At 43.0% G+C, this 72,089-nt stretch overlaps 1 long non-coding RNA gene across 1 annotated transcript; it reads right to left on the reverse strand.

The window, feature by feature from the left end:
* Window positions 1-542: 542 nt before the first annotated feature.
* On the reverse strand, window positions 543-37,325 carry LOC309379928. The gene is made up of 3 exons (XR_014172685.1): window positions 37,289-37,325; window positions 36,773-36,818; window positions 543-600 (listed from the first exon to the last, which is right to left on the reverse strand). It is a non-coding gene; the product is annotated as an uncharacterized lncRNA (long non-coding RNA).
* Between the last annotated feature and the right edge of the window lie 34,764 nt (window positions 37,326-72,089).

Here is a 72,089-nt window from a genome sequence, read left to right on the forward strand (position 1 = left end):
AATCCGAGGCTACTAAAATTCTCACATGGGTACGATTTGCTGAATCGCACGTTGGTTTCCTTGGCAATGTCTGTACTGATGCGAAAGAGCTGTAAATTAAAAAATGTTATCTTATATCTTCTGCCTCATCTACTCTCCCTTGCTGATAGCTGTCAGCCAGTAGATAAATTCACTATTGTAGATTTCAAAGTGGAAGTTGAGAGCTGTGAGCAAAGTACACAAATCTAAAAGGGTGAAAACTTTGCAGGAATTGAACATCCATCTATCCATCTATCCATATTCTGCATGTGAAGATAGCAATGTATCTGAGAATGTTCGACAGAACCTTCAGTGTTGTTATCAGCCATTTTCTTTTCCAGTGATTTGTCAACTAAAAACATCATTATTCTCATTAGGTTTGTGTTTCACTTAAATATAGGACCGCCTCTTTCCATATGAACCTGCCCGGACCCTGAGATCATCTTCTGAGGGCCTCCTTCATGTGCCTTCTCCATGAGGGGTGAGGAGGGTGGCAACATGAGAACAGGTCTTCTCTGCAGTGGCTCCCCGTCTGTGGAATACACTCTGCAGGGACGTTTGCCTGGCGCCTTCATTATATACCTTCAGGAGCCAGGCAAAAACATTCCATTTTAACCAGGCCTTTGGTTGACCTGATTGACATCCTATACCCTTTTAAAATGTTGCTCTTTTTGGAGGAGGGGGTGTTACTGGTTTATTGTTCTTATTTAGATTTTATATATTGTGATCTTTTCTGTGAACTGCCCTGAGACCTCCTTTTCACAGTCTCACATAGCTGACATACTGAATGAATGGGGTGGAAGGAAAGAGGGTGACTTGCTACATAGGGTTAAAGGGTAAAGGGACCCCGACCATTAGGTCCAGTCGTGGCTGACTCTGGGGTTGCGGCGCTCATCTCGCTTTATTGGCCGAGGGAGCTGGCATACAGCTTCTGGGTCATGTGGCCAGCATGACTAAGCCGCTTCTGGCGAACCAGAGCAGCGCACGGAAACGCCATTTGCCTTCCCGCCAGAGTGGTACCTATTTATCTACTTGCACTTTGACATGCTTTTGAATTGCTAGGTTGGCAGGAGCAGGAGCAAGGACCGAGCAACGGGAGCTCACCCCGTCGTGGGGATTTGAACCGCCGACCTTCTGATTGGCAAGTCCAAGGCTCTGTGGTTTAACCCACAGCGCCACCCGCGTCCTTACATAGGGTTAGGCATGCCCAGTCAGAATAGGCCAGAGTGCAGAAGGAAGTGAGCTTTACTATGGCTTTCATCGCTTGTTGTTCTGGAAATGTCCGCAGCATTAAGAAAATCCCTTCTGATACTTTTGAGGTGGCCTCATGGGCCACATGAGATGGGCCATAGGCCACTGTTGTAAAATCTCTGAACTGGACTCTACTGCAGAGCTTACCTCCTTCAGAGAAGGAGCAGCTACAAATGTGTTAATGGATCATAACTCCAGTGACATTTCACAGAGGCATCTCGTTGATGCTATGTTAAATAAGGTTACAGAAGGAGTAATGTTTCAGCCTTATTTAATCCAAGGAAGAGCAGTTCTTGGAAGACTCCTTCTGGGATGACTAACATCAGATGAAGAAATTCCCTTTTGCCTAATTGACTCTGCTTAGTGTTTATATTTACGTTTTTAAAATGCCATGTCAGTAATAAGCACTCTTTGTGTCCAAGCACCTTGCAGATTGAATGTTTTCTGCCTGCAGTGCTTACATCTTATGTATGGAATTCTTCATTTTTTCAACCAAAGAGCATCACTTGATTATAACAAAGAATTTTAGAGTATAGTGACAAGCTTGCTAAAGCCCTGGTGATGAGAAATTATAAGCAAATGTTAGGGTAAAACAGAAAAATACTGCCCATGCAAGATCATTGCAAGAAAATTGCTGGTAGGTAGCACAGAGCCTAGGACTTGCTGTTTGACTTCTGAAATGTTCGAAAGCCAAGACACAGCTTCTGATTGGTGCAGGTGCCCTGGAAACAATAGCCAACAACCCCATTGGACGTGGGGCTTCCAAAAATCATTCAAAAACTGGAACACTTCCTTCCGGGTGTTCGGCGTTTGAGAACCAAGGCATTTGAGAACCAAAGTACCACTTTACAAGCACTGCAGTCCAATAGGGTACGAGTTATCTAGGCAGCTGGATGTTCAATCATTTTTGCCTGGAAACTCTAAAATAAGAAATGGTTCTATTTACAGTCCCTTAGAGGTTGCTTTGCTGTGGTGTGGACATTAGGTAGACTAGAAGCATTTACACTGCAGGGGTTGTAATGAGGATGCTGAGAATTTAGAGATTGCTACCCACCACCCACCAAAGAGAATTACATTTCGAGGGATGGGGAATTGCAATTAAACCCACCTACACTACAACGCGGTGGCGCTGTGGGTTAAACCACAGAGCCTAGGACTTGCCAATCAGAAGGTCGGTGGTTCGAATCCCCGCGACAGGGTGAGCTCCAGTTCCTCGGTCCCTGCTCCTGCCAACCTAGCAGTTCGAAAGCACGTCAAAGTGCAAGTAGATAAATAGGTAGCACTTCAGCGGGAAGGTAAACGATGTTTCCGTGTGCTGCTGTGGTTCGCCAGAAGCGGCTTAGTCCTGCTGGCCACATGACCCGGAAGCTGTCTGCAGACAAATGCTGGCTCCCTCAGCCAGTAAAGCAAGATGAGCGCTGCAACCCCAGAGTCGGTCACGACTAGACCTAATGGTCAGGGGTCCCTTCACCTTTACCTTTAAGCACTGAGCCGAAGAGATTGAGAAGGCTTCTATGAAAGCTTTAGAACCTGAGAGGAGCTTGCCCTTTCAGTTATAATTGAGGGGGAGGGAGGGGCTTGAACAGCGCAAAAATGTTCACCGTTCAAAGTGAATGCACAAAATATTGCTCCCACACTGACTGGTTATAAAACATTATTCTGAATATTCAACTCACTTGTCCCGTCAGTGCAAGGACTTTTGCCTCTGCAATGAAACTTCCCTTTCTTCTCCTCTTCCTGTGCACTCCCTCCAAATCTGCTATGGATGTTTCCTCAACTCTCCAGGGAAGAGCTGGAGAGGATGTGGGGCAAGTTCATTTGCAAAATGGAAATATTTGTGCAAACAGAAGAAGTGCATTGGATACCACCCTATGTATTAAAACTAAAGAGCTGTCATTTTTCAGGTTGGAACATTATAGATAATTATGTGTCTTTGTTTTAGTAAGACAAAAAGAGTAGGATATTGAATTGGCAATAGAATGAACACTAACCTGGGAGTAAAACGTATTGAACATTTCTAAAGATTGGTGATATGCCCCCAAAATATCTGGACAAACTCCATTAATGAGCACTCACACTTTACATTGTGGGTACCCTTTGTGGGATCACGTGTGGTGCTACAGTTCCCAGGGAGTTTATTGGCTAAACAAGGGCTGGCTTGCCTCTCAGTGTTAATTTTTGGAGGTTCACGCCCAGCCTCAGTAATCAAATTTCTTGCTGGGAGGTGGGGCCAGCCCCATTTATAAATAGGGGGTGGAGCCGACAATAGCCAGGCAGTTGGCTCTGGAGATTCACCCTCCCTCCCCTCCCTTTGTTTAATGTGTCTTGTTTGCAGGTTAACTTTTTCTTCCTGTTTAGTGGACACTGCTACAGTCTTTGACTGGCTGCTGTTGAAGGACCGGGAAGAAATTTTCCTGCATTGGCAGGTTTTGTCTTCGTGGCAATTCATCACAACTTTGGCAGTTATGGCCTTGGGTGGAATCCTTTAGTCTTTTCTTCCCTATATGGGGGGGGGGTGAAGTGATGACTTACCCCCTGCGGCAACGATTCCAGGGTCCCCCTCTTAAAGGGGTCATATATATGGGTGTCACTGGCCATACACTGAAAGGTCGTCAGTGAAGTACCCTGCTGGGCTGCCTGCTACACTTATGTCTCGCAGAGACCCCCCTATCCCATTTATCCTGATGAACCCCAGTTGGGAGGCTGGGGGGCTGGGAGGGATACATGCCCAAGGCCTAAGCCAAGGTCTTCCTACATTCGGAAGTTTAATAAAGTTGTGGCCTAATTTTAATTCCATATAACGTCAGAGTCTTTATTCCTTCCTTATAATCCCTGGGAGCTGGGGCTGTCGCTGCCTGGTCATGCAATGGTATTTTTTCTGCCTATTATGGTAGAAACTATGAACAGTCCATTTATATATGAACCAGTGGCTATCCTACTTAAAACGTCAGGCCTTTTTTTACCACAATGCTTCTTACTTTCAGTAATGTTTGGAAACTGTAGCTTGCTATCTTCTCTGGAGATGCTTTTGCCTAAACATGGGCCTGTTTGTTTCAGCATCCTTTGTCTTTTCCAGCGGTATCATTTGCCTAGATTTTCCATCACTTACTTGCTACTTGACACTGGCCCTGATAACAGGGATCAGGATGAAATCATATTCCATAAAGTATTAATTTTAAAATAGTAAGACAAATTCATGGAAAGAGCTCATGGAATTTACATTTTATGAGAAGCATAACAGGAAATATCCCACCATAATAAGCAGTCCTAATGAGCACTGTTAAGAGTCAGCCACTTTCTTTTTTTTTTTTGTAAAAATAATAATAATTTGGGGGGGAGGGTTTGGTACAGTAGATACAACTCTCAGATGATATCATTCAAAACTCTTAGATGAGATCAGTTAAAACATTTGCAGGAACGATATAGGGTCAATACTCTGCATAATGATGGGAACAGAAGAATTTATTATTTAAAATTCCACCCATTCATCTGTAAATTGTAGAAGGTATCTCTTTTGTCAACCTTTAACAACTGAGAGCATTATTAAAAACACCCGGTGGTCATCTTCGATGTTCCGTTGTTGGGTTCCTTTTTTGTTCATTAATGATAGTAAGATAATGTTGTGCTAATATGGGAGCAAATTGCTTCACTTTTATTAACTCATTTTTTTAAAAAAATAAATATTACCAAATTCAGCATCTGTGCTGGGTCAGTGGTGGAAAAAGAGAAAAGCAATTTGAGCATTCATCATTTGTAGTCCACTGTATTGGCTTCAGGGGGTTTAATCACCTGAAATTCATTTGCACACAACTTGCGCTCTCTTTGTGTCTGTGAACAATTTTTACAAAGGTGTGCTGCTTGCCAGTCGTGTTTTACTTTCCCACTCCGTCTTACTTCCTGATTAAAAGAAACAGAGGAATAACTTGATTTATTGTTACTAACCATTAAAAGGTATTATTTATTTGATAGTAGCTTCCATTTTACACAGGCTGGAGCAAGTGACAAGTTGCAAAATAGGAAAAAGACAGCAAAGGAAGAAGGAGAAGCATGTTTTTGTCTCCCTGTGGGTCATTTTAAAAAAAAGCAAAATATTGATCTAAAGCATGTGGAAGTATTTATGCTTTATGGATACAGTCCACATCCTGCAGAAATCAGTGGTGAGACTCACATTCAATTTAAAGGAGTGGGTTATGTGGTGAATATATTGAAATATGCTGGTGGTGCTTGATTTGCAGCTCATTAGCCAAAGTGTCTTCGTCTTGACTGTAAACCTTCCCTATGATGAGCCACTTGCTTTCAGGTTAAGAGATGGGCAAATGCCAAACCAAACTCTTCTTTCATATTGACGTCTTTATTATTTGAGTTCTACATCCATTGTATTAAGGCAGAGAGAAAATGCCCCCCTCCCAATAAGCCACCCTGTTTGCAAACTGTGAATGGTGGTTGAAATATACTCAGAGTCGCAAAGTGATTTCATGCTCTTTATTCAGCTCATAGTGGTGAGGAGGAATGAATGAATGTCCCCTCAGAGTATCTGCTTTATATACATTATTTACACAATGGGCTGCACATGATTGGCTAATTCCGGAATTCTACTGTAAGCCAATCAGGTTGTGGATTCACTTCTATCTGGAGCATGATTGGGTGGTTCCTGCTAACCAATCATACTGCTGCATTGTTCTAGGACCAATCAGACTGCTGCCTTTTGGAGCCTATTGTTCTAGGACCAATCAGACTGCTGCCTTTTGGAGCCTATTGTTCTAGGACCAATCAGACTGCTGCAGTTTGGATCCTATTCGACTCAGTACATAACAGTGGTGGTGGGTTGCATTTCACAAATTCTTTGGGGGGTGAATTCTTTGAAAGGCTTGGAGGAGGCTTACCAGTCAGCAGCAGTGGGCTGGTGTATTTGGGTAAATGGGTCATTGTCAGGAGCCCAGGCTGCCATCTTGATAACACAGCATGCAAGTCGTAATTAGCTGGAAGATTTCTTGTAAAACAAACAATTAACCTCTGACGCTCTAGCTGAGTGTCTGTGTTTTACGATTCAGTTGACCCTTCTGAAGAATGTTTCCAGCTTCTGCAGAATATCCTGAACCTATGTTTCTGGTTTTGTTTTCTGTCTAATTCCTTTCCCATCAATGCTGTCCCATCATAGCATCCCTATTCAGAATAAGGGAATTTCCCTTTAAAAAAGGGAAACGTTGACAGCTATGTTTCCCATTTGTCTGCTCCTGGGGTTCATGAGGCTAACTGCCTCCTCTTCCGGTGAGGAAATGTTCCCCTCCTGCCTTCTGAGGCTGCCTGTGCTTCTTGAGAGACTTGGCTTCTCTCCAGCCCGCCCCCTGCTAACTGGCTTATCTACCTTCCTTTCAGTGTCAAGAAGGGAGGTGGGGCGTTGACAGCCGACTGCTTCCAGCTGTCTGAGAGAAATGCAAGCATCTCTGTTGCTGGCTGCCTTCTAACTCATGCTGGACGTGCACATGACAGTCACTGCCCATCAACTTCAGCCCTTCCTCAGCCAGTGCCCACCAGCTTTCCTTCTTTCTTACAGTCAGATCAAGGGGTGGCACTGGCTGTCATCCTCCTCCTCTGTGTTGCCCTTGTAGAACTCAACAAGGAGCAGGAGGGGAACAAAACTACAATGAGTGGACTCTGCCTGTCATGCGCTCTTACTCCACCTACTGTTCATCTCCCTGCCTTCTGTCCTATCAAGTCCCATAGGCACCAGTCACCACTGGTTAGCAGTGGTAGTCCTTTCTACCTCCCTTCCTCCCTTCCTTTTCACCATTGCTTCTTGGACTGTTCTCCAACTACAGTGGTACCTCAGGTTACATACGCTTCAGTTTACTCTGCTAACCCAGAAATAGTACCTTGGGTTAAGAATTTTGCTTCAGGATGAGAACAGAAATTGTGCAGCAGTGGCATGGTGGCAGCGGAAGGGCCCATTAGCTAAAATGGGGATTAAGAACAGTTTCAGGTTAAGAACGGATCTCCAGATCAAATTAAGTTCTTAACCCAAGGTACCACTGTAATACTATGCAGTCTATCCAAAGCCTTGTGTAGGAGTCCACCCACCCACCCACCCACCTTTATTTGTCTGATATATTAATCTGACATATATTACTAGGACACTTTTACTTTAAGGATCCCCAGCCTCCTTGTTCTTAGAAGACGGAGAACAAATTGGCTTGTTCCATGGCACTCTCCCAACAAAGGCAACTTCTAGGAACGTTGAGACCTCACTGGCCTTGAGACATGCGAAGGCGTTTGACATATAGCCGAGCATCAAGTTCACAAATGGAACAGCCTGAAATGTTATCCACCGCCATACCCAAATTCTTTGAAATACAAATGGGCTAGGGTTGAGAAGGAATCATATTCATCTGAAATTCATTTAGCAGCTAACAGTATCAGGGTACATAATATAAACCAATAGTCTCTTCTTTTCAGACAGTGGTTATAATGCTGGCCAATAATTTCATGGCATGCTAGAAGAGAGACTGCTTCCTGCCCCCCCCCCCAGCTCCTTTGAGCGTATGGAGGCAGATAAGTGCTCTCAATTATGTACAGGAATAAAAGACCATCCAGTTCAAGGAAAAGTGGAATTTAAAATCTTTTGTGATAAATTAGTAGGCAGCAGCATGCAATGCCACTAAAAGCAATTTTGAAGAAGGAAAATGGAAATGGGGAGATGTAGAGAGAGCCAGGAAGGGAAAAGGAGAAAGCTAAATGTGTGAAAATGTATTTCTTTTACTGTTCTGAAGAGTGTTGCAAGCAGGAATTAAAAGATACCACATTTCCCCTGCCGTCCCCAGTAAGGTCCTCTTTTGCCTGCAGTACACATCTGCCACCAGATCAGGTCTATTCCCGTGGAGCACATATACATAAATACATCACAAACTGTCAGGTGTTCCATTCAGGCTCCATGAGGTCTGAATAGATGCTATAAATACTTTCTAAAAGTATTAATAACTCCTATTATAACTCACAGAGAAATGGGCACAATTTCTACAATTTCTACAATTTGAATTCCAAAGTGAAGTGGACTTAAGTGAACTACATTCTAGGACAAAACAAGCATACTGTGACCTTTCCAGTTAACAGATATACATTTTAAAGAGAAATATCCTCATTGGCCACCAACCCGAAGCTGTCTTTTATGAGCTGTCAATTATTATTCAGCAGAGTTGGATGGGTCCATTGTCTAAGCAGAATCTCTGGGTGCCAGGAATATCGCTACCTTTTTGAGTGTTATATTTTGGTGGCCGATACAACTTGTACAGGACTTTTTAAAGAGCTTCCTATTTTTACACAAGTCCCTACATCTCCCAGATGTAGATGACAGCGCCAGTTAAAAGAGAGCATCTAGCTATGCCGCAAGAAGCACTCTCTTTTTGTTTTATGGAGTGAGCAACAGAGCAGTGACTCAAAGCAAATTAGAAACTGTGCGGAGACATTTACAAGCTTGCTCATTTACCATGATATATGAACATGACTGAAACATATCAGAACACAATCCTTCTTCCGCTCCCTTCCAATATGAAACTTGCCTTATGAGTGCAAGAGCTGGAACCAAGTCACCCAGTCAACAAATGCTTTGGAATCCAATGTTTTACTATCCAAAGTGAAATGGATTCTTACTTTATTTTTTTAAACACACAAGGAAGGCATCATGTCCTTTTGTAGTGTAAAGGTAAAGGTAAAGGGACCCCTGACCATTAGGTCCAGTCGTGACCAGCTCTGGGGTTGCGGTGCTCACCTCACTTTATTGGCCAAGGGAGCTGGCGTACAGCTTCCGGGTCATGTGGCCAGCAGGACTAAGCCGCTTCTGGCGAACCAGAGCAGCACACGGAAACGCCGTTTACCTTCCCGCCGGAGCGGTACCTATTTATCTACTTGTACTTTGACGTGCTTTCGAACTGCTAGGTTGGCAGGAGCAGGGACCGAGGAACTGGAGCTCACTCTGTCGCGGGGATTCGAACCACCGACCTTCTGATTGGCAAGTCCTAGGCTCTGTGGTTTAACCCACAGTGCCACCGCATTGTAGTGTAGGTGGGTTTAATTGTAATTCCCCATCCCCTGAAATGTAGTTCTCTTTGGTGGATGGTGGGTAGCAATCTCTAAATTCTCAGCATCCTCATTACAACCCCTGCAGTGTAAATGCTTCTAGTGTACCTAATGTCCACACCACAGCAAAGCAACCTCTAAGGGACTGTAAATAGAACCATTTCTTGTTTTAGAGTTTCCAGGCAAAAATGATTGAACATCCAGCTGCTTAGATAACTCGTACCCTATTGGACTGTAGTGCTTGTAAAGTGGTACTTTGGTTCTCAAATGCCTTGGTTCTCAAACGCCGAACACTCGGAAGGAAGTGTTCCTTGGAAGCCTCACGTCCAATGGGGTTGTTGGCTATTGTTTCCAGGGCACCTGCACCAATCAGAAGCTGTGTCTTGGCTTTCGAACATTTCATAAGTCAAACAGTCTTCTGGAACAAATTAAATTTGGTGCTCTTGTTTTTGTTATTTATTTTGCGTTCTTGTTTTTGAGGCTTTTTTGGTTAATTTGCTTTTGTGTGCAACCCAGTTCAGCTACTGATTGATTGATTGATTGACTGCAGAACCTGAAGCATGCTTGCCATCCAAACAGTTACTATCATCAGTACAGGTAAGAAAAAACAATAATTTTAATTTTTATCTTCTACAATACTGTCTTGTTTATTTTATAGTACAGTACATTGATTATTGCTTTCATTGGATCAATGGTCTCGTTTTTCATTTTGCATTACTTTCTGTGGGAAAGCGTGCCTTGGTTTTGGAACGCTTTGGTTTTGGAACGGAATTCCGGAGCAGATTGAGAACCAAGGTACCATTGTAATTGATGGGTTTACTCATGTGCATTATTGCATGCAATCTTTCACAACACAGGAGTGAGCAACAGAAGTCAGCATGTGGCTTTAAAATCACAATAAGGAAGGGTTCCAAATTCTTGATGATACAGCTTAATGATACATAAAACTTGTTTTGAAATCAGGTTGAGTTGTGTGGACATTCTGTGCATGACTTCCCAGTGTTCCTCATCTCATTATTAACTACTCAGAAAATGATGCACAAATTTAATAAATGGGCTCATGTGGGCTCAATGTGACTTGAAATCAAGTCCAAAAGTAGGTCAGATGTATCAGCCCTCATTTATTCTGTAAGCGACCGTGAACATTGTGACTACAGAATTTTGCAGTTCGTGTGTGAGAGAAAAATAATGGAGTATGTCCATTGGGAAATACTGAATTTTGATTGTTGTGCAACTGTAGTAGGAAATAATGAGAAGAGTAAGATCTAAAATTGTAAGGGTTGCTCTAGCACTGCCTTCTCTCAACCAGTCCTGTCTTGCTATATCATGAAAACACAACAATACTCATTTGTTACTTCTTTCTGTAGACTTATGGGCACAGAAACCATTTGGGAGGCAAGATGTACAATGTATCTTGGATTACAAACAAAGGTTTGGAAATTGGGGAGCTGTTTGGATGCAAGACCAAGTGGGGGAGGGTTGGTGACTGACTGACTGAACCAAAATGCAGATATCCCTTGAATTCACACTTTGCTGAATTTTGTGATGCAGTTTTCCTACCAAAATTAATGTGAACAACGTTGTGTATATTGAGGAAGTAGGCATAAAATGTATACAACATACAAACTAGAGTATATTAGGGAACACAGTTTACAAAAATGTGCATATTAGGTAAAATGTGCCCTAAAATGCAATTATTATTATTATTATTATTTTAAAAAATGCAAACTGATGGAGAAATGACGTGAACTGAACTTAAAATGCAAAAAAGAGAAACTAACATTGACTGATTTATCCATCCTTACCACATACGCCTGGTGTTTAATGAAAAGATAGAAAAAACACACACGATGTAATTACATGGTTGCTAATCATTTCATTAATGTCACATGTAGTTAGGCCCTTAGACAAATGAAACCACACTAATTAGATGGATGCAGTTAGGAGCGTCACCTTTAAGCAGCCACAGCAACATAAAGTAGATATTCAGCTACAGAGCGGAGGCTGATCTCTCAGGGCGACTGGGGCACTGCTTTTGGTTCCCTACACACTCCCATGCCTTCTATTTGAATAGCTGCAACCGATTGTGTCAAAATCCCATTCACTGGCCAGTCAGCTATTTCCCCTGTGCTCTTCCTCTTCTTCTTTTTTGGCTAACATTGCACTGTGGCCTACTTTGCATGCTTGTGGGGGGGGGAAACCCTGTCCAATATGTTGGTAAATTTAAATTGCTATCATAAAAAGGAGGAAGCTGCATGGGATAGTTCAGATGAGAATGTGGTGTACAGAGTCTATACATAGTACAGGACTACAGATGAAACTCTGACTGCACAACTCACCCAGGCAAGCATGTCCCTACAGATATTGTATTTGCCAAGGACCTGCATGAAAATTATAATGTGCACAGGCCAGTTTATCCTGGTGGTGTCCCAGATTCCAAAGCTAGCCTCCTTTCCCCACTTCAGAATCAGGGACAGACAGTCCGGATATCTTCTTCGTTTACACCTAGAGCCATGCTTTTCTGCGAGGGGTTAAAGTTGGTTTTCCATTTCCCCATACAGTGGTACCTCAGGTTACATACGCTTCAGGTTACAGACTCCACTAACCCAGAAATAGTGCTTCAGGTTAAGAACTTTGCTTCAGGATGAGAACAGAAATTGTGCTCCGGAGGCATGGCAGCAGCTGGAGGCCCCATTAGCTAAAGTGGTGCTTCAGGTTAAGAACAGTTTCAGGTTAAGTACGGACCTCCGGAACGAATTAAGTACTTAACCTGAGGTACCACTGTATTGTCCCCTGTGAGGTGGCTTAGGTCGAGAGGTCTCACAGCGAGCTTCATGGCCAAACAGTGATGTTAAATCCTTTCTCCCAGATCCTAGTCCAATTGATATCCCACCACTTTATTCCATATTCTAGGAAGGAGGCCTAGAAGAAGCTGAAAGAGGAGAGTAGTCTTTTCCCATAGACTTGGATGTTTATGGAGTCCCTTCGTTAACTGCTCTCTTGGGTACCTTATAACCATCCACTGGCTCCACTTAGGTGACCTGCTAGATGGCCAAGTTGCTCTACTAGGCCCGCAAAGCCTCCAACATTTTCATCCCCAAAACTGGGACATCAGGAGGGGCTTGCCTTCCAGCCTGGCTCTCTGGTGCTCTTCAACTGGGTCATGCCAGAGTCCTGGACCTTCAGTGCAAATTTGCTGACAAGCGCTAGAGGGCTGGAATGGAAGGTGTTCAGGTGCTCTCAGCAGGGTGCGCCAGAGCTCTGACGTGACCCTGCTGACTCATGCCAAAGTGAGTGTCTTTGGTCTGGTGATCTGGTGCACTAGACCCCCCAAACAGGACATTCCGGGATGCAAATAGAATTCTGGGATGTCCCACTTAAAACAGGACAGTTGCAGGGAGGGGTATGGGCCCAGGGTCCACCAGCTGCTGACACTGCAATACATTTGGGGATACAATCTCCTACACTGCTCCTTGGTTTCCTCCCTTCTATGTCAATGAGATTTATGCAGGATTCCAATATAGAACCCCCTCCTCTCCCCGTATGTTAGAAAGAGACAGTCCTGTCACTTTAACAAGATGCACTGTTTATTCTGTTTGGCAGCCAAGCCTCCAGCTCCTCCAAAGGCCTTGTCAAGAATTGTGACAGTACCATGCTTATGTCTATACACCCACAAATTATCCTAGAGCTATAACAGGCTGCAGTAGCAATTAATTAGATAAATAGGAGAAGTCACCTTCCTTTTCTCATAAGGACAAAGTTTTGTAATGACCCAAGAAATCAGACGTCCGAGTTGTATTACCCTGGGAAGACTTGTAGCCATTTGTATGATATAATCTTGTGCTGGCCAATGCACTGTAGCTGCTAACTGTTTAATAACTTAGCTATTGCCTACTTGAAGCATCTAAAAATATTCCCACTATTATAATAGTGGGAATCAAGCAAATTTGCTCTTCCATTCAAAGAGTGAAGTTGCTTAACAATAACAGGGAGATTTAAAATATTATTAAATATCATTAAAGCCATACAATTCGCTGGAGAGAGAGTTTGATGTTAATTTCAAACCTTCTTGTAATCAAGGAAAATTTCTCTGCCGAGCCACTAGACTTATTCTGTTTCTCTTTTCTGAATTATAATCAACGGAATCCAATCTAAAGTGTAACAGATATATCTAAACCATACTTTCTGTTGATTTCTCAGGCAATGGAGCAATTCTATCTTTGAGTTGCACCTCCTGGGTGGGAGATTGCTCCTAAACCCCTTTGCAGCTGTGGTGCACCACATGATACCAGTTAAAAAAAGGACACCACTGTAGAGATACCCTTGTGCCATCTGTTTCATCTTTATGCCACACAAATTTGCCAATGCGAAGGGGAACAATGGGAAGGGCTAGGGGCATGTAGGAAAAGGAGCTGGGCTGACTTGGAATCTAGTGTTTGATTAGGAATCAGTCTTGCCCCTTGATGAAAGAGTAAATGCCTGCAAAAGTAGTGATAGAAAATCAAACACTCCAGTTTAAGCCAATGGAGAGCCATGACGGATTGCCGCACATCTCAACAGAGAATTCCAACTCACGCTGCAACAAACCATGGCACACCAGATTGCTTGGTCTATTTCCATTCTTAGAAGCCCTTCCCATTTGGATAAATGATGCATCTTTAAAGCATCTTGTTAGCTTGGCAAGTAAGTTGGGTGGTACTTGGTATGTTTGTTTTTCTTTGTTTTTATTTATACCCCATCTTTCCTCACATAACTCATGGTGTTGTTCCCAGGTGGTAAACCATCCAGGCACTGACTAGAGTCAGAGGTGTTTAGTATTGTCATAGGTTTGAAGGGTCAGTCTGGAAGATACCCATGGGTTCCCCCCCCAAAAAAACACCTGTGTAGGTAGAGGCTTTCCTATAAGAAGAAACCAACCCAACCAGTTCCTTTGTTAAGGCAATGACCTTAGCCAGCCAGATTAGTACACTATTTACATTAGAAAGAAGTTGCCTTGCTGCCTTGGAGACAAATGGGGGTATCACTAGGGTTTTGTGTGTGAGTTTCAGTTGATGTTGGAAGCTGAAGAGACAAAGGCATGACTTGCTCTGGGCTGGACTCCAAGCTTTGACTTGAAGCTTCCCTTGAAACCTAATGGGGAAGCAAGATCTGTTGGAGAGTTGATGCTGTGAGTCCCTCCATCCTTTACTCAGGTTGTAAAATTAAGCCATATATCCTAAAGGCATCACAGTCTCCATTGACCTTCATTCCAAGGAAGCTGGAGTGCGTGCAAGGGCATCAACAAGATTGTGGCACCCACTGCCTTTAGTCAGACCATGCTCTGTTTTGGGGCTCGTTCCGATTTATTGCTCTTCCTCATACCAGAGCAAGGAGTATTAAGCAGAGCATATTAAAAGGAAAGCTGTCTGCTGTCCACCACCCACTTATCCTCTGAGAATTAGCTTGGCCGCTGATCCTGTTGCAGCACCTGTCTCTCGTTCTGCTTTACTGCTCTGGGCTGGGATTGTTGGAGACTAATAAGTCTCAGCTGACTCTAAGCTCTGTCAATTAACCTTTGTCTCTGCAGCACCGTATCCGCAGGCTTCCTCCTTGAGTCAACACTATTGGAAAGCCTTTCTTAACATTGCTGAGAGATAAGACTCCCACACAAAAGTCACCATCTAATGACAGCAAGCCAGTGCATTATTCTTTAACACCTGACATTCCACGGTATGTCAAGAGATGACCAAAACATTTAAATATCCCATTCCAAGCTCCTCACAGTTTTCCTGGGATGATCAAATGAAAGATTTCAGTTCTAAGGATCTCTTAATTTGGATGTTAGCAGCGGACAGTATTTCTGCAGCTCCCAAACTTTGCAGCACTTGCAGCTGTCCCTTTGATACAAAGGACCCTAGCAATTGCTGGGGGGAAAACAAAAAACCTATTAACTGTGTGTTTCCATAGGTTTGGAAGAACCTGAAAAATTGTATGCTATCTGATAGGACTTTTGTTGTTGTTGTTGTTGTTTAGTCGTGTCTGACTCTTCGTGACCCCCTGGACCAGAGCACGCCAGGCACTCCTGTCTTCCACTGCCTCCCGCAGTTTGGTCAAACTCGTGCTGGTAGCTTTGAGAACACTGTCCAACCATCTTGTCCTCTGTCGTCCCCTTCTCCTTGTGCCCTCCATCTTTCCCAACATCAGGGTCTTTTCCAGGGAGTCTTCTCTTCTCATGAGGTGGCCAAAGTATTGGAGTCTCAGCTTCAGGATCTGTCCTTCCAGTGAGCACTCAGGGCTGATTTCCTGAAGAATGGATACATTTGATCTTCTTGCAGTCCATGGGACTGTCAAGAGTCTCCTCCAGCACCATAATTCAAAAGCATCAATTCTTCGGCGATCAGCCTTCTTTATTGTCCAGCTCTCACTTCCATACATCACTACTGGGAAAACCATAGCTTTAACTATACAGACCTTTATCGGCAAGGTGATGTCTCTGCTTTTTAAGATGCTGTCTAGGTTTGTCATTGCTTTTCTCCCAAGAAGCAGGCGTCTTTTAATTTCGTGACTGCTGTCACCATCTGCAGTGATCATGGAGCCCAAGAAAGTAAAATCTCTCACTGCCTCCATTTCTGATAGGACTTTAGCACATCCAAAACTAATCTGGTTACACAGGGCTCCCTCTCTATGATACAACATGCAATTTGGCTATCTCGATAGCTTCAATTATTTAGCTTAATGCTCTTCAAAAGCAGCATAATGCTTCTTTCTGTATTTTTATTGTTTGTCATTTTGTTTGTTATATTTGATTTGCGCCATTTTGTTAAAAAAAAAACAATCAAAACAAAACACATGACATACAAGTGTACATATGGTTGTATGTCTATGTTGTGGCTGTTGCCCGAGTTATTAATTTATTTAGCAGATCAAAGTACACTAAGCAGTTTGTAATCAGCACCCTGCAGGATTTGACATGCCACACAGAAATAAAAATGAGCCTTGTCGCAGAAACAAACAACTCAACATGTTGCTGCAGATATTTGTGACTTTTTGGTTATTCCTGTATGGTACATGGGGCTGTTACTTGTAGGCAGCTGCTTACCATATCAGTGCTCTTAGATGGACTAATAATAATAATAATAATAATAATAATAATAATAAATTTATACCCCACCCATCTGGCTGGGTTTCCCCAGCCACTCTGGGCTGCTTCCAACAAAATATTAAAATACAATAGTCCTTCAGATATTTAAAGCTTCCCTAAACAGGGCTACCTTCAGATGTCTCCTAAAAATCTGGTAGTTGTTTTTTCCTTTGATATCTGGTAGGAGGGTGTTCCACAGGACGGGTGCCCCTACCAAGAAGGCCCTTTGCCTGGTTCCCTGTAACTTTGCTTCTCGTAGTGAGGGAACCGCCAGAAGGCCCTCGGTGCTGGACCTCAGTGTCTGGGCAGAACAATGGGGGTGGAGACGCTCCTTCAGGTTTACTGTAATGTAATAGGTGCTTTACCCTATACTGCAAGGATGGGGAACCTCAGGGTCCAGGGGCTGAAGTCCATATGGCCTTCCAGGTAGAGACCTGTCTGGCCCTCAAAACTCTGCTAGGCCACACAGCTCACTGGACATGCTTTGCACCTCAAATATTTTTGTGTGGCTGGATTGTGGCCTCTCCAGAGTTTAAAACAGGGGACCCTTGTCACCCATATCTAGAAATGCCAAGGGTTGAACTTGGAACCTTCCGTATGCAAAGCAGATGGTCTACCACTGAGGCTTTCCACTATGGAAGATAAGGCTGTCAGTAGGTATTTTCTACAATGACTTAATTAACCTCCAAGGTGTGTCTCAGGAAGAGGAGGAAAAGGGTGCTCCAGTCTTCTTGTCCTGCTGTAGGCTCCTCAGAAATACCTGACTAGCCACTATTAAAAATGGGACACTGGACTAGAGGGCTCTTGGGTCCACAGCTCTTTATAACATAAATTCATAAGAGTTTTCCAGTATCTCCTCCACTTTCTTGTATGTAGTAGATATGATATGTGGTGAAACAACTGTCTATTTTTGGCCTCCCCTTTTCCAGACAGTGACCCATAGTGACAGGGAAATGAATTAATTATTACAGAAATGCAGCCTTGGTTATTGTTAGAGGCAGACTAGGGATTACCTTTCTTTTTAAAAAATAATAATAGGATGTTAGCCTATATGTAGCATAGGTTTTCAGTTCATTCCAGAGGCATGAGCAATTGGAGCGCAGATGGGATTAGCAGCCAGCTTATCTCTTGCAGTGTTGGTTAGCTTTATACAGCACAAGTTGAGAAAATTATACTTAGAAAATAAAAAGGTCCTTCTTTTATATAGAACTAGTAGCACCACAAGGAAGTCCAGCAATGCCACTGTCTCATTTTTCTACCTCTCCAGCATATTTTCATATCATTGCTATTATTCCATGTACATTTTTGTTTTTGTTCTAAACCTAATTGCTGCAGGATGTTAAGCACAGGTTGTTGCCTAGGGAACTTGGGCTCTGAGGTGATGGACAAATGGCAATAAGAAAGAAAGAAGAGTCAGACAAGCATCTGATTAATGGGCTACCTTTCGCTGTCATGGATCAGTCAAAGCTAAGCATTTCATTGAGAGAATTCAGCATTTCCTCCTTGTAAGTAAAAAGCTTAAAATTCTGTTAGTGCTTGACAAATGTCCTCACATACTGGCTCATATAATGTTTGCAGACATGGTGACCATTGCTATAGCATCATGATAGGGTAGGACTTATGATAAAGAGGTCTCATGCATCTTTAACTGAAAATTTCAGCAGCTGCAGCTTGCCTTCTGTAGCACAATGAAAAAATGCAGGAGCCTGTTCTCCATTCCATCTTGCACCATGGTTATGAAACTGCTGCTACCTGTACCCATAATTGTTCATTCACATCTTACGCACATCTGAGGACACACCTGATGATGGTTGACATTAGGGATGGCATACCTATGGCCCTTCAGATGTTGCTGGACTTCAACGACCATCAGCCCTGGCCAGAATGGCTAACAGTCAAGGATTATGGAAAATGTAATCCAACAACACCTAGAAAGCCACAAATTACCCATCCCTGGTTTATATCAAGGATGAGGAACCTGGCACTCCAGATTGTTCAACTCCAACTCCAACATAGGAACCTAAGAATAGCCTGCTAGATCTGGTCAATGGCCTATCTAGTCCAGCATCCTGTTCTCACAAGAGTGCAATAGCCCTCTCCCCACATGTGACTCCCAGCATCTGGCTCCAACTGTGAAGGCAGAACATAGCCATCATGGTTAGTAGCCACTGATAGCTGTATGCGCCATAAATTTTTCCCCTTCTCTTTCAAAACCATTCAAGTTGGCGACCATCACTACTCCCTGTAGAAACCAGTTCCATAATTTAACTATGTGCTGTGTGAAGAAGCACTTTCTGTTGTCTGTCCTGCCCAGTGCTGTGGCCCAAGCCTAACTTGGGGGCCACAGGTTCCCCACCTGTGGTTTACATGGAGAAAGCTACTGGATCTTTACGGTACAATCCTTTTCATATCTACTTAGAAGTCCTTTTGAGTTTAACAAACCTTACCCCCAGGTTAATATATATTGGCTTTCTGGATTGCATCTTTACGGTACAAACCTAACCATGTCTACTCAGAAGCAAGCTAGGTGAGTGGGTGTGGCAAGTCCCACTTAATCTAATTGGACTTCCTTTAGAGTAGACATAGATAGGCTTGCTTTGCTAGTCTCTTTTGAAAAGAGGAGGAAAGCTGGAAAATACACAGGCAGTGACTTCCCCTATATAAAGTTCACTGTGCAATATTTACTAACTTAATGCTGACAAAAGCAAATTGATTGCTAGCAAGTGCTTAGGGAGAGATCTGTCCTATTTAACTTACCCCTGTGACTATGTAAAGGCATCCATCACATCTACAAGTATTGTGCAACTCAAGGTACGACTACACCAGTGCCCCTCGGTTGCAGGTATATATATATACCTTAAAATATAATTTTAAGCATTTATATAGAGCCCTTCATAGACTTTCCCAGGATGACTTGGAATGTAGCAAAAACAATAATATAATAAAACACAGCAGAAAAAACAACAGTGGAGAAAAAGCGTACTTCACAAGACTGGGGAAATTAACACATCTTTTACCTAGCACTGAAAAAGCAACACTTTTGTGTTGGTGATTTGTGACTGTGCAAGTCGTTATCGACATGAAGCGTTTTTCTTAAAAATTCCTTGTCCAGTTGTGCTTGGAGAATATATTTACCCAACACAGCCAGAAAATAGGACATTTAGTAGCAATTCAGGCCAATTTCTTTAATTTTAGGTTAATAATTAAGAACACACACACAAGGATATGAAGGAGTGAATGCTGCTTCATGAAGAGGAATGTGGTAGACCAGTTTCTTTAATTTGCAGGTTTTTCATATGCAGGATCCAGTATGTGCTTGGACCAAGGCTGGTATTGCTTGCAGTGACATACCCAGCCATGCTCTGGACTGTGACAGTGCTCTCAGTGTTTGTCATGAACAATTAACAATGTGTGCTGAAAATAGCAGATCATTGTGCATTTTGTTAGGCTGGAGTATAGTCTGCAGGTTTTTAAAAAAATCAACATTCTGTTCAATGTAACCTCAAAAATGCTCTAAAAAAAGTTGTCGTTTTTAACTTGTAAGTTATGTACTTCAAGCCATTAGCATATATTTTCTTGTTTTGCATAATTAATTTTGCTTCCAATGGTCATGGGAAGTGATGCAGGACACTGAATCCACATCCCAAAACTTATTGCTTCCCCTTCTCATGGGTCTGAAGATTTCACTGAGCATAAAGACAACGAGTTTGTTTTTTATAACTGACACTTGGGATTCTCAGAATGCTGAATTCTGTACCCAGACATCCCACCCAAATCACAGAATGCAGACAGAGCCTCTTTCAGCAGCTGATCAAATGTGTCATCCATATTGATTAAACAAGCACTGTAGATCTGTACAATATTTTAGTTCTGAAAACCCAGTACTGCAGGAAACAAACACTGCCATGCATTTATGTTTCTTCAAAATCACTCTGTTACACCCACACCTGCGTTCTGATTTTGAAGAAAAAATAAGTGCAAATGTTCTTTTAACTTTGCAACCTGATCCTGAGTGTTTACAGTACTCAGAAATAAATCCCACGAAAGTTCTGTGGGACTTGTATCTAGATAAATATGCTTTGGATTGCAACATTGCTTTCCAAAAAAGAAAATCTTTTGTCATTGTACAGAGATTAAATCTGGCTGGTGTGTAGATAAATGTTTCAGTTCTTCCATCTGTTTTTGGCTACTGAGCAATTGTATAGGACTGTTCAAATATAGACTCTGCCTCCTCTTAATGGCTCTTGCGGCATGAGTGTAGGGTTCCTCATCATTTTAGTGCCCCACACAATAAACGTCGAGGATATAAATTTTGATATGCTTCCCAGCTGAATGGATGCCTAGAGTGGAGACAGACTGGCTGGAGCTAGAAGCTGTTAGCTTTGATTTACCTCCCTTCCATTATTCAATCCTATTGAGAATTTTGAGTAGCGATCACAAAGCATGTTGATTGGCTGCAGTTTATAGATTGAGTGATATTTAACTCCAGTCAATACTCGGCAACCTCCTAACGATATTAGCGACGATGAAGTAATGGTTGTTTGGTAAGAGGCAGACAATGAAGTAAGGTGTTTGCAAATAAATCCATTGACTGACGAGTTGTCCTCATTAACCATGAAGCACATGTGTTCCTTCAAATCCCTGGCAGGATTCCTGCCAAGAGGGAAGTACTTGTGAAAAGTTCTCCATGCCATTTCCTTGATGCAATATTTACGCTTTGCCTGGTTTGTAATGTTTGGCTCACAGGCTGGAGACCTACGTATGCTATGGGACACACTTCTACTATGTTTGGAGCTCAACATTTTTATGTGACCCAGAAGCACTCTTTCTTCATATGCTGTATCTGTTGCAGATGGGAACGTAAAGACAAGCAAAACAGAGGATATTGGGAGAGGGGAGGTGTCAAAGAACCCCAGAAGATTCTACAATGCAAAGTGTAAACAGATGAAACACAAAAGTAGAGAACCAGCCGGCCATTTTGCAGTAAGTGTTGCAAGATTCCATGTCCTGAGTAGCCCACCTAGCTACAGAAGCTCACTGGACAATCTTGGGCCAGCCGTTCTATTCCAGCTTTGTCTACCTCGCAAGGCTCTTGTGAGGAGGGAATAAGAGATTGATGATGTGCTCAGAGCTCCTGGAAGGAAGGGTGAAGCAAAGATGTAACAGAATATCCTATAATAAGCAAGGTAAGTGAGCTGTAATCTGGCTGCCACTTACTGATGCTCATTGTTGCACTCCATGTGCAAAAATATGTGAAAGATAAGAGTTCATGACCCCAGCGTGCTCTGATGAATCATGGGGTTGGAGAAAGTAAAAGTTCTGCTGCTCAGGATTTTCATGAGGGTGGCTGTTATGAGTTGCAAATACAGCCTAAACAATTATAGAGTGTGTCATCGCCGTTTTTCTAATCCTGGGGCAAGGTGCGGCAAGCTCTGCTAAGTTTCTTCCTCCTTGCACTAATGCATTTCTGTGTTATCCTTTGGGGTGCACACATTCAAAGTGCAGCACATAAATCGTAGTACAAGATGCGAGAAGAGCAGGGCAGGGAATAATCAAGCAGCAAACCATTGCGGTCTCCAAAGCCCTGCAACTTGGTGTGCTGATGTAGACATTTTTTTGCTGTGTCAGCTCCAGGCACCAAGGATCAGGCCCCTCGGGAGATGCATTGAAGTCTTCAGATCCAAAACATCCAGGCCTCTTTCCTCTGCCTGCGGATGTGGGACATTACTGCTGCCAAGCCAACAATTCATGTTTTGCTACATAGGTATACGAAGGTATATAAAGCTCACAGAGCTCTCCTGTAAAATTTGCTAGAGAGAACTATATGAGATAGTTATTTGACTACTACCTTGGCAAGAAGCTGTAACACTGCATACTTCCTTCTTTCCTGGGCATGTGTCTCTTTCTTTATCATGCGTCTAAGCTGACCACACATGCATGTCTGAGCTCTGCAGCTCAGAGAGCATTTTTGAACTTACATTTTGTACACTGTAACTTACATAGCGGTTATCAACCTGCCTTTATTTTGCTATTGTAATTGTTCCCCCAAGACCTAAATTATGTAAGTAAATACTAATTTTAGTTCTTCACAAAACAGTGTATGATTATTATTTTTAAGGGGGGAGGGGAAATACCAAGGAAAATCCTTAAAGCATCCTGGATTCTTGTGCTAGAAGTTTAAATCAATATTGTCTTAGCTTCTAAGTTTAAGTTGTAAAGGATGGTCCTATGCTGATCTCACTAATGTGAGCAAGGAAGGATAATAACTAAGCAATATATCTTCTCCTACAGCAGCCACGGGTAGTTTCGTGCCCATTTGGGCACAGCTTGGGTCCCCCACCACTGTTCTAGACTCCCATGTTTGCTATCAGGCAAGAACTCTTCTCTGGCAATAGAGCTGCTTGGCACGACAGGTTCCTTGGCATGGCAGGCTTGTAAGCAGATGGGGACAGAGTTCATGTTCCTTGGAATAGATGTCCTCAGAGATGTCCCATTTCCCCAAATATGGAGTCCTAATTAGGGGCTTTCCTGGACTGGCTTTTCTGGCATATATCCCAGAAGAGAAAGAAAGAGCTGATGAGGAGGCAAAGAGCAGCATACTAGTGTCAGCCTGCTACTCCCTGGGCTTTTCCAATGGTGGCTAGGGGAGATCTGTTACACGTACTGTGCACAGAGCTTACCCGAGTCTATGTCCTTTCTGTCTTAGAGCTCTTAAAATGTCCAGCCATCAAATCAGAACATGAATTTAATTGAAAGGCTTGAAACCAAACAGGCGACTCAAGTTTCACACTGGGAGAGCAGAGTGCAGCATTTCAGCAAGAAGAGTGGTAGAAGATAAAAAGAAAAGCCTACTCTTTATGCTGCTTTCCCATGACAGTGTCGGTATAGTGAAGCATCAGGGAAATATTGTATCTATTCACCACATTTAAATCCTACCTTTCTTCCAAGGAGCTCAAGGCAGAATGCATAGTCTGCCTCTGCTTTTTATACTCACCATCTGTGTGGTAGGTTAAGATCAGATGAATTTTATAGCTGAGGGGACATTTGACTTTGTGTCTCCCCAGTCCTAGCCTGATCCTCCAAATCATTTATTTAATTCATTTATATCCTACCTTTCTTCCCAAAGGTTTCCATGGCAGTGCCACACTGCTATGCCACACTGATTGTGCCACATCGCACCATGCCGGTTCTCACATTGCAGCAGGTCTGGCAAGTTTCTATCAAGAACTCCAGTATCTTCAGGCTGACTAGTGTGTAGGGATGGGGGGATATCATCTGACTTGCCACACCGACTGAACTTCTACTTTCTGAAACGATTTGTGAACAGCCACCCTTCAAAATTCACACAAGCACCCCTCTGCACCATCCCAACACATATCCCTGCAACTACACAACCTCCCCCCTGCAAACACACCCTGTATTCTCCTGTACACAGGATGCAACCACACCACATGCTCTTGCAGCCACAAATGTCATGGAACTACATATGCAAAATGTTTTAGGTGCTTCATAAAGCAGTACTCCAGACTCTCCATGTGGATATGGGTCTGAAAGACCAAGGGAAAGTGTGGGTGCATGGAGGGTAGGTTATTAGCAAGCACAGTTTGTGACATTCCACAACATCATTGCTGATCATCTGGTACATCTGTTTAAGCTTCCAATTTTCCAGCTCTTGGGAGCCTGAGCGAACATGAAATAGCCTTAACTCTGATCTTAAACTGGCAGGGTTTTTGAAATCACTGGTTTTTATTTATTAACTTCATCCAAACACATCAGCAAAACTCCACTGAATTCTTTCTGGCCTTACAAGGAAGTATTTAGGACTGCCGCCTTATAGTCAGTAAATATTTCCTACTCATTAAAGCAGGGAAAGAAAGAGGATCTCAGATTTCCTTAACATCTGAGAGCAACATGTGGCATTTGAATGCTGGGTAGCTTGAGGGATTGATTAATGTGCTGTTAATAAAATTTATTATACTTTAAGCTGCAAGTGATTTAAAGGTTGTTACTATAGGCACTTCCTAAACAGATAATAACAATGAATATATTTATGGATGGGAGCAGGGAGGCTGGTGTGTGACAGCTCAGAGCAAAAATCAGTCATCCTTGCTAATAGCCAAACTTTCCACTGGTTCATCAGCAGAATGCTAGTTATGGGCAAACTTTGAAGATGCGATTATGGACTGAGTTTGCCAGATAACTCATCCTCATAAGATCCAGTAGTTCAGTATTTCATCCAAAATGGGTTCATTTAAATTAGAAGATAACTCACCAAGGAAACAAGACAAATCTATATCACTGACAAAGGAAACATCCCACTTTGAAATCCATGTATTTCCTGAAGAAGCATACATGCTACCTGGTTGCTATAGCAATTGGTTTGCAACTAAATCGAGCCATCTTGCAACCCAGGAGTACAATCCAAAGCTTTGAGCTTTGCAGCCAATATACCTTTCACATCACAGAACTCCATCTACATAGAAACAAGAGACTTATTTCTCTTGTCTCTCTTTGGACAACCACTTGGCCTAGGGCTGCCATACATCCGGAATTTTCCAGACATAGTCGGTATTCAGCCCCCTTAAGCAGCATCTGGGGGCAGAAATCACTGAAACTTCTCAGAAAATCTGGGCGTATGTCAGCCCAAGGTTGGTTGTGTAGATTTTGGCAACTCTAGTTAACCAGGATAATTCACTTGAAGATTAAGGCTGTGATGGATATGCATAGAGGTTTGAAAGCTAGTCTCCAGCTGATTGGAGGGCAAATGTCTAAAGCTTTTCACAGTCAAGGGATATTTTCTTTGCATAATGGCATTTTATCCATGAAGTGGAAAATTATTGTCCATAATTTGTCATACATATTCATAATTTGGGAAGTTTGCACATTGCAGAGCACAAAATAGAGAGCAAGATAATCACATGGACTTTGTGGACAATCCTGGTACAGCACAGGGTAGCATCTTCCTGTGACAGCTGGTGCAGTTGTTTTCTAGAATGATCTGTCGAAGGAGGAGGGGAATTCCCATCCTTACTATAAACAGGTGGTGGCGGTGGGGTGCGTCAGCACTGTGCAAGAGCCTTTTGGGTTGTGCCTTCACAACAGTCAATGAACTCCCCACTGAGGGATGCCTCGGCTATGCAATATATTCCTTTTGGTGGCAGGTGAAGATGCTCTTCTTAAAACCAGGCTTTTAATAGGTGATAAAGGTAAAGGTAAAGGTACCCCTGACCGTTAGGTCCAGTCGCATACGACTCTGGGGTTGTGGCACTCATCTTGTTCTATAGGCTGAGGTAGCCGGCGTTTCTCTGCAGACAGCTTCCGGGTCATGTGGCCAGCATGACTAAGCTGCTTCTGGTGAACCAGAGTAGTGCACAGAAACGCCGTTTACCTTCCCGCCGGAGCGGTACCTATTTATCTACTTGCACTTTGACGTGCTTTCAAACTGCTAGGTGGGCAGGAGCAGGGACCAAACAACAGGAGCTCACCCCGTTGCGGGGATTCAAACCGCCAACCTTCTGATCGGCAAGCCCAAGGCTCAGTGGTTTAGACCACAGCGCCACCCGCGTGATAGGTGATAGGTGAAGCCAATTGTAAGTATGACACTGCTATGATACTATTTATGTAGACATTTTGTGTGAATTGGTTTAAATAATTTTGTGTTTGGCTTTGTTTTGTCGTACTCCACCCTGCGATTGTTGCAGAGAAGGGCACTATAAAATTAAGGGTGGGTTTGCAAATGTTCACTTGCACATATGTAGACTCACTGGCACCAGCTCCAATCAGGCACAGGCTTCAGCCAGCCAATCAGCTACCTTGTTGCTTGCCTGGTGCAGAGCAAGGAGCCTCCTGCCTAATCTTGATAAGGTGGGACATCCCACTCCCGGATAATTGCGCGCTCTCTCTCTCTCTCTCTCTCTCTCTCTCTCTCTCTCTCTCTCTCTTGTCTTCAGTGGTGACCAGCAGGAGTTCCTGCTCAAGAACCACTTCGCTGGCCACTTCTGGCATCTCCTGGATCCTCACATCTTGGACAATTTGGCCAAGGTCTAGCACAGTGCTTCCCAAACTTTTGGGGGGCCACTGCCCCCTTTGTTCCATAAACTCACCCCCAAGTGCCTCCTACTTTACCCTATCAAAAGCATTGTTCAGAACGGCAGTTTCCACGATTCACTAAGGAAGATAATAATGGAATAAAGTTCAAATCAATAACAATTAATTGCAGATTTATTCAAAATCCAATTAAAACTATTTAGTTTAGTTGATTCAACAAAACTGCTGCACTTGATCCACTGAGGTCTGCTTTTCAAAGCCTTAGTCATTTACACTTCCAGTGCCCCCTTGCCATCTTCTTGGCTCTCAGTGCCCCCCCCCCCGAATCCCACCTCACCCCAAAGGCAAATATTTCCCACTTTGGGAAAAACTGGCCTAGAAGAAGTTCAATAATAAACACACAGGACATTATAACAGAAATTCTTTTAAAAAATGAAAAAAAATGAGGGGTTAAAAAAAAATACCCTGTGCCCATTTTGCTCCAATATTTTTTGTTCTTTTAATGTTGTTGGGTGGCACAGGCTAGGACTGAGATATTTATAAACTTCCTATTACCTCATGACACGAGCCATCAGCAAAGTTAAACTGAGCACATACTTGACCTTTGCAATGAATGCGTACATTGGTAGGAAGTTTTATGTGTACATTTCGGCATAAATAATACAGAAGCTCTGGGAGCCTCAGTGCGCGGAGTGAGCCGAGACAGGCACCTGGGCCTTACAAACAGATGGCCAGACCATCTGAAATGGAGCACCCTCTTTTGGCTTTTTTGTTGCTCCCTGATTCTAGTTTCACTACCTTCTAGGTTTGTCTTCCTGGATGGGAATGAGATCACCACATAACTGTCTGATGATGACACACAGCAACAGGTTCTCCAGTTTTCCAGTCCTACTGCTTTGGAATGTGATGACTATGTTGACAATTTACATGGCATTGTGGAACACTTTTGAAAGGGCCTTTTTATTTTTGGGGGGAGGAAAGGTGAGTATGGCGGGAGACATGATAGCGGAGTATAACATTCCGCAAGGCATGGAGAAAGTGGACAGGCCTTTCTCAGTATTCTAGAATCCAAGGGTCAGCCAATGAAGATGGGAATATTCACTACAGACAAAAGGAAGTGCATAGTCACACAGCACATAGTTTAAACTGTGGAATTCATTTACCACAAGATGCAGTAATGGCCACTGGAAAGACTTTAAAATAGGTTTAGACAAAGTCATGGAGGATAAGCTCAGGGGCGGCCTGAGGCATTTCAGCAACCAAGACTAAACACCCCACTGCTTCCCCCAAAATGGGGAGGGGCAAGCTCTGTACGGGTGCTGCCACCCCTGACTGGCTGGATGGGTGAGATCCCCCCACCTGCCCAACAACAAGGAGAAGTCAGTGAAAAGCCTCCCCCCCCCCCAATTGCCTGGCCAGGGATGGAGATCCTTTTCTGGTTGGTTGTGAATTGGAAGAAATTAAAAATACCAGCGAATAGGTCGGGATTATAGATGTCTCAGTGCTTTACCTGGAGAAGGTCCCTGCTGTAATCCTTGCAACCTTGTGGTTGTTTTATCTATATTATAATAGGGTTTTCCACAGTATTACAATGGAACAATACAGTCCTTTATTCCTCCTCCCCTATTCCAGCTTCCTTACTGCTCTTCAAACTCATGCCCTCTTTTTAACTACAGTATTTTCATCTCTGTTGTACAGTTGTTAAGAATGCTGCAGGCTCAGTGTCAGGGTTCTGCTGGAGCCCCAGTATAACATCCATTTAGTTGGAGAGGTTTCCATCCCTACATTGTGCCTCCTTCCACTTCTAGAAGAACTGCTAAGGAGGCATAATGTGGGCATCACTTGGCGAAGAGTTCCAAAAATGCATCCCCAAACTCTTTGAAACTTGACTGATTATGTAGTTCATAGAGTAGAATTTTCTCATGGTTGCAGGAGGTATTGCAGCTGGTTTTCTGTGCTTGTTGTGGTCTAGGCTTTCCAGTATTTAAATCCACAGAGGCGGATTTAGAGGAGAGCAACCACTTCAGTCACACTGGGCATAGAGCCTAGGGGGCGCTGCAAGGGACACCACAACTATCATGGAGAATGGAGTGCAAGAGGCAGGGGGCGCCGCCAAATTTTGGCATTGCACAAGGCGCTGCTGAAATGTAAGACCCCAAGGTTTGCCGCTAATTATTCATTTTGCTGCCAGTGTGGTTCAGTGGAACCATCCTTCCTGTGCTTTTGATAACCCTCACCTGGCAGTTGTGCAACTATCTGCAGATGAAAAAGGATTGGGTAGCAGATGATGCAAAAGATCTCTGCCTGACACCCTGGAGAGAGTCAAAGTCAGTCAAGTAAGACAATACTACACAGACAGTCTGACTAGTATAAGGCAGCTTTTTATATTTCTATCCTGTTGTGTGAAAAAGTGTAGATTGACATTAAATAAGTCGTTCGATTAAGAACCTTCTTGCAGTCCCCCATGCTGGAGCCGCTGTCAAGCATTTGAAGTGTGTATACATGCAGACACATAACTGTACCTAGGTGTTCTTTTTCAAAAATCAAGTAGGTGAACAAATGCCACTGAATAGCCAACGTCAGTGGCTGAGTAAAACACAGACCAGCCCTTTCATCTGTAGAAAGGCCCACACCCATCACACAACATAAAATTAGATTAGGCCTCATTCCCACTGACGTGAGCATTGCCACGCTTCTGTGGATGTCATTCCGAAGAAATGGTCTAATATAAACAAGGTGAAGGTTGACATTCACAAAGTCCGCTCCATTTTTAAAATGGTTCTATATATTTCCATTGCTGGAAATGGAAACTTACGATTGGCTCCCATAGTTACATTTGCAAGCAGCACTGTTACGTTACAGCGAATTGCCTGAATTCCACTTTCACCTGCTTTTAAGCTGGCCCTTTTAAATGCAAGCTCAGGAAAAGAGATAAAAACTTGCTGAATAAAGCAAGGATATCCCTTGTGGAGTGCCAAGGAAAACATGCTTAGTTAAATGCGACTGGTTCAGCTGCACCTGTAACTGACATACAATTTGGACCTGCTTCACCGATGGAGCTACCCACATGCATGGACAGTATAGGTGGAGCTTTCCATGATCAGCTGCTCAGTTTGGTGGATCTTAATCTTGTCAGGGGTTTGCCCTGATGCAAGTAGTTGCCTGCATGAAGCGAGAATTGGATTATAATTCCACTTAACAAAAAACACTAGCTCTAGTATTCTTGGAGCCTCAGTTCAGTGGCAGTTGCATGCCACGTATATTAAATAAGTGGCTGAGGATTGCATCACAGGGTTTCATTGTATTTATAGCTGTCACAAGCATCACAGTAACCCAGGCTGTAAACTGATACTGAAGTATATGAAGATCCTGCTGGATCAAGCCAAGAGCCCAGCTAGTCCAGCATTCTGTTCTCACCAAGTAATGTGGGAACTATCTGTTTAGCTCCATAGAGCAAATTATGACATACCCGTATTTTTCGCTCTATAACACGCACCAGACCATAACACGCACGTAGTTTTTAGAGGAGGAAAACAAGAAAAAAAATATTCTAAAATAGTGGATATATTCTAAAATATTCTAAAATATATTCTAAAATATTTTAATATATTCTAAAATATTCTAAAATAGTGGATATATATGATTTTTGTGGTTCATGCTGTGGCCACAGACATGTGATCTGACAGTGAGTTTGGAGTAGCCCAATGCAAAAATCCTGAGGATCCATGTGGATCCATGCTTTGTAACCACGGAGGAGGGAAGGAAGGGGAACCATGGATCCTCTGCTCACGACTGCAGCAGATCCCCCCCCCCCGCCACCCGCAGGCATTCGCTCCATAACACGCACAGACATTTCCCCTTACTTTCTAGGGGAAAGATTGTCCCAAGGACAAAACTGGACGAAGCTGCTCCAGAGGGCATTGCTGATGGCAAACATCTACTTCATCTGGTTCTACTTGATTTTCCACTCTTGGTTTAGAAAGCAGACATCTATTTCAGCAGGCTTGACCAAAAGAAAGGTGGAAACTTCCACGACAGGGTTGGAATGATAATTTCTTTAAGCCCAATTGCAGTGTTGGAGAAATAGTTCCCGAGAGATTAGTAGAAAATGTTTTAGATCATTTTAGCAGTTGTCTGATAAATCAGGGATCAGTCTGAGAGACACATCCTCTCTTGGGCAGCCTTCCAAGACTCGAGAAGGGCACGAGGCAAGGCTGGTGAGGTAAGGAGAGTCCCAAGGGCTACCTAGAGGGGTGTGGACAGCTGTATTTCACACATGTGGCAAGTGACCCATCAGGTACATGAAGCATTTGTATGAGCCACAGAATCTCCTGAGCTCTAGAAGGTGAAACTAAGGGGAGCCTCGATACATAAAGTCTATCCTATAGGCAGAGTGGGCAGGCAGTCCCATGGGGCAGCATGATTCAAGGAGTCTCCTTGACGCTGGAGGACATGCACAAGTCCAGGCTCTCATGTTGGCTCTGACTCTGGCACAGAGGACTCAGGAGCATGCTCTGTTTATGCATGTTTATACTAGTTCAATCCTGCCAAGAGCAGCAATGCATTTCCTTGAGAGATTCAACATGGGTGATGATACTGTCTTTAATATAAGGACGGATGTCTCTCCTCATTGTCCTTGCTCAGTCTGCCTGCTAGTTGTGGAGAGGAGGCTAAAGGCTACTTGTGCCAACTTCTAGTCTGTATCTTGAAGGTGGGAATTAGAGGATCCTGGGAAGCGAGCCAAGTCACACTTCAGTTGCATGGCTACAGGTCAAAAAGTTGGGATAGTAGATAATCTCAGGAGCATGGTGGCTTTCTGCCAGTGTGTGGCCTGATTAGACTATCACTAACGTCCCACGGTTTATCTGCTGTAGGACAGATGGACCCCATTGGAGGATACATTTCAGCTAGCCTTATTACAGCAGTGGCACTGCTGTAAACAAAGCCCACATCTTTAGATTAGAGAGAGAGAGAGAGAGAGAGAGAGGAGAAGAGGTAGTTGTTTTCATATTCTTTGATAATGCATATTGCTAGAATCACCATAGGAAACAACCAGAGAGACTTCCCCCTCTGCTCCTTCTTTATGTTGCTGCCAAGTTAAGATATGCCAATGCTTATACATGTGTAAACTCCATAGTGGGAAGCGGAAGTGCCAGCTTGCAAGGGTGATTGGGGTGGGGGCAATGATGTTGCTGGTGGTCCTGCTTCCTGCTCCTCCTCCTGATGATGCCCCTGGCAGCAGGCTGCTTCAACCCTCCTTCCCCTCCACGGCAGGAGGAGGAGGAGATGGAGAAGGAGCAAGCCACTGAAGCTACACTATGGTTGGTTCCATGCTTTGGCTCCATGCTATTCTAGGCTGCATCAGCAGAAGTTTAGTGTCCAAAGTAAGGTAAGTCATAGTACTATTCTGTTCTGCCTTGGACAAGGGTCTGGAAACCAAGTCTTATGAGGAATGGTTGAGGGAGTTGGGTATGTTTAGCCTGGATAAGAGGAGACTGAGAGGAGAGGGTAAAAAGGTAAAGGTAAAGGGACCCCTGACCATTAGGTCCAGTCGTGACCGACTCTGTGGTTGTGGCGCTCATCTCACTTTATTGGCCGAGGGAGCTGGTGTACAGCTTCCGGGTCATGTGGCCAGCATGACTAAGCAGCTTCTGGCGAACCAGAGCAGCGCACGGAAACACCGTTTACCTTCCTGCTGGAGCGGTACCTATTTATCTACTTGTACTTTGATGTGCTTTTGAACTGCTAGGTTGGCAGGAGCAGGGACCGAGCAATGGGAACTCACTCCGTTGCGGGGATTCGAACCACCGACCTTCTGATTGGCAAGTCCTAGGCTCTGTGGTTTAACCCACAGCGCCACCCACGTCCCTTAGGAGATAGGGTAACCACCTTCAAATATGTAAAGGGCTGCCACCTTCCAGGTGTTTTGGACTACAATTCCCATCAGCCCCCATGTTGCAAAGGCTGTAAAAGCGATCTTCTTCTGAATAGTCTGTTATTGGAGGGATTTGTATTCCATCAACAGGGCCCTGCAGAAACCTGATTATAAAGGCAGGGAGAGGAAACACACACACACACACACACACACACACACACACACACACCATTTGTACTCTGTATTAATATTGATAGAGTAAAAAAGCATTAATCTTTGGAAACCTGATAATTCTTGATGTGGATGAGAGTCTCTCAGGTACAGCTTGATTCTGAATCTTGGCCCTTGCCAGGATTGATTCCGTCGTGCTGAGCCTGCTCATTCCTTTCTTCATTGAATCTGTCCTCCTGAGCCTGTTCATTCCTTTGTTCATTCTTTTAATGTTTTAATGGGCTCCTTCATTCTTGCGCTGCTCTCCTACAGCACCAAGTTTCCTCTTCCCTTCTGCTCTTCCAGGGTTCGTCCACCAGGCCAGCTGCACCATTGTGCTGAGTCGGCATTCTGGCACACTCCTGCGCTTCCTCTCGCTGACTCTCAGGAAGTCTTGCACGGAGCATAAAGTGAGCTCATAGCTTGCAACAGGAGGGCACAGAGAGCAGCACCCAAAAGGAGCAGCACAGCCTGCAACACAATTGCCTCAATCAGAAGCCGGGTCTAAAGGGCTGGGTGTTGGCGAGAGTGTGGGCACTAAAAAGAACAAACGGCTCATTTTTGTGGCCTTTTGGTTCCCAGAGAACAGGATGCATTGCTGAAATGTGCTTGTGTAGGCATCTGGGTATGCATGGCCATTCTTTCAGCAGCAGAGCCATCGTCTGTGTATATGGCAAAGAGTTCTCTGACAATGGAAAATTTGCATTTAGGGATGTTGGGGAATTCTGATGAAAATGGAAAGTGGAACAGAAATTGCCAATATTCATTTTTTCCTTCCATGTCTGGAACAGAAATCAATCAAGTGAATAGGATTAGCATTGACTGTTGCTGTTGCTCTCAGTCTGCACTCAGTGCGCAATTGATTACACTCACCTCACACCATTTGCATTGTGTTTCCTTTGCATTGAAAGAAATGGGGTGGAATAATGTAATGACAACATAACTTACGTTGTATGCAGTTAATGACGTAAGCAATGTAATTTTGCCTCAATGGACAGTGAATGACATAGTTTTGGGCAGAAGAGGAACTACAAGAAAATGGAAACTGTGCTGCATGTGATGAATACAAAATGAAAAACGGTGCCTTCTTACATCCCTGCTTGCATTCTCTTTTGTCCGCAGTTATTATTCCAGTTTATACACTGTGGTTTCCAGTATTAACTGGGCTGCATGGGATAGTAGCAATGCAAACTACAGAAATCAAGGGTGACAATCTTTCAAAGTAAAATGAAATATACTGTTAGAGTCTGTTCAGAGTAATGGGGTTGATGATGATGAAGATGAAGATGAAGATGAAGATGATGATGACGATGACGATAATAATGCCCTAGTTACTCTGGGCAGCTTTCAGCATATATTAGAACATAGTAAAACAGGTTATAATCACTATGCTGTGATCTCTTCCAGAATATTGGGGTAGAATTAAATGCTGCACTAACATGATGGTTCCATTAGTACTAGCATTTCTGCTTTCCAGAGAGCATTCTTCTACCCCCCCTCCCATGTGCTGTTCTGGGCATTCTCCTTCCCTCCACAGTGGATTTGGGGAAGGCATATGAGGCATGGGGGGGAGAAGGGAAAGCCCCACTGCATAATTGGAGTCCTTGCACCGGCTTCCATTAATGCACTGGGTTAATTGAATGCGAACCATAGCCCCTTAAAAACTGGTGGCAGCTACAAACCCAGCAAACCCACCATGGAATCATCTTCCATGCAGTTTTTTAAAGTAAAGGTTAGGGAAACATTTTATGGGGAACCTACAGCAGTGGGTATCCTAAACCAATGTTCTTCAAACTTGAATCTCCAAGTGTTGTTAAATTACAACTCCCATGATCCCCAGACAGTTGAGCCCAATGGTCACAGATGATGGGAGTTCTGGTCCATCAACATCTGAAGGCCCAAGGTTGAAGAACACTGTCCTAAATTGATTTTGGTTTTCTCCCAACTCTTTTCAGTCGCAGTCTCTTTGCTCCCTTTGCTTTTTTTAAAAAATTTTTTAAATAATTTTTATTAATTTTCAAACACATAATAAAAAACAAACAAAACACAAAACAAAAACATACAAAACATTTAAACACGTATAATTTCATAATCTTAATTTCATACACCTTCTTTCCTCCGACTTCCCCATACCTCCCTTTCGCTGCATCCTTATTTTACAATTCTTTAGCAACCCTTTAGTCAATTTGTCTATTAGTTCCCTTTCATTAAATTTCATTAAATTTATTAGTTACAGCTGTAATTCTCTACTTCTTACCCCTTGACATCTTAACACTCCTCAATTTTACAACAATTTTTAAGATATATTTTAAATTTCTTCCAATCTTCTTCCACTGTCTCTTTCCCCTGGTCGCGGATTCTGCCGGTCATCTCTGCCAGTCCCATAAAGTCCATCACCTTCGTCTGCCATTCTTCCAGAGTAGGTAGTTCTTGCATCTTCCAATACTTTGCCAGAAGAATTCTTGCTGCTGTGGTAGCGTACATAAAAAAGGTCCTGTCCCTCTTTGACACCAATTGGTCAACCATGCCCAAGAGAAAAGCCTCAGGTTTCTTAGGAAAGGTCCACTTAAGGACTTTCTTAATTTCATTATAGATCATTTCCCAGTAGGCTTTAATCTTCGGGCAGGTCCACCAAAGGTGGTAAAAGGTACCTTCAGTCTCATTACATTTCCAACATTTATTATTGGGCAAATGATAAATTTTTGCAAGCTTGTCTGGGGTCATGTACCACCTGTAGATCATTTTCATTATATTTTCTTTTAAGGCATTACATGCCGTGAATTTAATACCAGTGGTCCATAACTGCTCCCAGTCAGCAAACATAATGTCATGACCGATATCTTGTGCCCATTTAATCATAGCTGATTTCACCGTTTCATCCTGTGTATTCCATTTCAACAGCAAGTTATACATTCTTGACAAATTTTTTGTATTGGGTTCTAACAGTTCTGTTTCTAATTTTGACCTCTCCTTCTGAAATCCTATTTTCCTGTCCTGCTTAAATGTCTCATTTATCTGATGGTAATGCAACCAATCTCGGACTTTGGACTTTAATTTCTCATAACTCTGAAGTTTAACCTTCTCACCATCTTGTTCTAGAATTTTGGCCATTTAGAATCCATATTAAGTTTTTTCACCGCCTTAGCTTCCATTGGTGACAACCACCTGGGAGTTTTACTTTCCAACAAGTCTTTGTATCGAATCCAAACATTATATAATGCTTTCCTGACAATATGGTTTTTGAAACTTTTATACACCTTTGCCTTGTCATACCATAAATATGCATGCCAACCGAAGTTATTATCATACCCTTCCAAATCCAAAATGTCTCTTTGCTCCCTTTGCACAACTGAAGGACTTGTGTTTAAGGGAGACAATGAAAGACAATGAAGGAAGGAGAAACCAAAGATGCCACCATGTTGTTTTTCAGATGACATAGACACAAACTAATGAAAATGCAGCTCATTGCTGTTTCTTTTCTGGAATAAATTTGCTACCAGGTGTGGTAACACAGCGGTCTGAAATGGAATTCCAGCACAATCAAGTTTATTTATAGGTAACAGTGTCAGAATGACACTTGATCAGTGCCAGCATCAAGCATGGACATCACTGGGCACCTGCTAAGGTCCACACCACGGTGGAGGTGGGGACAAATGCCAACTCCCAGAGCCTCCTGGCCCTGCTGCTCCTACTCCCTAGCACTGCCTGCTGAGGAGATCGGGAAGGGCTTTGCTTGACTTGCACTCTTCCTCTGGGTGTTTGTACAGATTGGGCCTAGAGGAAGGGAATGGGCACTAAGAACAGAAGTGAGGAGGAGGGTGAGGGCCCATTGCCAATCTCTTAGCCAGGGGTTCTCCACTACCTGGATCAGACATTGCCCTAGACAAACGGGAAACAATGCCATTTGTGAAATCTGTCCAGGCACACTTTAATGAGGTATGAACTTTCCCAGGACAAAATCCAGAAGTGGCTGAGGCAAGAGAAAAGGGGGCCGTGTATCCTTGGCTGCGCTCAGTAGAGCAAGGTGAGGTCTGCCAGAGCCCATTAAGCATGGCATCAAAAAGAGTTCGCTTCAGCCCAGTGCCTTGGCCAGTTCAACAAGGGTCTGCTTCTACTAACAGCAATTTCCCTGGTCCCACCATCAGGGCCTGAAGACTGATTGTTCCAGGAGCATGCATTACCTTGACACTGCAAGGGCATCATCCCAGCACTGCAGGACAGGTCTACCTATGCAAACATTGAGAAATGTAGAGCTATTTCTGGCAACACAATAGTCATTCCACATGGGGCAAAGCACCTATTATTCATTGAATATAACTTGAAAACGATGAAGTGATTATTCCATGCTTGGCAGCAGCAGCTGATGCATTGTGGGAGAATGAAGGAAGCTTTGTCTAACATACTGTGTCAAAGGCTGTACTCTTTTTTTTAAAAAAAGTGCTTTATTTTCTAGTGCATTGGGAAGAAATGCTTGGCTTTGCATCCTACAGATTTGGGATTATTGCCATGTTTTCTACTCAAGAGCAGAACCTTAGTTCTACTTGCTTCTTTGTCTCCCCACCCCCAACCAATGTCTCATAATTGTTTGAAATACATTCAAGGCTGGCGTGGTTATTCAGTTTAAGATTAACCCTCAGAGCACCATCAGGAATACTCTTGATCAGGGAAGACAGGCAGTAAGTAACCTCCTGACGCACTTCCCTTTGTAGCTCTGTGGTGGAACACATCTTTGCATATCAGGAGTCCCAAGTTTAATCAATGGCATCTCCTAGTGGGACTGGAAAGAAGTCTTGCCTGAAACCCTAGGGAACCTGAGCCACTGCCAGTCAGCTTAGGTAGTACTGGGCAACAGTTTCTTACAGCATACGATGGGGAGGCATTTGAGAACCAGGCTGCCTATCTCAGCACCACTGTTACAACCTCAGCAAAACGAAGTGTAACGTACAAATGAAATTGAGATAACAGGAATGGACACAAAGCAAAGGAGCAAAAGCCTGCCTCTCTTTTGTCCGTGTGAGATTTGGTTACCATCTGTCAAAGTGAAGTGTGGAAACCCACAAAAGTGATTGAGCAACGCCTGACCCCATGATCATATTTTGTTCAGACGGATTATGCAGCTGTCTACAGGAGAAGCAGACAAGATCTCCAGAGCACTAAATGTCCCGAGCCAATGATGGATGAAGCAACTGAGCGAATGCAGGTGTGCCAACATCAGATTCAGGCAAGCCAGAGGGTTAAGACAGAACAAATGAAACTGTTGTAGCACAACATTGGCTAGTGTGCCTTCTGAAATGGTTTTGGATGCTGAGATATCTAACTAGAAGCAGTAGCAGCAGGGTGATTAGCAAAGCTATAAGATACTGAATGTTATATTTTTGTTAAAAGGAGAGCCTGAGACATAATGATGGTAGGAACCATCAAAGGAAACAACTCTGGGAAGTACCACCAGAGAACTGTAACCTAAGTCAGCAGCCATTTTGCTATCAATTGTTGCAAGAGTTGCACGTTGACAAGTCAAATGTGGTGGTTCCCAGTTACACTTGGGATGTTTATGAATGCATCAGATTCAATGTCTGTGCAACAGGCCCATAGTTATGATATTGGCATATGCAGCAAATCTATTAATTTACTAGGAGAAGAGGGAGATGGGAGGGAAATGGAAATTAGCGCTTGCTTTTACTTAGCAAAAGCGCTGTCTCGGCAGGAAGAAGTCTTGATTTAAAGCTTGTTGACTTTTTTTTTTTTAACAACCCATAAAGAAAGACTTACCAAATTAGACCAGCAGTCCATATCCTCTTTACAACAGCAGTCGATTCTGATTAAGTAAGTGCATCAGAGGGCAGGACACTAATGAAGCAATCCAATCCCTATTGAATCACTTCCATGTTACACCCAGACAGTCCCTGAAGGCAACACCAGGGCCTTGCCTGTCTTCATTGAGACCATTGAGATCATCCAAGCATTTGTGAGTTCAATTAGACCTTTAAGTAATTAACTATCTTTTTAAGCCTGCCTCATCTTCATACAAATTAAAGAAGGGTTCTGCTGCTTGATATTCCCCATCAGGTGATGCAGCTCTTACCTGGCACTTGCTGCTGTCTGCAAGGCAGCAGGTAGGGATGGGGCAACCTGTCCATTTGCTTTCTCTCTAATTCTTCCAGTCTTATGTTCAGCTCTCCACATTTCCATATCAGTTTGATTTTTTATAATTAAAAAAATCTCATAAAAATTCACCAGCACTCTAGCGCGGATATCTCTTGATATGAACTTTTGCCAAATGCACACATTTTTTGCAAAGCTTATTTTCCCACAAAATGGAAGGCATTTTGGCATGATACCTTCACTGATATGTGCATCTTATGTGCACTTTAGTATGTTTACATTACGTGGTTGGAGAAGGGCACTGCAGCATTTGAAGAAGTGCAAATTCTGAAGGATGTCTCAGTTCCACATGTTCTTCTGGGAAGTGCAGATCAGGTAGTTCCAACCTTAAATGCGAACTTTATCCAATTTCTCCCCCATCCTGAAGTGGGGGGGTGTGTGTGGAAAGGGCTTTGCTGCCTCTGAACAGCCTCAGCAGCTACATAAAGAATTCAGATTTCAATAAGGGCAAAGAATAGCCGTAGTTCCTTAGATGCTAACCAATGACTTTCATAGAAACTGCTGGTAGTTCAAGCTGGTGAAAAACTGCTAAGCCAGGTAACCAGCAAGGTAACTTTAAAAGAAAAACCACAAGAAAAGGGCTTTTCAAATGAGACAAGCAGTCCATATCCTTGAGCCAGCTCCATTTCTATGCAGCAGTGGAGTGAATTCAAAGAGACCCCCTCTCCACCCAGCATTCCTATTTTAAGGTTAAAGTGAGAGCATTTTTGACAACCCCACAGAGCTTGAATGCATGCTGGCTCTGATCTTTCACAAACCATCTCCCCGCTTACCCACCCTCCTCCCTGAGAGACTAAATTGGCTGCTCGTTTTCCCGGCTGTATGAAATCCAAAGCAACAACAGGAATACGATGTCTTGAAAGCTGCTCTACTTTTCGTGTTCCAAAAGAATATATGAAATGGCTGATGTGTTTTGAAGCGGAATCTTAGCTGCTAAATATTTCAGCACAACTTTCTGAACATGAGAAACGGAAAATGTCATAATCACAGGATGTAGCTCCACACAGTAGCGTGCCATTTAAGACAAGAGTGTCTATAAGTTCATATACTTTTCTAGAGAAAGACGTTTAAGAGATACATGTCCTCTCCACACATGGCACTGTGGTCTAAGCCACCGAGCCTCTAGGGCTTGCTGATCGGAAGTTCGGCGGTTCAAATCCGTGCAACGGGGTGAGCTCCTGTTGCTCTGTCCCAGCTCTCACCAACCTAGCAGTTTGAAGGCACGAGTAAATAAATAGGTACTGCTAAACTTATCAAGCTCCTTCAACTTTTTCCATATGTTTTTCCCCATATATCTCTATCTTTGTTGCCCTTCTCTGTGGTGGTGGTTAGAGCCTCATTCACCATAATTTAGCAGTATTTCCAAACAAGGTCACACACACAAACTACTTTTCCTTAAACTAAATTCTGTGATCAAGTTTATATCAGTTAATATATTTTCTCCCAATGCACATTATCATAAAAGGGAAAACAATTTAAAAAACCCTGAAACCCAAACATTTTCTCAATTAGCATGGTGCAGTCGGAATTATTGGCTTGTGAGCTCTCCTATAGGATGTCTTAATTCCACAAGGATGTACCCATATCGCTTGGCATGCTCTGTTCAGTTTTCATTAGGTTCACATTCAATGAGACAACGACATTCATTAAGCCAGAGAAAATAAATAGAGGCAGAACAAGGCATCCTTGCTCCACAGAGTAGGAGTGAAATTCATGGGATTGTTTCTGCAAAGCTCAGGCCAAACCTACTCAATGACATTTTGAAAAACCTGCTTTTCAAAGGCTCTTCCGCCCTCTTTATTTCATTCACCAGTGTGACAGCTATTGTCAAGAGGAAGGGGTCCCTCTCTTCCCATCTCTTGCATCATGGTACATAGGGGCAGCATTTCAGATTTCAGTGGGAGAGAGGGAGCAGTTCACTAGATCCAAAGGTACAAAGGGATGTCTACATTCCAGGTCAGCCTCAGGTGGGAACAAGGGCAGAGAAGCAACGTATTCAGAACATTTCAGAGCATCTTATTTTATACATCACAGAAATTATAGCAATGTCTTCAACACAGAACAAACACATGCTATTGAAGCAATGAGATTTGTTTTAGCTTTCTTTATGTGTATCTGTTATCTGGTGTAGAAATGAGCGCACATGGATTTGGCTTGGTGGTGCCATGACGGCAGGTGCTGTCCAAATCTACCTGCCTGAAATTAACCTACATGTTTAAGCACCTCACCATTGGGGATGAATGAATCTGTTGATTTTGAATTCTCTCTGTTTCTCACCCCCCCCAATCTTAAGGGCGGTTGGCCCCCATTTTGACATATCTTATTATTATTAATAACAGTAATAAAAGTCCATAGGAAAATTTGTATTACATACACAATTTGTGTGCACTTTTGCCTAGTGTATGCCTTTTTGCAAGCAATTCTCCCCAAATAAAACACAATTGTATACATTATTTTCACCAATATACACATTATTAGGTTTGAGAACGGCATTGCAAATTCAAAAAAGTGCAAATTCCCCAGGAGAGCTGTGTTTCAGTTTGCATATCATTCAGGAACTGAATTTGGATGGTCACATTAAAATATGAAACATGTTTCTCTGTCTCCCTACCCTCCATGAAATGGGGAAGCCTGCAGACAAATGGCTTCCTTATGGGGCAGGGAGGTTTCCAGCTGTTTGAAAGTATCCACAAGGAACCTCTTTTCAGAAATGAATATGTGCAGGTTGGGAACGGAGCCTGTTCTTGTTCATTGCTGCCCTTACCATTCCAGGTTCAGTAGTGTAGTTGGGTAATTTTAGACTCAGGACTGAATAGTCTCGTGGGGTTTCCCCTCTTTAGAAGGCAGCATGCATTACTTCAAAATGTGGCGTCAGCCCTGCTGTGTTCTGCTGAGCAGGGAGAGCCCTGGACTTCTGCTACAAAGTCCTGATTTGGAGATACCACTGACCACATGATTTTCAGCACGTATGATTACTTAGCAATAGAGATGCCAATGAAACTGATTCACCCAGAGCTCAGAAATGAGTTTTGGAAGCTTGCAATGTGGTGGCCCTTGGGAAAACTACAGCAAGAGAGGGAGCCACTTCCCTCCTCCTGTTGCTGTCAGTAGGGTCTAAGGGAGTCAGAGAGAGGGTTTGGAGAATCAGGGGGTTGGATTTGGAGTGTCGTGAAGGATTTGAGAAATCCTGATGTCATATTCAGTGCTGGCATGAAGCTAAGTTGAACTATTCCATTTTGGGGGGTGGGGCATGGGTCAATCTATTTCTGAGCCCAAGCTGACATGATCCATGGGGATACTAACCATCACTATCCAGGGTGGAGGAGAACAACCTGCCGCTGTGAGGTCTCTGCATTCAGCCTTTAGTCTAATTTAATGTGAATGGGAAGGAGGGATGAAACAGGGGAAAGGTGGGGGGGGATGTGGCAGAAAGAGAGGAAAGGGCTCTGCTCCCACCCATTTTTTTTACTCCAGTTGCCACTCCCACTAATACGTGGCCTCCAACTGATTACTCTTAAGGGAATGTGGCCCTCAACAAGAGTGTTGCTCACTCATGAATTAGGATATGGACCCATTTCATTGTTATCCCCCCAGTTTTTGAGTACAGAAACTGTACTCAAAGTGGCTAGCCAAGGCTGAAGAGACATGAGATTACCATCTTGAAGAAACCTAGCAGGTCTGGATGGAAGACTTTCTGGGAACCCTGTGCGGGCCAACTTGGCATCCATGATGGGAGAACAGTATATAGAAATGTAAAGAGGAGGAAAATGCAAATAAAGCCAACACCAAATAATTAAAATACATAATTGGGTATTGAAATAATCAAAAATATTGTGAAAGGATGCAGTACTTAATTAAAAGCACATTGGATTAAGTATGTGGAACCAGATCAGAGATATAGGTGCTCATGATGAAGAATAACGCCACGGGGATATAGAACAGCAGAGCAAGGGGTGACAATCTTAGATGGCCTTAAAATTATACAAATTCTCATTGATGACCATGTTGCTGCTGGAGGGGCATGGCTAGCGAGCGGGCAGCCTCCTGCTCCCCCTCTTGCATTCAAAAAACACATGGGGAGGGAGGTTTTTGTCCCTCCCTCCTTGTATCCTGCCCCCCTCACCCATTTCTCAAACATTTTTGTGGAGCACATCATGGAAATTTCTATATTCCAGCTTGCTCCTACTTGTAGGGCACAGTTGACTGTCTTTGTGCTTTAATGCAGTTCTCAAGCAGGTTCTCATTTCCCACAGGGAGGAAAAAGTGCAGAACATTCCCATTAGCGTGCAAACAAAAATAGTAGTTTGATGAACAAGCTTTCATATCCTCAAAGTACTCATTTAGCCAAGTAGTTATGCTTTTACCCCCACAGCAGAACGGCCATGGACCGGGGCGGAGGGAGAGAATGAATACAGTGCAATGCTAATAAAATGCAAGGTACAGTCTCTGGCAAAATGGTCATTAGGTGTTCTGGACTCCATATAGGTATTGCTGAACTGGGATGCTGATTCCCTTCCCAGGAAAACGTACCCCACCCGTCTGTATGAATGGCAGAATAGTGAGCTCTGCTGACTAAGGCAAAGAAAAATGGCAAATACAGTGGTACCTCAGGTTAACTACTTAATTTGTTCCGGAGGTCTGTACTTAACCTGAAACTGTTCTTAACCTGAAGCACCACTTCAGCTAATGGGGCCTCCCACTGTTGCCGTGCCGCCGGAGCACAATTTCTGTTCTCATCCTGAAGCACTATTTCTGGGTTAGCGGAGTCTGTAACCTGAAGTGTATGTAACCTGAAGCGTATGTAACCCGAGGTACCACTGTATATTATTTTTCAATAACACCGATACTACAGTAATGACAGACCTCACAGAGAACTTTGAAAATGACACCAATAAAGACAAGGCTCAGGGAAGGAGCTGTTAGCCTATGTAGTCCATACAGCTAGGGCAATATCAGTCCCATTACTTCCCAAGGTAAAAGCTGAACTTGAGAGGATGGTTTGATGTCAGGTTCTAGAACTAGCTATGTGCCCCACTGCTGACACCATGTTGAAAGAAAGTCAGAGTCTGCAGGAGATCAACAATAACTCTCTTAATTTGAGCTGTTGAACAGTCATTCTTGGTTAATAAAGCCACTCTGTAACAGACCTAATAAACTCACAAATGCAGACCTCACTTATAATGGCTGGTCCAAGACATATTGGTACCTGAGGCGAACCACAAAGCACACTCCTCCCTGCCATCCAACCCAGCAAGGGCATTTTCCACATTTGTACAGCACCAGCTGTACACTCACCAGCAATGATGCTGAAGAGGATGATGATGATGAAGAAGAAATCTTTGAATTTCTACAGTACCTGGTAGCAATGAGTATAAATAGAGAGGAATATTCCCATATTTGCACAGCACCAAGCACTCACCAGCCCCCAGCCATCAAGACCAATGGTCAGGGATGACATGACACTGAAGAGCCAATGTGGTGTAGTGGTTGGAGTGATGGACCAGGGCCTAGGAGACCAGAGTTCAAATCTTCATCCATTTTTTTTTTTACTCCAGGCACTCATTTACGATACCCAATGCCCCTTCTAGAGCAACTGAAACAGAAAAGCAGTTGAGTAACAACCACATGTTGATGACAAATGTCCAGGCCAATTTTCAGACCAACAGCCCCACATGAGAGGCCTGCACATATCCAACTATGTAAGCAGGTAGATTAAGTAACTGGGCATCCTCCCAGATGGCTCATTGCCACAGCAGTGCATAATGGAAACCCTTCACAAAAAAATGATAATAAGATTAACCTCTGGAAAGACATGACTCAGTAAACCTCAGCATTTGCTTGAAGGTGTCTGAGAGAAACCAGAAGTCCATACAATGCATAAGTCAAACAAACCACAATTATAGATCAAGAGGCACATCCAGGTGGGTTGTTTTTCTATGGTTAAAACAAAACAAAACAAAAACACACCTATTGGCACCGGCTTACTACAGAGGGACTGCTAGGCGGCACATTATCTCTAAACAAGAGATGATGCAATTGCATGGTCAGTTACAGTGATTGCTAGACTCAGCTCCTGTGTAGTTGAGGTGAAAGCAATCTGTAATCAGAGGAGAGCCTCCTAGTTCATCACATTAGTCAGCAGTCCTGATCTGGGAGCTTCTGTGGAGCTGGTAAAAGGTAAAGGTAAAGGGACCCCTGACCATTAGGTCCAGTCGTGGCCGACTCTGGGGTTGCGGTGCTCATCTCGCTTTACTGGCTGAGGGAGCCGGCATACAGCTTCCAGGTCATGTGGCCAGCATGGCTAAGCCGCTTCTGGTGAACCAGAGCAGTGCACGGGAACACCGTTTACCTTCCCACCTGAGTGGTAGCTATTTATCTACTTGCACTTTGACTTGCTTTTGAACTGCTAGGTTGGCAGGAGCAGGGACCAAGCAACGGGAGCTCACCCCGTCGCGGGGATTCGAACCACAGACCTTCTGATCGGCAAGTACTAGGCTCTGTGGTTTAACCCACAGCACCAGCTGGTAGAGTGGTATTATTTTACCCAGGTTTCCTTGGCTGGTCTCCTTGTAGTTCTATGATCTGGTCTGAGAAATATGGTGACGCACAGAATCTCTGCCTGCAATCCTTGGCCACCAGTCCAAGACCTTCTATCAACTTGGGTCCTTCCACTAATGACAGCCCCAAAGGTAGCATAAACCTTACGCACTCCCTGACACCTTATTCTCCACTTCAGATTTGCCGCAATGATCAATGAGGTGTTCCTGAGCATGTATGTGAGAAGCGCTTCATAGACAGATTCTCCAAGAAAGCAGGGAAAGGTAACAGTGGAGAAAGCAAAGCCCTTTGCAGACTTGGTGACCAATTTAGCCTGGCATCTGGTGTGCAAATGTGGTCTGGGTCCCGCTTGATCTCCTTAATGCAGCATAATCCTCAATTATCTCTCTTGACACCTAACAAGCACACACACATCCTTCCAAAGCATCTATGCAGTCTTGCCCTCTTAATCCCCTTATTCCAGGTTGTTTGCTGAGCTTCTGTGAATGACTCACAGATGTGGCGTCTCTCAGTACCGCTATCTTCGTCATGTAATCATAACAATCACTCTCCTGTTGTGAGTAAGGCCTGGAAATAGCATAATCCCCACCCATTTGACTTTCAATAAAATCCACACATGCTTTTAATCTGTGGTATTATTTGTCATCAGGAAATTAAATGCTGTATTAATTCTAATCTCCAGTGCAATTGAAAAGACCATCACAGACAGTCTTAATGTGTTCTGTGGCTTCAGCTGAGGACAGAAGTGTGGCGTTTGGTCCCTGGAGAAAGTGGATGGATCCTGGCCTGTTGGAGGGTGTGTGTGTGCTTTATATTTCAGTGCTAAAAGCTACATGAATATGCCACATTAAATGAGGTGACAGGACACACTTAGGTTTTAATGTAAACAGTGTTGCTTTCTCCTCTATTCTTCTAGCATTTATCGGCCTGTCAAGTCTGCTTGCCAACAAGCTATGTGTGACAGAAAATCTTGCCCAGCAACAGAAGCTTGTTTAATATTCAGGTTCCTAATGTTGTCCCTGTGAACACCATAGCATCCTCAACCACCTTCTTTGGTGCCTGCAAAGATCTCCTGGCCCTCCCTATATATTTTTAAAGAGGTGGGGTTGCTGTTGTTTGTTGTTGTTTGGTTGTGGGAAGTGTTGCCTCCTTTTTTGTCTATGCTCCGTCAGTTTGGTGTATGTGTAGATGTTTTGCCTATTGTTTAGGGGTGGTCCTCAGCATCACTGTTTTGCTTTTGTGAAATGAATATTTCCTGGTGCTTTCTGGAAGTTTCTTAGATTTTCCTGGCCCAAAAAAGATTGAGGACCTCTGGTGGAACCCAATATATCAACTTAAATATTCATGAAGCTAAAAAACACACACACCCAAAACCCTGTTTATGCTACACCTGCAAGGGCAGAACTGTTTTGCCTGGTATATAGTAAGCTTGCAGGATGTAAGAATGTGCTACATGTACGTTATGAGCATAATATTTGGCATTTATATGGTGCTTTTGAGGTGCTCAAAGTGTTTTCATATGCAGTGAAATATATGCTTGGGTCTGTGGTGTTTAAACCAAGAGAACCTGACTAAACCAGGATTCAAACAATGGTTTGAAGCCAGTTTGCAAATCTCAAAAGGTAATAGAACAATAAACGGTTTGCCTGTGCCTCTGAAACACAAGCCATGCTGTGGATGTATTATTAGCACAAACTGCACTTGGGTGTTATGTCTGAACTAACTCAGTATCTGTGACTGTAATCCTTACACAGTCCTATATGATAGATCAATTTGAACTCTCCTCCATCTGGTGTTTGGGAGTAATGAGGCTGAGTGCTAGAGGTTTGGTATCCGTCTGTCTCGGGAGATAGTTGAAGAGTGCAGTTTCAGGGGTGAAGTCAAAATGGTGGAGAGTTACAGCACCTGCTGTGACTATAGAGACTGATAGGTGAAATACATGTTGCAGGTGGGGCAGGTGAAGGGATATAGTTTAGCTGCTACAGGCGCACCTTGGCATTTTCTCTCTCTGCACTCCTCCCGGCGGTCATTCCTCCTCTGGTCACTTCTGTGGATACACAACCTGCAAGGGATTTCCATATGATGGGGTTAATGTTGCCAGCCATCATGTCACATTTGCAGAGGTGGTCTGCCCAAAGGCCTGGTGCCTGAAGCCAGCTTCCTATAGAGCACGGCCTTGAGGATCCTGCCATCTTCTATTCTGTGTACATGACCAAGCCACAGCAGACATCGCTGAGACATCACGTGTGAACATGCTGGGAATGTGGGCTTGGAAGAGCACATCTTCATTCGAGACTCTGTCCTGCCATGTGATGCCCAAAGTCTTTCTGATGCGGCTCACATGGAAGGCATTGAGGCACCATTCCTGGCGGATGTAAATTGTCCACAACTCACTTCTGTAAAGCAGCGTGCTCAACATGTAAGCCTGACAGACCTTGGGTTTGGTTGTTAGCATCCCATTCTCCTAAACCCTTTCGGTATCTGAATAAGTGTGCATGCACACGAAAGCTCATACCAATAACAAACTTAGTTGGTCTCTAAGGTGCTACTGGAAGGATTTTTATTATTATTATTTTATTCCTTTCAGAGAGGTGAACCATTGCCATAGCTGTCTTGCCAATATAATGGTACATTGGTTTACGAGCTTAATCCATTCCAGAAGTCTGTTCTTAAAACAAAGCGTTCTTAAACCAAGGCGTGGTTTCAAATAGCAGTGGGGGACTCAATTCACAATGGAACACACTCAACAGGAAGCAAAACATGTTCTGCTTCCAAGGCAAAGTTCACAAACCAAAATACCTACTTCTGGGTTTGCAGCATTCTTAATCCAAGTTGTTCATAAACTAAGCTGTTCTTAAAACAAGACACCACTGTATGCTTATCCAGCTCAGCATCAATGGAACAGTTGCTGGTTATGGTGGAGCCCAGATAGACAAAATTATCTACCACCTCAAGCATGTGTTCACCAATACTGATACACGGAGTGTTGACGATGCCCTGACCCAAGATGTTGGTCTTTGTCAGGCTGATGGTGAGGCCGAACTTCATGCAGGCTTGGGTGGGCAAATTGGTTGATGAATCTCTGTAGAGCTTTCTCAAAGTGTCAAGGCTGCATCACCTGCAAAAAAGATTAATTGGATAAGGACCCACCACACTTCTGAATTGGCATGGAGACGTTGAACAGATCCCTTCGCTCCTTGAATGGAAGTACAAACCACCTTCAGTTGAACTGAAGGCATAGGAGAGCAACAGACACATTGTAATTATAGACTTGTTATAATTTATATTATACCAAAAGTCTGGAATGTATTGCTGATTCTCTGACCCCAACCCCCTTTTGGTTCTGCTTTGATAGCTCATACTTGTATTCTGTGATGATTTTGTTTATACTTGATTTTGCATTAAAAAAAATAAAAAAAATAAAATAAATGAAGGGAAAGAAAATGTCTAGCAGTTCTTTAGAAAGAAGGACATTTTACTGAGAGGCAGAGGCTTAATCCCAGAGATATCTTTTTGGTTTACCCAAGGGCTTCCGCTCATCTTGAAATAAAAATTTAATTGAGGCAATTATGCATTGTGCAAAAAGTATTTCCTTTTGCTGCTTATGAACTTGCTGCTATTTACTTCTAAGGAAAAGAGACATGTCTCTGCTTATATGCCACTAACTGGAGAAGCCACAGCTTCCCACTGCAAGGGCCTTATTTTCCTTAATCAGAATCACATGCTATATGTTGCAATTTTGTATTTGCTATATAGCTTTCTTACTCAACACTTCATTTTGCTGCATAAGCATTTAGCTGCTTGCTGAAATGACAGCTAGTGAATGAAAAAGGATGGTTTAAGCAGGATTCTGTCAAAGGCAGAGCCATAACAGAAAGGAAAAATTGCAAGGGGAAATCAGGATTGAAATTTCAGAAAAAAACAAGATTCACCACAGTCAGGGAAGGGTAATGCATGCCAAAACTTTAGCATGTGCGCTGTTTGTGTCTATATGGTATATGGAACTATTGTAGTTTGCTCTTAGCCTCTGACCACATAGACCATATATGAAATTCAAGTCTATTTATTTCATATACGTCAGTGAGACTGCTTCATAACTGAATAGACAACACTGAAATTAACATGGCTTACATTCATGTTGGCATATGTAGGGTTGCAGTTGCATTCTGCAAATGCTTAAATTTAAACACTCATAAATGAGGTGTTATACCTACAAATATACCCTAAAGTGAACAGGAGTAAAGGTTGTTTTCAGAAGGAAAAGAAAGTTGCAGTGGAGAATTTGTGAATATGATGAATGCAATACTCAGTGAGGGAAACAGCAATTCAAATAATAGTATCCAGAAATGTGGGGGCTAGAAATTCATTATTTTCCATATTTGTTTTTCTCTTCTAGTGACAGTTATGGTACTCAGTTATACTTTAGGGACTTAGGAAGCTGACTCAGAGTAATGATCCATCAAAGGGAATATTGTCTACACAAGCGGGAGGAAGCTTTTCAGCATTTCCTAGTGGAGATACTGGGTATAGAACATAGGACCTTTTTGCAAAGCATGGGCTCTAGCCCTGACCTATGACCCTTCCACATGTAGGTTCTTATTATTTGTTACGCATCACCATTTTCTTAGCATGGACAAGTCAGTACCATGGGACATGCAGGAGCTAATGGTGGGCATGCTATTTAGGATCAGAGGAACATAGAACACTGCTTTCTGCAGAGTCAGACCATGGGACCATCTAGCTCATTACTGTCTACACTAACTGGCAGAAGCCATTCAGGATTTCAGATCGGAGTTTTGCCTAGATCTGTGGCGCTGTGGGTTAAACCACAGAGCCTAGGACTTGCCCATCAGAAGGTCGGCGGTTCGAATCCCCATGACGGGGTGAGCTCCCGTTGCTTGGTCCCTGCTCCTGCCAACCTAGCAGTTTGAAAGCACGTCAAAGTGCAAGTAGATAAATAGGTACCGCTCTGGTGGGAAGGTAAACGGCGTTTCCGTGTGCTGCTCTGGTTTGCCAGAAGCGGCTTAGTCATGCTGGCCACATGACCTGGAAGCTGTACGCCGGCTCCCTTGGCCAATCAAGCGAGATGAGCTTCACAACCCCAGAGTCGGCCACGACTGGACCTAATGGTCAGGGGTCCCTTTACCTTTGCCTTTACCTGGAGATGGTGCGGTTTGAACCTGGGATCTTCTGTATGCAAAGCAGATGTTCAAGCTGTCATTGAGTGAGCATCTTGTAAAGGTCTTGGGCTAGAATGCAGAGTGCTAATAACTTCCCATGGAATGGCTCCTGGGGAACAGTATCAAGTCCTCCACTCATTTAAAATGAGATCAAGGTTTAGTAGTCCAAGCGAAGGATGAGGACTGGCAGTTCAGCTCCTTGGAGCTACAATATAAAATTGTCTTGGCTTGGGGCACAGCTGTAGAACTTTGGGGAGACCTGGCCTGCTGCCACTCTGGTGAGGTTATTGCAATGTGAACGTGCATGAGATTTCTTATGAGCAGTGGCGTTGCCTAATTGGAGAAAGATGTCCACATAGTTTGTCTCAAATCAACCATATCGCTATAAAGTCACTTTAAAAATAGAATTCAGATTTTGTACAGCCTGAAGAAATGCTTTCCTGGCGTGCATAGCTGTAATTTTCATCTGGTGCCTCATTTCTTTGGAGCCTTTCCGTGGGGCGTTGCTATTGTTTCTTGGTTGGTTTCAGGGGAAATAAGTAAAGCTCCTTCTGATTGGTATGGCTTTGGATTTGTACTGGATCAGCGAGCTGTTTCAGTCCAGCTGGCGAGAATGATGACTGAACGATAACGGCTAGTTATAAAGTTACTTTCTACGTGAAAGGTCCCTGCTCACTCCAAGTATACAAGCATCCGAGAAATCAGGATTCCAGGAATAATGTCCCAATCCATCTCAGCTTGCTCCAGATACGCATCTACATATTTGAAAGGAGCCAAACAAGGTCCATGAATTTCACTTCTGAGGGCTCTCTCGTCCAAAATTAATTTGCTTTGGCTCATAAAACCAAGGCTGATGTAATATTTACTCAGATTTAAAACAACTTTAAACAATCTGCAGTGAGCTAGTTATAAGAAAGATAAGATGTGCAGAGTTTGTAAACATGAGCTATGCATTTTCACATCATGTTTGCACTCAAGAATCTCCTGTTCACTTATCAAGAGAAAAAATCAGAATTGTTTGGTCATGTATACTAAGCTATGAAAACAATAGCAGTGTTATAAGATAACATACTTGCTCCAAGTCTTTCATGGTATCTCTAAGTCTGCATGTTTTATATTAAACCAGATCAAGCAGAGCTTTCAGGAAATGTCTGTACCAGTTAGCCTACCAACTCTGTGCTTCAGACAATTTGCCCAGTAGTTAGGAATTTGCATTCCTAAAACACTAGGATCAGAAATAACCTGGAAATTCCCCTGGGTTTACATCTGGGTGCACCGCTGGACAAACTTTAGTTTGTCACAATGGCCAGGAATGCCTTTTAAATCAGCTCCATACAATCCATAAGATGCCTAATTAGATTAGATTAGAGAATTGGCCATATTATCCCTTCATTCATATCTTCTCAGGTTGATTCCTATATCAGCTCTATGTGAGGCTTCTTTTGAAGATTGTCCAGAAGGCAGAAATGGCACAGAATACCACTGCAGGTGATATAGGAGGCCTCAGGACAGTATGGGAAAGAGACCGAGGGATCATCATTGCAGTTAATAAATGGCAATCGATTTGGCACAAACTGTCCCTACGAACAATCTCTGCTCGTTTGCATGAAGCTTCTCTTAAAATTATATTTCGCTGACACTGGGCTCCATCATGTCTAGCTAAAATAAACACTACCATCTCTCTCCTATGCTGGAAAGGCTGCAGAGAGATAGGCACATATCTTCATGCATGGTGGAGTTGCATGTTGGTATACTCCTTTTGGGAAAAGGTCTTCCGCATTATTTCCAAAACTATGCAGCAATCCCTTCCCCTCAATTCAGCTCTTGCTTTGTTATCCTTAGACTCAAATTTAAAGCCCAAAATGCAGAGATTTGGTATTTTTTTCTATTATCAGCAGCCTGATTAACAATAGCCCAATACTGGAAACAAGCTATAGAAATCCCCATTGAAATCTGGGTAAATAATATGTGAAATGTGACTCTATTGGAACACCTTACTTGCCATAGAAGGGCAATTAAAGGCACTTCAAAGATAGACACTTTTGGCAAAACTTGGCTTCCATTCTTTTCCTTTACATATGAGACAGAAGATACTTTTATTCCACCCACAGCACAAAAATCTCTGTGGAGAGGATACTTGAATGGCTAATGTATAAATAAACGTATTGCTTGTGTACTGTGTACTGCATATGAAACTTAATAAGGATGTGCCACTGGACAAGTTACTGTAGTTATATGTTGTTTTTGTTTCAAGATGAAAACCAATAAAAATTATTTGGATTTTTTTTTAAAAAAGAATACAACTGCTTGAACAAGCAGGTTGATGTGCCCCTGGGAGTAACACTAGACAAGTGAGAATAATTTCCTGTTCTCCTCACAAAAATGTTCTGTCCTCCTTTGCTTTGGAAATTCTAGCCAATGGTAATTTGACGACCCCACGACTGGGATGTTCACAAGCATCACATGAGTACAGGGTAACGGGGCTTCACTCCTGCCCCTCCTGCCTGGCCTTGCAGCATGCCACACTGCTAATAAAAACTCTAGATAGTCAATGGAATTTGGGCCCTTGGAGAGAATGGGCCACTGTCACACCAGCATCAGTCTGCTCTCATTTGGCCCCCAACTGCCTATCTCCCTGCAGCCACTTCAGGGATGGCACTGCCTGTCATCTTCCTCCTTGTCAGTGACATTATCACCTATGTAGAACTTAGCAGGGAGGAGGGTGTGGACAAAACTAGGATTAGTTGGCTCCATTTATCATTGGGCTCCCTGCTTTTCACCTCTCCAGTCCCAATGTAAACCAGCCAACACCTCACATAGGTTTTCATGCATGCAGCCCACTGGCAGCTGCTTGTGTGCAGGCAGACACACTAATGCGTTGATGTCTAGATGCTGCGCCAAGCAAGCATGTCTGACCTCAGAGTCAGGGCCAGGAGCATGGTCCCATTCTCCAGGACTTGCCTTCTGCCTTAACGTAAGCAATGCACAAAGGAGACTCTAGCCACAATTGTGCTCAGACGTCACATTTCACGGCTTGCTTGCTGTACAAAATTTAACCCAAGTGCACATGCTCAGAGACTGAAATTCCTCTTCTTGGACCTACTGCCAGGAAAGAGGAAGCTGGGTTAAAATAAAAAAACTAAACTAAAATAAAATAAACTAAGCTAAGCTAAATAGCTGTTCCTTTTACTGATTCATCATATATTAATTTGGTTACTTTATCGTCACACCATTTTCAAGGGAATTTAAAGTCCCTTCCCTCATCTACATCAGCAGGAATACTTTTCTGATCTTCCATTAAAATATTTCACACAACATGAAAAAGCACTTTGAGAGGCCCCAGGAGCAGACAAGACTCCAGCCTTACACCATCAGCTGCAATGGAAGTACATGAAAGCAGTAGACTGAGCTCAGAATAAAAATACGTGCTCATTAGACTCTCACTTTTTCAGCCACCTTTTGGAACTGCTGACCCTGTAACTAAGAAACTCTTACCCAGCGAAAGCCCTAGAAAATAAGAATGGACATAACAAATCGATGGCTTAAAACCTTTAACATAACTTCTGAATATAATGAATGTTGATACTGAGAGGCTCACAGCACAGATCTATAAATAATCAAAAGAGGCAATAAATGTTTTCACTTGTCCTGAAGCCGAGGTGGTTTTTTCTGTTTAAGAGAAGAGGGATTTTTGGCAGGTCATTTGCCTCTTGTGATTTCATAGGGGGAAAGTGGTGCTTTAAGAAGCCCTCGAATGTGCTGGCAGTGACTGTATATAACTAGTTATAGGGTCCTAGCTAACTGTGGTAAACATGCATTTTGAACTCTACGTATGAAAAGGGCAGGGAAGCTGCATGGGGGTGATTTCGAATAGCGAAATGTCACGTAGAGACAGGGGTTTCCTGTGCTTCTTCTCATCTCAAAACTTCATATTCCCAGGGCTCTGTTATGAACATTTGTGATTAGTGTGTAGTAGTTGCTCCATAGTTTTATTGCCACAAACCCCATCTGATGATATGGCAGATTGAGTTAAAACAAAGTTTTGTAGAAATGTCTAACTGGATTCTGGTAATACCCTAAGACATTTGCCATTGTTAATTATAGAGGTTTAACATGTTCCAAGTCTCTCCTGCCATTTCCTGTACACCGTGATCATTCAGCCCTTTCCCACCTTTATTGCTTTTCTTTGTTCTGGGGCCATTAAAGTGAGAAGTCTATGAAGGCTAGGGTAGAAGCCGCCAAGACAAATAGAGCTTTTATACTGAAAAAATAGCAGGAGAAACTGCAAGTGTAAATCAGGCTCCAGTACTTTAATGGACTTGTTGTAGCTTGCCCTCATATATTAATCAAAGAGATCTGTCAGGGCTTGAGGAACAAACAAAAAAAAAATGTAGGAAACCCAAAACAAGTCCAAAGTCCCATCTTCAATTTATAATTTTGCCTCTGGAAATTATCTGTTTGGAATCATGATTTGTCATACAAATAGAGAGTTGATTGAAGAATTATGGCTTGATGATTAGGAAATTATGTATTTATGTTAAAATGATCTCCCTTGCTCTTGCACTCTGAGTCCCGAGCCAATGTTTTGGTGATCAGGGAATAAATGGGTTATGAAACTATCAACTTACAACCATGTACTAGGATTCCAGGGTCCAAAACTTCGAAACCTCTAGAACCATCCTCTAGGAAGGCAAGGAGAGCTTGTGAGTCTATGGCAAAATTAAGAAGCAATAGCATGCCAGGTTTTGTTATTGCAAAATGTACCTCACTATCCCCTCCCCTATGCAATTCCTTCATGCATGTGGGAGGAGGCTGGAAACTGTAATTTGTGGTTTGTAACAAACCACTGTTTCCTGTGCTTCCAAATATAGAGAACCATGGTTTGTGCAAACCAGTCTGCTAACAAACCACAATTAGATATTTCCTTTTTGTTGTTTCTGAATATACTGCCGGCAGCATATTTGGCATATAGGAAAAGGAGAGGGGAATCCCTCTCACCATACTAATATGAATTTTATAAAACTTCCTCTTTTAGTCAAGTGTCTGTATTTTTTAAAAAACAAAGCTACAAAGTGAGAGATTGTGCTTATTTCATAGTCATTTATCACATGGTTGACATAATCAAGGAAGCTGAATGGTGGAAGATTCAGGACACACAAAAGAAAGCATTTCTCCACACAGCACATGGTTAGACTATGGGATTTGGACCCACAAGGGACAATGATGTGCATCAACTTGGATCAGACAAATTGCTGCAGGATATGACTATCAACAGCTACTAGTCATGATGGCTATACCTTGCCTCCATAGTTGGACGCAGTATGATTCTGAATACCAATTGCTGGAAAGCTCTAGTGCTCAGGTCCTGCCTGCAAGTTTTCCAATGGGCATCTGGTTCACCACTGGAAGAACAAGATGCTGGACTAGACTGCCATGATCCAGATGTGTTTCTCTTATGTTCGTTTTTATACATTTTCGGCTGAAGAATCGCACTGCAAAATTCAGAGAAGTGTGAATTTTGAAGGGTGGCTGTATTTCGAGTTGCTTATTATTTTGGAAAGTGCAGATCAAGTGAGTTTGCCTTTAAAATGTGGACAGACTCAAATTTCTCCCTGATCCCTAAAAATGACCTGCGCAAACTACTTTCTAACAAGCGCTAAAGAATGTGCTTGCACTTGCATTTTTTGCATTGCTAGTTCATACTGAATAATAATAGTTGGAGGTGATAAAAACAGCACCTTTTGATCAAATGAAACAGACCAGTCATGTTTGTAGACATGATTCAAAATGAGAGGAGGCGTTAGTAAAGCAGAGAGGGAGGCAGAAAGGTTGTTCCAGATGGCAGCGGCAGCAGCAGGAGAAGGCTGTCCCTCTGACAGTGAGAAGATTGTGTTGTTAAAGAGGATGGTACTGAAATGAGCAGAAGGAATGCAGGAATGGGGGTGCAGAGAGAATGCGACCATGTGATTCAGGCTGAAAGAGATCCAGAAAAGGAGAGAGAGAGAGAGAGAGAGAGAGAGAGAGAGGGAGAGAGAGAATGCCCTGGCTGTTTTCATGGGATGCAGATAGTGTGTGTGTGTGTGTGTGTGTGTGTGTGTGTGTGGTAGGAGAGTCACAAAGATGCTAATTCAGAGTGAAAAGCAACCTTTAAAAGTGAATCCGGACAGTTCTCAAAGAAGCATTAACTCCCAGGTCTGACAGAGAGCCATTGTAGGAAATTGAGTCAACGTGAACTGGAGCAGGTTTTTTATAAACAGCAAAAGAAGAAGTGTGTCAAATTACACACGGCATGTGTTTCAGATCAGAGGAGAAAGGGAACAGTTATGGGACAAGACATTGACATCAGCGGGGGGAAAGGGGGAGGTGTTCTACACGGAAGAACTTTTAGAGTCCCTTTGACACCTGTTTCCTTGACCAGCTGCCTGGAAAAACATATTTTAGGTCACACACACAAACACACACACTCAGCCTCCACTAAGACGAGGAAGGAAGTCTATATACTTTCCCAAGGGAAATCACTAACTGGCAAAGTATCTGTCAATAGCATAGTTTAGCACTGTATTAGACTAGAAAAATGCCAGCATTGTGTACTCACAGGGAAAGAATTTTTTTTAAAAAGGTATAAAAGATTATCCTCTTACCCAAATGGAATTACCAATGAACATTTTCCAGTGGCAATGAAGTGAGCTTCTGAGAAATGAAAGAGTATATTGAAAGTGTAATCTTTTATTTCCTTTTATATACATCTGCTGCTCGTTTGTTTGTTTATTCTTTAGCGGTCCAAGGGAAAGGCTTCTGTTTCATGTAATGTAAAAAGTAACGGGAAGCAGTAAGAGTACTGGGCGTTTTGATGTATTGGTTTTGAATTCCTAAACAAAATTTCTGTTGGAGTAATTCCTGCCTAATTTAGTCATTAGCATATGCAGGTTCATGAATCAAGCAGTCGCCAAACAGCCTTGTTCTGGGACAAAGAATGGGAGATGTAAAATACAGCTAAGACGGCCTTGGGTGCAGTACACATAATGAATTCTTTCATCACCAAAATGTACATATTCATGGAAGTGCTATAATTTCCTTTATATGTAGCTGGGGGCACTTCCACACAGTAATGCATTATAAGCTCAGTTATGCTCCTGCATAGCCCAACTACTGTTATTCAGGTTGGATTACTGCAGTGCAGTGGGACTACCCTTGAGGCTCGTCTGGAAGTTGCAACTGGTGAAAAATGCGGCAGCTCGGCTGCTCACAGGATATAGCCTCCATTTTATGCCACTGCCGAAAGAATTGCATTGAATGCCAGTTAGCTACTCAACTAAGTTCATGGCTCTGGTCCTGGTATATAAAGTCCTATACATTTGGGACTGAAAAATTATCTATCCTCTTATAGACTACGTAGTCAATCACTGGAGGTGGGAGCCTCCTGCAGATATTATCTTTGAAGCAGATCCATTCTGTAAATAAGTACCGCTGGGGCAGGAAGGTAAACGGCGTTTCCGTGTGCTCTGGTTTCCGTCATGGTGTTCCGTTGCGCCAGAAGTAGTTTAGTCATGCTGGCCACATGACCCAGAAAGCTGTCTGTGGACAAACACCGGCTCCCTCAGCAATCTCGGTTGCATTTTCAGCACTTACTGGAGACCTTCCTCTTTCAACAAGCCTTCTCAGTAGAGATCTTTTGCTTTCCCAGTCTGTATTTGTGTTGGAATTGCTCTTGGGAGGTTTGAGATGGTTTTGATTGTTTTATCACTCGTGTGTTTGCTGCCCTGGGATACTTGGGGAAGAAGGATGGGATAGAAATGTAACAATCAATCAATCAATCAATCCAAGCTTTGTGCCATATATACATGATGTTGTCCTCATCAAAATTTTGTCCCATATTATTTCCCCTTTTGATCCAGATTTTCCATTTACATGGAAAACTCCACAATCCATGCAAGAACTGGCACGCTGATTTCAAGTTCAGTCAAGTCTATGGAGAGGTCAGGGAGAAGGTTGAAAAAACCCCTGGCAACTTGTTCCACACATCAAACAAACAAACAAACAAACAAACAAAACAAACCACTCTCCTTCCAGTGTTCCCCCAGTACTCAACATAGCACTGCCACAGGCCAGTATTTATTGTCATTTTAACGCATGATGAACCCAATTAATGAAGTGAGAGAAGGGCAGAAAGCCACATGACAGTGGATGATAGACATCTCTGGGCCTCAGACTTTACAAGATCAGACAGGCTTCATTTTTCTTACTTTTAAAATTTTTCTGCTAAATTGATTTTTCAAGTGTTGTTCTGAATGCACATGTCTCCCATTTATATCTCTAGCTGGCTGTGGCAGGCACCGTCACTGCAATCCCAATTAACAATTGGGAGGGCTAATGATGGAAATGTTGTTAGCGTGACAACACAGATTAAAGGTTGCTCCTTCAGTCTAAGACCAACAAGCGTCAGATGCAATATGTGCTGAGGAGCAAAGTTATTTTTATAATTACAAAGGCTGGAGTAGAAGCATTACAAAGAAAGATAAATACTAAGCATAGTTTCTATTATATAAGGAAGAGCATTCCACAAATGGGGAGCCACTGCAGAAAAGGTCTGTTCTCATGTTGCAGCCTCTGGACCTCACATGGAAGGGGTACACGAAGAAGGGCCTCTATAATCTATGAATACAGAGTCTGGGTCGGTTTATATGCTGAGAGGCGGTTCTTGAGGTACTGCAGTCCTGAGCCACTTAAGGCTTTTTTGGGGGGGTCAAAACCAGCACTTGGGCCCAGAAGCTAAAAATGAATACATAATCAACATTAACTATTATATGATTGCTGAAATAATCCAAGAGTTTCAGTAATCAGTATTCAGCTCCCCATAATTTCTATACATTGGAGCAACAAACAGCACTAGCCCTATTTAGGCATCCAGTAGGGACACGGGTGGTTCTGTGGTCTAAACTGAGCCTATTGGGCTTGCCAATCAGAAGGTTGGCGCTTCGAATCCCCACAACGAGGTGAGGTCCTATTGCTCTGTCCCTGCTCCTGCCAAACTAGCAGTTCAAATGCATGCCAGTGCAAGTAGATAAATAGGTACCGCTGTGGCAGGAAGGTGAACGGCGTTTCCGTGCGCTCTGGCTTCTGTCACAGTGTTCTGTTGTGCTAGAAGCGGTCTATTCATGCTGACCACATGACCTGGAAAGCTGTCTGTGGACAAACACCAGCGCCGTCAGCCTGAAAGCAAGATGAGCGCCGCAATGCCTTAGCTGCCTTTGATTTAACCGTCCTGGGGTCCTTTACCTTTTAAGACATTCAGTACCCATGGATATGGAATGTATGAAGGACCCAGCAGGAACGCATGGGCCATGGCTTTTAATGGCATGAACTGGCTGTGCCTCTAGACAGATGTGTGTTTGCCATCAGTCTGAATGCTTGTAGATTTTCCTACCCAGAGATGAAAAACCTGATTGACCTGGGTTTCTGCTCTCATGATGGAAACCCTGCACATGTAGGCATGCTTCCTTCAAACTAATGCTGATCATGCATTGACTAGGGTGTGTGGCTAGGGTGTATGCCCTTGAGGGAGTAAGGCTATTGCTCCAGTGTGGTGTAGTGGTTAAGAGTGAGAGACTCGTAATCTGGGGAACCAGGTTCACTTCCCCACTCCTCCACATGCAGCTGCTGGGTGACCTTGGGCCAGTCACACTTCTCTGAAGTCTCTCAGACCCACTCACCTCACAGAGTGTTTGTTGTGGGGGAGGAAGGGAAAGGAGATTGTTAGCCGCTTTGAGACTCCTTTGGGTAGTGATAAAGCAGGATATCAAATCCAAACTCCTCCTCCTCCTCCTCCTCCTCCTCCTCCTTCTCTTCTTCTTCCATATTCCCAATGTGTGATATCCAGAGGCACTGAGCACCTATAATATAATAGAAAGTTGCTATTAGCCTAGCCAAAATCACTAGCATATGTCTCATTCAGATGGTCCTAGATGTAATCCCAGACATCCCCTCCCTGCCAGGGAAGAAGGGGTGAGGGAAGATCTACATCAAGAACAAGGAGGGAGGGAAGATTGACATGGGGTTCTGGTGTTCCAGTGAATCATGCCTCCTGAGGCAGCTTCACCTTGCCTCATGGGTGGGCCAGCCCTGGATAGGTTTCTGTGTTCACCAGTGAAAAGTGCAAGAATATTAAGGTCCAATACTGCAGATGTTCATCACTTTCAAATACTGATTTAGGAAGCCAATTTGAGATTCACTTGAGACTTACTTATTATCACAGTACCCATTTTTTGTGATATTTCAGTGCCTTTTTGCAAACCAATAGCACTCTTGCCACAATCTAACTCTTTCAAAGAAAACCACCTGGATTCTCATACTTTAATCCCTTAGTACCAATTAGTCTTAATTCTTGTGATAGTTAGCACTTTGTGCCAAACTCAAGCAAGTTAACAGCCTATGCATGTCTAGGCAGAAGCAAATACCCATGAGCTCTTTGAAACATGCTCGCAGATAAATGTGTGTAAGATTGTGGCCTGTTTATACAGCCTTAAGATAAGACTACAAGACTCATGGTGCAGTGTATCTGTGAGCAAAATGCAAATGTGCCAGAAACATGCTTTATTCAGAGTTGAAAAACTGAAGGTCCATGACCTGACATGCTACTGAAATTTAATTGATGGATGTTCTGCGAAAGTATTTTTTTCTGATTTCCCACATAAGGAAAGAAATCTCACAATCAAAATTATATTTAATTTAAATTAAATAGGGTGTGTGGCCTGGAGAGAGTTCTGAGAGCTAGACAGGGAGACCTGAAGGCCACATTCAGTCCCCAGGTGTGATGGTCCACCACCATTGCTGTTGGCCTTCCCTGTTCCTCATTGGACTAATGCCCTGTAAGTGGGCAGCTTGGTGGCCTTCATTGTAAACATCTCCAGCATCTGTCTCCCTCAGGATGTCTCCAAGTGGCAGAGTCAACCTGGCAGAAGTGAAGATTATGGGTCATTCCACATGCTGTTCATGCAGGCCCCATAGAATTGCCCCTGCAGCGAAAAGCCAAAAAGACTCTCCACAGAAGAATGGAGGTTTGGAGCTCTTCCTAGGACGGCTCAGACCTTGCCTTTAAACATCATTTGTGAGCTGTCGTTCTGCTTTCCCGTTCCCCCTTAAAAAGGCACAAGAATGGGATAGATTTGATGACGTGGATGAAGATTGTTTGGTTTCTTCTGCGCTTTGAAGAGCTCACTTTTTCTTCCTCTCTCTTCCCTCAGCCACAACACAAGGATCCTACAACGCACTGGAATAAAATAAAAGATCATCTCATGTGAAACAAGGCCCCATGAAATGAAACTTCAAAAAGATAAGAAAATCATGCAGGATTCAATAAAAAAAGCCCGGCAAGACATCAGAGTTTGTTTTATTGCACATAAATCAGCAGCAATAATTTAAATTGTGATTAATGCTCTGTATCATTTCTTTCATGTACATCCCTAGATCTCTGCGCTATTATGCAGCTCCTGTCTCTTTAAATTCATGGAGTTTGAGAAAAGTGCCCTCAGTGTCATCCTGATGATAAACAAGATTTATAACTGGCTGTGAGTCAGAGGAAAAGGAGAGCTGATGAAGAAAAAAGAGGATTTCTTTCTTTCTGCATTGGAGCAATGAAATTAAAACGAATAGGAAGCGAGGCTGAGATTAGCAGCACAGTCATTCTCATATTGCTTACGTCTCTTCTGGGCTGGACTAAATCAACTCGGGTGAATAGTTCTCCCCACCAAACTTCTTTCTTACCCACCCAGCCAGGGTGGAATCTACACACATATAAAAGCTGTTCTGAAAATGCTTTTTAAAAAGCGTTTTTTTAAAAAATACATTGAATTTTCCATAAGGCTCACCATCACCATCTAGTGTCACATTGTATATTACATTTAAAACATACTTAAAACGTTTTATTTGCAGCTGTATAGCTGAGTCTCAGGGTAATCCCTTAAGCCAGAGTTAGTGTGTCGGCTGCAGTGTGTAGGTGTGTCGTGCAAACGCTCCCCACGCTCTTCCTGGGGCTGGAAAGGGGTCAGTTTAACCTCTGGTTTGATAGTAAAACAGAATCACTGTGTCATGAAATAGTGCATGTCTAACAAGTGTGGCACCAACATGAAAAGTCTGGCATCACACACACACACACGTGTCAAAGTTTAGACCAACTTCAAATGGGGAGCGTACACTCCAGCTACCTTCACATGGTCACTGTTTTGTGGAATCAATTCATAGCATGGGGGGCACAGGGGTGGTTGCCCAGGGTGCAAAAATGTTAGGGGTTCAAAATTTCAACACCCAGTGCTGCCTCAATAAAGCTGCTTCCGTCACTGGGCTCCTTTGAAAATGGCTTCTCCATACAAACCAGGAAATGAGCTCTCCAGACAATGGAATGACTATTCTTATTTCTGTGGCTGTGATCTCATGGGTGATGTGGATGCTGTTAGGCAATTGAATGTGCATGTATACTCTGTCCATTTCCCTCCCACCCACCCACCTCACCCAACTCCACCTGGCGCCAGGCACTGGCAACTCACACTATACTACTGGTTGTATAACCACCTCACAAACCAGGATGAATGCTCAATAAACTATATTTCATGCACTGGTGTGAGAACCAGTGTGGTGTAGTGGTTAAGAGTGGTAGATTCGTAATCTGGGGAACCGGGTTTGTGTCCCCGCTCCTCCACATGCAGCTGCTGGGTGACCTTGGGCTAGTCACACTTCTCTGAAGTCTCTCAGCCTCACTCACCTCACAGAGTGTTTGTTGTCAGGGAGGAAGGGAAAGGAGAATGTTAGTCACTTTGAGACTCCTTCGGGTAGTGATAAAGCGGGATATCAAATCCAAACTCCTCTTCTCTTCTCTTCTCTTCTCTTCTCTTCTCTTCTCTTCTCTTCTCTTCTCTTCTCTTCTGGTAACCTCAAGGCTGGATTACTGTATGTGGGGCTGCTCTTGGGTCTGGTTCGTAATCTCCAGCTGGTGCAGAATGAGGCAGCCAGACTGCTGATGGGGGTGTTTGGTGGAGAACACATGACACCATTGTTAAAACAGCTGTATGGACTGCCCATCTTCTACTGGACCAGGTTCAAGGTTCTTGTCTTAATTAACGAAGTCCTGAACAACTTAGGTCCAGCATACTTCAGGGATTGCCTGAATCCTTTTGTCCCAGCTCGATCACTGAGAGCATCTGCATGAGCGTCGTTCCCTGAGTTGGTGAGGCTTATTTGACAACAACAAAAAACCGAGCTTTCCGTGTCATTGTCCCAGTCCTGTGGAATACTCTGCCAATAGATATTCAGCTGGCACCTTCTGTGCCAACCTTTAAATGCCTGCTGAAAGCTTTTCTATTCTGCTAGGCCAATGGAGGCAATTAAGAATGCATTTTCCCACAATGATTAATTGATGTCTGTATTAAAAATTATAATATGGCTTGTTTTGTATTTTTTTTTATAAATTGCTTTGATTTTTTTTTTTACATGTGGTAAATAAGCATTTTTATAAATACATAAACAGATAACCTGGAGGGATCTTCATTTTCGGACACGATAGCAGGGCAAACAGAGCTGAAAGTTTTCTGAGTGTACCTCTTTGGAAAGGAAATGCCTTCAAAAAGAAGTGGAGAAATGCTACATACAGTAGCTAGCAGCAAGCGGCAGAAACAAGAACCACATGAAAGCAGGTTTCCAGCTATGGAATTGGAAGATTGCAATGGCAGCTAGCAAAGATGTACTACATCCTTAACCCAGCGTATCCCCACCTTAATGGAAAATGCTTGTTTGCTCTTTGAATATCACCTTGCTTCCATAAACATGTCAGCACCGTCAATTTAAACAACAACAACACATTTCCAGTTAGGTGATGTGTATCGCTGCAGCTAGCAGCTTTGCAACATTTTTAGAAGCGAGGGAAACCGAGATGACCATAGTAAACACGCTTCAGAACATTTACGGTAATGTTGGACTTTGAGTCCCAAAGCTGGGAAGCTAAAGACTGACTTCAGTATTTATATCTTCCTGGTGCTGCAAGAGGAGACACAGACATGCACATTCCTAGCTATAAAAGATGAGCTGTGCTGTTATTGGCATAAACATGTTCCAACGGACAGAGAGAAAGGAACAAAAGAGGGGGCAATCGACTCTTAGGGCAACGGAGGGCCGGAAAAGAAGACGAAGAAATAAAGCAAAGCTCTTCTAGGTCACGCTTGGGTCTTGCAACTAGCAGCCTTTGGGATAAGTCCACCCCCTGGGGAGGGCCATCTGCCTCCCCCTCCTTCCTAAGCTTATGGTAACTTCTTGTAAGAGACAGGAGGCATACAATCAACGGGAGCCAGAATTAGATGTAGGAGGGTTTTTATTTATTTCTGTATTGTGGCATTCTATACCCTGCCTTTCTATGACGAAATCAAACTTGAGGTGGTTTACTAATTAAAAAAATATGAGTGACACGCCATTGAAAGCTGTTTTAACAATGAAATAAAAAAGCAGTCACACACACACCAGCAACAGCTCCCTCCATTCCCTGCACTTACTCAAAAGCAAACTGCTGACCAAGTTGCTGATTTTCTTCCAGGTGAAGCAGTAGGCATTGAGAAGAGCCTGAAATGTGTGAAAAATTGGTGTTGGTAGGGAGTACATGGAATCATATAATTATAGAGTTTGATGGGATCCCCAGGACCATCTAGCCCAATGTGCTGCAATGCAGGAATCTCAACATGTTCCTGTAAAGTTAGATGCAGCTTGCTGGGTGGTGCATGGGCATTGCATTGGCTTCCTTGCACAGGAGTTGCTGTTGCTTTGTGGCAGGAGAGGGACAAGGTGGCAGGGAGGTTGACATGCCTGTTGGTGCATTTGCACCACACTGACCTCCCCATTGGGACAGATCATTATCTCTGCCACCCCTCACCCCCACAGACCACGTACGACAGGAGAGCAGGACTGCCACCTTATCAATCACCTGGTATCATGATATCAGGCGACCCTTTTTTGCCCACATGGTTTGAAATGAATCTGTGCAGGCAAAGGCACAGCCCACCAAACACTGGTGATCAGCTGATCATTGGCACTTACAGAGCACTGTGCATAGGGCTTTGCAAGATCCAGCTATCAGCCATGCGCTGAGCTTCACAAGGCCTGGCAATCAGCAGAGTCCAGCAAGCAGCACTTTACTGCTTGTCGGGTCTTGTGAAGCCACTGGCTGATCACGAGAGCTTGTGAAACCCTGTGCCATGTCTTCACCTATTATCTTGCATGACATCCGGTGTAGAGCTGGTTGGCATAGCTTGACTAAAATGGCCTTGCTGGCCAAATGGGGAGTCCTGATGAACTTAATTAGGCCTGCGGCCTGGAGGTTCCCCACTGGTAATATACAGGTTGCACAGAGAATGAAAATATACCCCTCTTCAAAACCTCTAAGGCAGGCCTGGGGAACCTGTGGCCCAACAAATCCTCATGGACCCCAACTCCCATCATCCCTGACCAATGACTAGGCTAGCTGGGGCTGATGGGAGTCAAGTCCTGTGTGTGGCCACAAGTTCCTCACCTGTTGCTCTAAAAATGAAAACCAAAACAGAAGAAATTGGTGTTAAGAGTCCTCCTCCCCCCATGTTTACATTAAGTGAACACGGTGTTCTTATGTAGAGCATTGTTTTCAGATCTCTTTGATCTTTCTTCCTTTTCAATCCACCTTGGTTTTCTTTCATTTTATGACTCTTTCCCCTGCTTGGTTCACTCTTGTGCAGACTTGAGAAGCGAGGGCTCTTCCAGCGATGGAACGGATGGTTGACTGTTTCGGTTCCTGCCCTGCTCCCACAGATGAAGCTTATCTCTTGTTTCAGTGAGAGGAGGCTTCCAAGAACACGATGCCAGGCAGTAAAAGAAATCACATTTTTGGCAGAGCGAGAACAAAATAAACATCCGTACTCTGTGGATAATACTGCACGATTGGCTCCTTTGCATGTTTTACTGCCTACACCCTTCCAATGGGGGTGGGGGGAAGTCAGATAAGTGTTTCAGAGAAAAAAATCATTGCTAGAAAATTGCTGGTGTGGAATGACAGCACTTTTAAAAAAATAATTTTGGGGGGCCACATATACCAAATATATATGGTACAGTACTATGAAACTTGGGCTCTCTAGTTGGATGGGGTAAATACCTTTTGCTCCCAAAGGGGAACCTTGACCTGTCTACCCAATCTCTTCCTTCCTTTTCCTTCAACATTTCTGACATGCATGAGTTTAAGGGTCTACATACACATCTCTCATGCATTGACTTTGTAGATGCAAAAATTAAAAAATGAAATGTGTTGATAGGGATGGATGAGCATGTCAGTTTTGGTGTCCCCCAGCTGCTCATATTTCCAATCTTAAATTCAATTCAGCACATTTCTGTAAAATTTTGCAGTTGTTGTTGTTTTCTCTCTAAATCCTCATAAAAATTATTCGGCATTTCAGTTTTGAATATTCACATTTTTGCATGCATTTTTTCAGGATGTAATTAATTTTTGTTATTTTCAATAAGATATATGCACTCTTACATACACTATGTCCAAATGCATGCATTTTCATTGTTGTTGGAGAACTGCACCACAAAATTCAGAGAAGTGCAAACTTTGAAGGATTGCTGTGTTTTGTTTCAGGAAGTACGGCTTAGCTCAGTTGGTTACAGCATGGGACTGATAGCGCCATGGTTGCAGGTTCGATCCCCATATGGGGCTTCTGCATATTCCTGCATTGCAGGGGGTTAGACTAGATGATCGCCAGGATCCCTTCCAACTCTTCAATTCTATGATCCTTATGAACATGTGTATAAGCATGAATGCAAACTAAACTGAATTCTTATCCCCTCCCTAGGTGCAAATCATTCATATGGAGTCTTTGTACAGCCAGGTGCATATAGGGTAGATGTCCTGGTGGAGTAGAAAAGCAGACATGATCCCAGCCTCTGCCCTCCCCATGTATAAACTGCCAATCTGCATAGGGCATGGAGTACAGTGAAGACACTATTGAGGGACATTTTAAAATTCACTATAGAATGAGAAGAGGAGCCGGTATCTCAATATATTGATGTTTTCAGAAAGCTATCTGAACCCTCCTTCTTTGTCAGTGTCCTGGAGGATCTGCTGAGAGATAGATTTGTTTGTCGACCGAACGATGAGAACAATCAAAGCCTGTTACTGGAAGAAGTAAACTTGGTCCGGGTCAAACCTCTGGAATTGGCAACAGCCATGGAAGCAGCAGCATTGAGGAACTTAGAGGATCTACACCTAAACCTAGTTAGACCCAGAGAGATTTCATAAGCAAATTCCAAACAAAGGTCCAGGCCACAGAAAGGTGCTTCTGTTCATTCAACCTCAGCCTGCAGTCATAAAATGTCCCAGTACCACAGAGGCATCAAAACAAGAGACTCTACCAGAAAACACAGAAAAAGCACATGACATAGAGAATGCACTATTATGTCATGAAAACAACAACAACAACAACAACAAACAACAGAAGACTTGCTGTCTTGATAAAGAGGAAGGAGAAGAGCATTCATCTGGGACATAATGCTATGTCAAACCAAGGCTTAGCATGAATGTGGGAATATGTGGGGTCCTAGGTAAGATATCACAGTTGTGATCTTTTTAGCTTGGTGTAGACCAGCAGCTAAGCCAAGGTTTGCTTTATTGCGTTGTCCAAACCTGGGCTTGTGGTTAAGTTAACTGCTCCTTAACCACATACTCTAGCCAAGGTTTGGTTAAGGAGGAGAGGGCTTGATACAAGCCTGGGTGCAGATGATATGCTAAGACAAACCTTAGCATAGCTGCCATGCTGAGCTAAAAGGACTAGGGAGAACTAAGCAGCCATCTCAGTATGCCATGGTTTAGTATACTATTCAGAATGGGCAACAACCATACTAGCAGTAGCCAATACAGATTATACCAGCCACATTTATGGCAGCTACAGTGTCACAGTAGACTACAGTAAGTGTCCAAGTAAGACAATTACCTCATTTGCAGAGGAGAAGCTGAACAATTCAAGTTGGATATTTTGTATAGACTGCTTTGTAGGCTAAAGAGTCCCCAAAGTGACACATAAGAAAAGAAGATACAAATGGAAAAACAACAATAATATAACATTAATCAGCAAAACAAGAAATCAAACGTGCACAATCAGTATCCAGATGTGGCCCAGTTTATTAGTGGATGAAATCAGAGGAAGACTTCGATAAATTTATTATCATAAGCACCAAAAAGGGTTTATATACCAGTACATTACACCACTCTTAGCATCCAGGATCTTCTGGCAAGGCAGCTCCAGGGGGTCGTGAGACGTAATTGGCAAGCCCCCATAAATTTCCCCAGCTTACAGTTACAGTATATTAAGGTTCTATAGCATGGATTAAATTTTTGTTCCTCTAATATTGGCTTTTGTCACCCTGCCTTTCCTCACTCTTGCCTCCCTGACAGCCACAGGAAAATTGTGCAAGAGATTCTTAGAATATGTTGACAGACCAGACCATTGCTTTGTTCACAAATGCACTTAAAACTTTCATAGGCAGAATCTGCAAGCCCCACACCACTTCCCCAGTCATGTTCACCACCTAGGAATTGTGGGTTAGCTCCTTTAAATAAATTGCAGAAGCAACACTGATATAATTACATGTGTGAAAAGGAAGAGCAAAAATACTTTCCAAGCAATTAAAAACACCACTGAAAACTTTTGCTGACATCTTCATAATGTTAAAATTGCAAGCTCTTTCCTGATGAAGTGATCTTTTGATTAAAATGGCAACATATAAGTTGCAAGACAGGGAGGGAGGAGAGAGAGAGAGAGAGAGAGAGAGAGAGAGAGAGAGAGAGAGAGAGAGAGAGAGAGAATACTGCTGATAACAAGGTGGATCAGACTCTGAGGTTTGTGCAATTTAATATCTCAGAGTTTATCATATTCTCAGGCCATCTGAACATTTCTACATTTCCTTCTAAGAAAATAAAAAGGAACTTAGATATGAGAGTGTTTCCTCCCAGGCTTCCAGTTCTGCTCTGCCTTAATGGAGGCAGACCCCATGAGAGCAGGTGATTGTTGGTGAAGGAAAAACAAGGACGATTGAGGGTAATTATCCTTGCAAATTCCCCCCAGGGACAGGGAGGAATGGGCTTCACTTGCAGTTTGTCTGGGGACCTGATTCTTGCTCCGGCATGGAATGTGGGGGGCAGGGAGGCACTGAGTGCAAAAGCACTTCACCTGCTGAAAACCCTCCAATGCTGCCATTACGAAGCAGAGACTCTCCTGTTAATTAGAGCTTAATTTGACTAAAGTACAGGCGTGTGCTAGAAGACATGAGATCACAATCTGCAGAACAAACTAAATGCAAGGACTTAAAGGTTAGAACTTGAGATAAGACTTCATTCAGTTCAAAAGACGTGGGGGGAGGGGAGCCTACAATTTCATTATTTAAAGTTTTCTTCTCTACATATATGATTCAGCAACCCTCCTCTGAATGTTAGTTCAAATTATATTTGTACAAGCGAGGATGGAATAAATTGATTATAAATATGGAATATAATATCAAAGGGAACTGTGTGTGTAAAAAAAGGGGAAAGGGAGGGAAGCTCTGTTTTGCAAAAGGTTTATGATGGAAACTTAGAGCTGACTCTTCCCCATCCTTTATTATTTATGAAGTGAACTGAAGAACGCTAAGAGGACCTGGAATTTAATTTAATTGGATATATAATTGCTCATATATCTTCTATTGCAAGGAAGGATGAAAGGAGTCTGTGAACTGCCAAGGAACTGATAAGGTTCTTTATTGAGTCATCTGCAGTTCGACAGACTACTCTTTTTCCCAGGCTCAGAGAAAAATGTTGACAACAGGTAACATTTCCTGGGACAGAGTGACTTTTGCATCCGTTGTTAAAGTTGCAAAACAACAAAGCACGGGATGGAACGATGGAGAAATTTCTGGAACAACAATGGGATATCAGCTCTGCCCAAGGCATGATGGATAACAGCAACAACCGGGGGAAAGAAAGACATAACATCTTACAAGGACAGGAAGAAACACCATGGACAGAATAATTGCCACACACAGGAAGAACAAAGATATAGTTTGAGTTCCTCACTTGTACTTTTATAAATCATTTAATGTGTCAACACAAATATAAGTTATTAATATTGCTGTTGTTGTATGAGTGCTTATTATGATTATGGGAATGTAATTGAAATTAATAAGATTTTGGAATGCAAAAATAAAGAAAATTATCAAATCTAGCACACGAGGGGGCACTTTAACTAAATTACATAATTTGGTATTTGAATGATTGGTATTAATAATTGTAGTATAAATTGGTATTGTTTTAATGAGGCTATTATTGAACTGTAATTGAAAACTCATACAAATATTATTTAAAATATATATTATTTTAAAAAGAGAGTGTTTCTTCTCTCGAATAATTCTTAGCTAATTATACATGTGTCAGTGACATGCTGGATTTTTATTTAGGTAAAAATCCTTCCAACTTTTATAGGAATCTGTGCTTGAGGAGGGGGGGAAATAGTCATTCTGGGTGTCTGACAGTTTTGACTTTGAAGGAAGCTTACAGCTTGAGGCTGAGACCTCATGAATTATAATGGGAAAACACAATGGGGTGGCTCACTCTTGATATCTCTTACACATTCCCTGTGCCAAGTTCAAAAATTATGAAGGTAATAATCAACTATGTTTCACTCATAGTAGACTCATTGATATTCATGAACATGGCAAAGTTTGGTCCATTAATTCAATAGACAGTGGCTAAGTGAGCTACGAAGTACTGTGGGTGCTTCAGAGCCTTCCTTGGGCATTGAAAGGAATGGAGATATGCAAGGAATCACTCTGGCATTTCTTTTCAAAGCTGGTACAATGAATTCTATCAACAATGGAGCAACTTTAGCTGCTGTGACTGGATGGTCGGTGAAGGCCTGGAGGCAAGTGTTCCACGATTCTCTGAACATAGCTAGATACGAGCAGAATGAGTCTCTTTAAAACTCACCTGCTTGTTCATGTGTCTAGTCTACGCAGCCAGATCTTACAAACATTTCACTCAGTAAGTCCATCTGTCTTCAGTTTTCAAGCCTGCAGCCCCAAGCTTGAAAGTTTTGCTGAAGCCTGTTTAATATGCTTAACTGCTATCTGTCTTTTTGCATCTTTGCTAATTTTACGGAGCTTTCTTTTCTTCATAAGGACTATGCTTGTTTTCTCTAATGATGCCCTCAGTTGCCCCTGCATGGAGGGCAGGATGTACTGGCACAGTTTATGCAGATTTCCTCCAACAACCGTTTGGTTTGCTTTGCCTGTGCTTGCCTCCGGATCTTCACTTGCACTCTTAGTCTCTGCATGTTTTAATACCTTTTAACCTTCACTTTTGGAGATCTATCAACTTTTTCCTGTACGATCTTGAGCTCTTTTTAAAAGTCTGTTCTATTTTCAGTCTAATAACCACTTGAAGCCTTGACTGGGATTTAGTGCAGCAGCTTCCAGTTTCCTTATCCTGGTTCGAAAAACACACACAAAGAATTATTGTTTCTTTGTTTCTGTTTAAGAAAATAAAGGAAAAAATTGCAATCCTTTCCAAAAAGAG

This window comes from Podarcis melisellensis (genome assembly GCF_964234715.1).
Source record: "Podarcis melisellensis genome assembly, chromosome: 11".
Classification (NCBI taxonomy): domain Eukaryota; kingdom Metazoa; phylum Chordata; class Lepidosauria; order Squamata; family Lacertidae; genus Podarcis; species Podarcis melisellensis.